This window comes from Eucyclogobius newberryi, unplaced genomic scaffold (assembly GCF_026437365.1).
Source record: "Eucyclogobius newberryi isolate DKJ021-1_F unplaced genomic scaffold, fEucNew1.0.hap1 SCAF_413, whole genome shotgun sequence".
Taxonomy (NCBI): domain Eukaryota; kingdom Metazoa; phylum Chordata; class Actinopteri; order Gobiiformes; family Gobiidae; genus Eucyclogobius; species Eucyclogobius newberryi.
In genome coordinates, this window is record NW_027316072.1 from 1 (window position 1) to 57,500 (window position 57,500).

A 57,500-nucleotide genomic window follows, 5' to 3' on the forward strand; every position below is an offset into this window, starting at 1 on the left:
GGAGTCCAGGACCACAGAAGACACTGGAGTCCAGGACCACAGAAGACACTGGAGTCCAGGACCACAGAAGACACTGGAGTTCAGGTCCACAGAAGACACAGGAGTTCAGGACCACAGAAGACACAGGAGTTCAGGACCACAGAAGACACAGGAGTTCAGGACCACAGAAGGTTTGAAGCAGGAGAAAAGATGGTTTGAAAGACGAGTTAAAGAAGCTATTTTTGTTAAAAAGAAAGACCTTCTTTAAACAGAAATGGAGGGTTAAGATTTAATCTTCCTGTTATCTATAATGGTCCTGAACCCCTGGAAAGGTAGAGGACCAGGACCAGGACATTTAGATGTCCTCAGGTCCTCAGGGTGGTTGAGCCAGGGTCTCACAAAGACAAAGGGGAGACTAAGAGTCCATTAAAGGGCTGAAGAGGCTCGGTAGATACAAGGGGGAGTTTCTGTTGAAACAAACAACTCTTTCCTCTTCAGGAGGCTCCGCCCAATGGGCGGGTCTTACCACAGAACAGTATTAATATGGGAGTTCTCCACCTAAATTCTCACTGTCGGGTGCCAGAGACTGTCGAGCATGTGCTGATTTGCTGTGAGGCTTATGATAGGGAAAGGGCCGGGTTGGCCTTGTGGTTTCGGAATAATGGGCGGGAGTTCAATCTGCGGAACGTTCTGGCGATCCAGTCACAGGGTTTGTGTCAGGCTGTGGTTGCTTACTTATGTAGCACAGGGCTGGGTAAACGTTTATAGAGGTGGGGGGTGTTGGAGACTGAGCCGAGGATGAGGAGCAAGAGGATGTTCTAACGCGCTTGGGCTTCATGGGCTTAGAAACGCCAAAGTGATGGAAGAAGGACTTCTAAAGGATAAAACGACAAAGACGTCCCATGACCTCATGGGCTTTGTAAAACAACAAAGACGTCCCATGATCTCATGGGCTTTGTACTTCCAAAGCACCGAACGTCAAAGAGGGCGAGGAAGGTGAAGAAGAGTCTCCCTGGAATAAGGCCGGTTGGTCTCTGACACAACAACTATTCTAGTCACAAAAACACATCATGACCTCATGGGCTTTGTAACGCCAAAGCGATGGGAGGAGTACTTTTACGGACTACGACAGACTGTCTGAGGACTACGAAACGTCTGAGGAATAAAGTCTGGCGGTAATGCAACACTCGGATGCCAACCGCCATAAAACAACAACAACAACAACAAATTCTCTCATTGACAATGACTCTTGGATGAAGTCGAAACGTCTATTTTTTCTAACTGAGTCCAGATGAAACAACTGAAGCTTTTTCTACTGTGGAACACGCCTGGACCAATGAGGGACACGCCCACATTGTAAAGTACATTCTAAAGCACATTGTAAAGTACATTGTAAAGCACATTGTAAAGCACATTGTAAAGTACATTGTAAAGTATCCATATAGCGTGTCCATAGCAGTTTTGAGGAAGTTCATAGTTCAAAACTGCAGAACTTTGTGAACTTTAGTCACAATTTTTTGGTTTCTTCTCTTTCCATTTGTTTTTATTCACTAGCAAGGACCACGCCACAACAATGAAATACGCAAGAATGTTTATTGATAAGTCATGATGGGTCGATGAGAGATCGATATGAGAGTTATCGATATGAGAGAAATTGATATGAGAGAAATCGATATGAGAGAAATCGATATGAGGGAGCTCGATGAGGGAGCTCGATGAGAGAGAGATCGAGGAGATGAGAGAGATCGATGAGATGAGAGAGATCGATGAGATCGATGAGATGGCTGGGTAGAGACTCAGGATGGGGGCTCTGTCTCGGGTAATCAGCCCAGCCGATTCAGAACCCCCAAAATGATTTAAATGAAGGAAGTTGATCTGGATCTTGACGTAAGTCTGGCTGAAAATAATGTTACGAGTGACACGGGGGAAGAGGAGCTGGATGAAATCGAAAGCAGTCCGTCCGTTACTGAGACGAGGGTTAATTCTGGTACATTTGAATAGTGTTTTAGTGTTTGTGGTCGTCGACGGAAGCAAATGGAGAATGAGATGCAAGAGTGATAGGATTGAACGGACAGTCGATAGAACTGGATTTATGGTGGAGTCTCCTTGCTCCGGAGTGGAGAGCGAAATGTTTGCATGGATTTAGGAGTTGACGAGCTGCGGGTAGCAAAGAAGTTGATATGAGCGATGAATGAGGGAACTTAATTGAGATGAATGAGATTGAGAATGAGAGGAATGAAGGATATGAGGGTAGTAGTATTGAGGAGTAGGAATTGAAGCGATCGTAGAGCATCGGATTTGGGACGGTGAATCGAGAGTAGGAGTTGGTAATTACGGTGACTAGAGTATGAGCAATGCAGGAGACGGATTGATAGAGGGGAATAGAGTATTATGAGTTGCGCATAGTAAGATGTCCCTTATTGATCTACTAGAGAGGTGATGAATAAGCCTTCCGACTGATCAAACCCCCAAAATGTCCAGAACGATAGTGGGGTATAATTCTGGCATAATGTGAATGCCTGGTAGAGGAGACTAAGCGCCTGAGGACCGTGTAGTACGCACGGCAGCTGGAATGGGTTGGAAGGGGCCGGAGCGCTCCGAGCGGTCTCCAATGCGCAATGGATAAGGTGCACGTTGAGGGATGTTTCTTCTGAAAAGAAGGAGGGAATGCGAGATGGATGAGCATCCCGGTGCCCGGTGACTGTTCCGGAGAGAGACTGCTTCCCGGTGCCCGATGAGACCCTGGTGAGGACGCAGAAAAGCTTGAGTGGGATGTGGGATGAATGGGGAAGGGGTCGAAGGGTTTGGATGAATGGGGAAGGGGGGGGGAATAGAGCGGGATGAGTGATTAAGGGAGAGATGAATGAAGAGTCGAAAGATCGAGTGGAGAACGGACTCTGTGCGAGCAGAGGGTCGAAGGAGAGACTGTTGAGAACCAGAGGGGCGTATCCCGGTGGCTCTGTGGTAGACGTCCCTGTGCCCGGTGGCTCAGAGAGAGGCTCTGGGAAATGAATACATGGATTGGGGCGAGCATGAGGACGCTGCCGTGGGTCGGGGCGAGCATGTGGCTGCGGGCGGGGCTCTGAGCAAGCGTGTGGCTGCGGGGCGAGGCTCTGAGGATGCGGAAAAGCTTGAGTGGGATGTGGGATGAATGGGGAAGGGGTCGAATGGTTTGGATGAATGGGGAAGGGGGGAATAGAGCGGGATGAGTGATGAAGGGAGGGATGAATGGCTGCGCTGGGGCGAGCGAGGATGCTCTGCGCTGGGGCGAGCGAGGATGCTCTGCGCTGGGGCGAGCAAGGGGCGAGCGTGGATGCTCTGGATGCTCTGGGGCGAGCGTGGATGCTCTGGATGCTCTGGGGCGAGCGTGGATGCTCTGGATGCTCTGGGGCGAGCGTGGATGCTCTGGGGCGAGCGTGGATGCTCTGGGGCGAGCGTGGATGCTCTGGGGCGAGCGTGGATGCTCTGGGGCGAGCGTGGATGCTCTGGGGCGAGCGTGGATGCTCTGGGGCGAGCGTGGATGCTCTGGGGCGAGCGTGGATGCTCTGGGGCGAGCGTGGATGCTCTGGGGCGAGCGTGGATGCTCTGGGGCGAGCGTGGATGCTCTGGGGCGAGCGTGCTGCCGGCGGGTTCTGAGTGGGCTGTAGTTGTAACTGAGCTGTAAGTTGTGACATGAGGGTTGGCTGAGGGCTGTAGCTGAGAGTAGTAGCTCGGAGCTGTAACTGAGCTATTGAGCTATTGAGCTGTGAGCTGAGCGTTGAGCTGAGAGATGCGAGTTACGTTGAGCCTGCGCGTTGAGGCTGCGCGTTGAGGCTGCGCGTTGAGGCTGCGCGTTGAGCCTGCGCGTTGAGCCTGCGCGTTGAGCCTGCGCGTTGAGCCTGCGCGTTGAGCCTGCGCGTTGAGCCTGCGCGTTGAGCCTGCGCGTTGAGCTGCAAGGCGAACATGGTAAGATGAGGTAGCATGAAAAGCCAGAGCTGGGGAATTTTTTTTTTTTTTTTTACTTAAGGTAATATGCGAATGAGAAGATGAGAACCTGCTGGATGCTAGAAACAGAATCTTTGATGATACCTGTGGCTAACATGTGGCGGCGAAGCCAGACAGCTGAATGTGACATGAAAGTAATTTAGTGGAAGCATGAATTGTGAGCCTACGAGGTGTGAAGGTTGCATGAGAAAAGAAAAGGAAGCTTGAGAGTTCGCGTGAGAAGAGTAGGAACGATGAACAGCATGAACAGAGGGCGAAAGAAAGATTAGCTTAAGCCAGAATGATAGTGGATGGTAAAGAGCCAGCGCAGAGAAGATGGTACGTTGATGGTACATGCAGTAGAGTGTAGGTACAGAGGAGGGATAGAGGAAAGCATGTTGAGGGAGTCGAGTGCAGCTGCAGCAAAGGTGATGAGAATTGATGAGAAATTTTGAGAAAAGAGGGAGCATTTGAACTCAACATTGTTAAGACAAGCTGGGACATTGCAGAGTCCCTATGAACGTTGTTTAATCTGTCTTTAAATTGAGTTGTACAACCTGGCTCCCGCCACCAGGGGGAGCTGAAAGGTCGAGCTGCGGCCCGTGGAGCAATGGTGACGTCATCAGTTGCGCGCCTCCGGACGGACGTGGAACCAGGAAGTGAGGCTGACGAAAACATGGATATTTATTGACGTAGCGTCTGAAAGAAATGTCCACTGGCTTTGGCCCGGTGCGCCCGCCGCGGTACTGTCTCTGGTGTCCACCTGAGTGGAGACGCGCACCTGGGCGCAGCACACGGAGCGACGCACGGAGAGCTCCGGCCGGCGCGGGAGCCGTGCCCCGCTCCGGAAGCTCGGATAGCGCCCGGTTAAAATGAGGGTCAGAGAGCGAGAAGGAGCGCGCGTGGGTCCGGCCGTTGCTGTGGAGTGGAGGTCGGTGTTCTGTGTGGACGCCCGGAGGTGACATGGAGTGTCCCGGAGGTGGGGTCCGTGAGAGACGCAGGTGCGGAGGAGCTGATGGTGTTTGGAGCTGTGGAATCGCGCTGGGTGAGTCCTGGGGAACTGACCGACTGAATGTTTCAGTCTGAATTGCTCAGATTGGGAACGGATCAGAATCTAAGGAAATGGCTCATGGTTGTTTGAATGAACGCGCTGTACTGAGTGTCTCTCTGTCGAGAGAGCAGAGACAACAAGAGATGCCTCTGCATATATAGGCCTTCTGGGTAATAAGAGGCGTGGTTAAAGAGAGGAGGTGTGGTTGCTGGGGAGGTAAGAGGTTGAGGCGTGGTCCTGCTCCCGAATCTAAGTTAGAGATTACATCTCCAACTACACTTATAGTTTGTAGAAAAGTTCTCAAGTTTTTTTTATGTATTATACAATTTATTTAGTTCTGCAGACGACACTCAAAAGAGTCTGTAACAGCAGGAGGTGGAGTCCTGTCCATGAGAAGGAGGCGACTCAGTCTCTTCATCCAAGTCCAGGGTTAAAACTCTTTAAATGACTCGAGTTCAGGCCGGTTCTTCTGTCAGAGGAACGCTCTGGAGATGAACAGTTCTTCATCTGCCTGGAAGAACTGGTTCTCCTCCTGAAGAACTGGTTCTCCTCCTGAAGAACTGGTTCTCCTCCTGAAGAACTGGTTCTCCTCCTGAAGAACTGGTTCTCCTCCTGAAGAACTGGTTCTCCTCCTGAAGAACTGGTTCTCCTCCTGAAGAACTGGTTCTCCTCCTCCACTCTCTCTCCTTCATGTGGAACTCCTCCAGGTTTATACTTTTTCACAAAGAGGTTTTGTAGTTCTTCCTGCAGAAGGAGGAGCTAAGGACAGAAGGAGGTGCTAAGGACAGAAGGAGGAGCTAAGGACAGAAGGAGGAGCTAAGGACAGAAGGAGGAGCTAAGGACAGAAGGAGGAGCTAAGGACAGAGGACTCTGGGACATCGCCAAGTCCCTATGAACATTGTTTAATCTGTTTCTTCTCCGCCCACAAGCCTGAGGTCAGGACCACGTGATCTGGACTCCTCCTGCTCCTGTCACTCCTCCTGCTCCTGTCACTCCTCCTGCTCCTGTCACTCCTCCTGCTCCTGTCACTCCTCCTGCTCCTGTCACTCCTCCTGCTCCTGTCACTCCTCCTGCTCCTGTCACTCCTCCTGCTCCTGTCACTCCTCCTGCTCCTGTCACTCCTCCTGCTCCTGTCACTCCTCCTTCTCCTGTCACTCCTCCTGCTCCTGTCACTCCTCCTGCTCCTGTCACTCCTCCTGCTCCTGTCACTCCTCCTGCTCCTGTCACTCCTCCTGCTCCTGTTACTCCTCCTGCTCCTGTCACTCCTCCTGCTCCTGTCACTCCTCCTGCTCCTGTCACTCCTCCTGCTCCTGTCACTCCTCCTGCTCCTGTCACTCCTCCTGCTCCTGTCACTCCTCCTGCTCCTGTCACTCCTCCTGCTCCTGTTACTCCTCCTGCTCCTGTTACTCCTGCTCCTGTCACTCCTCCTGCTCCTGTCACTCCTCCTGCTCCTGTCACTCCTCCTGCTCCTGTCACTCCTCCTGCTCCTGTCACTCCTCCTGCTCCTGTCACTCCTCCTGCTCCTGTTACTCCTGCTCCTGTCACTCCTCCTGCTCCTGTCACTCCTCCTGCTCCTGTCACTCCTCCTGCTCCTGTCACTCCTCCTGCTCCTGTCACTCCTCCTTCTCCTGTCACTCCTCCTGCTCCTGTCACTCCTCCTGCTCCTGTCACTCCTCCTGCTCCTGTCACTCCTCCTGCTCCTGTCACTCCTCCTGCTCCTGTCACTCCTCCTGCTCCTGTTACTCCTCCTGCTCCTGTTACTCCTCCTGCTCCTGTCACTCCTCCTGCTCCTGTCACTCCTCCTGCTCCTGTTACTCCTCCTGCTCCTGTTACTCCTCCTGCTCCTGTCACTCCTCCTGCTCCTGTCACTCCTCCTGCTCCTGTTACTCCTGCTCCTGTTACTCCTCCTGCTCCTGTTACTCCTCCTGCTCCTGTTACTCCTCCTGCTCCTGTCACTCCTCCTGCTCCTGTCACTCCTCCTGCTCCTGTCACTCCTCCTGCTCCTGTCACTCCTCCTGCTCCTGTTACTCCTGCTCCTGTCACTCCTGCTCCTGTCACTCCTCCTGCTCCTGTCACTCCTCCTGCTCCTGTTACTCCTGCTCCTGTCACTCCTCCTGCTCCTGTCACTCCTCCTGCTCCTGTCACTCCTCCTGCTCCTGTCACTCCTCCTTCTCCTGTCACTCCTCCTGCTCCTGTCACTCCTCCTGCTCCTGTCACTCCTCCTGCTCCTGTCACTCCTCCTGCTCCTGTCACTCCTCCTGCTCCTGTCACTCCTCCTGCTCCTGTTACTCCTCCTGCTCCTGTTACTCCTGCTCCTGTCACTCCTCCTGCTCCTGTCACTCCTCCTGCTCCTGTTACTCCTCCTGCTCCTGTTACTCCTCCTGCTCCTGTCACTCCTCCTGCTCCTGTCACTCCTCCTGCTCCTGTTACTCCTGCTCCTGTTACTCCTCCTGCTCCTGTTACTCCTCCTGCTCCTGTTACTCCTCCTGCTCCTGTCACTCCTCCTGCTCCTGTCACTCCTCCTGCTCCTGTCACTCCTCCTGCTCCTGTCACTCCTCCTGCTCCTGTTACTCCTCCTGCTCCTGTTACTCCTGCTCCTGTCACTCCTCCTGCTCCTGTCACTCCTCCTGCTCCTGTCACTCCTCCTGCTCCTGTCACTCCTCCTGCTCCTGTCACTCCTCCTGCTCCTGTCACTCCTCCTGCTCCTGTTACTCCTGCTCCTGTCACTCCTCCTGCTCCTGTCACTCCTCCTGCTCCTGTCACTCCTCCTGCTCCTGTCACTCCTCCTGCTCCTGTCACTCCTCCTGCTCCTGTCACTCCTCCTGCTCCTGTCACTCCTCCTGCTCCTGTCACTCCTCCTTCTCCTGTCACTCCTCCTGCTCCTGTCACTCCTCCTGCTCCTGTCACTCCTCCTGCTCCTGTCACTCCTCCTGCTCCTGTCACTCCTCCTGCTCCTGTTACTCCTCCTGCTCCTGTCACTCCTCCTGCTCCTGTCACTCCTCCTGCTCCTGTCACTCCTCCTGCTCCTGTCACTCCTCCTGCTCCTGTCACTCCTCCTGCTCCTGTCACTCCTCCTGCTCCTGTCACTCCTCCTGCTCCTGTTACTCCTCCTGCTCCTGTTACTCCTGCTCCTGTCACTCCTCCTGCTCCTGTCACTCCTCCTGCTCCTGTCACTCCTCCTGCTCCTGTCACTCCTCCTGCTCCTGTCACTCCTCCTGCTCCTGTCACTCCTCCTGCTCCTGTTACTCCTGCTCCTGTCACTCCTCCTGCTCCTGTCACTCCTCCTGCTCCTGTCACTCCTCCTGCTCCTGTCACTCCTCCTGCTCCTGTCACTCCTCCTTCTCCTGTCACTCCTCCTGCTCCTGTCACTCCTCCTGCTCCTGTCACTCCTCCTGCTCCTGTCACTCCTCCTGCTCCTGTCACTCCTCCTGCTCCTGTTACTCCTCCTGCTCCTGTTACTCCTCCTGCTCCTGTCACTCCTCCTGCTCCTGTCACTCCTCCTGCTCCTGTTACTCCTCCTGCTCCTGTTACTCCTCCTGCTCCTGTCACTCCTCCTGCTCCTGTCACTCCTCCTGCTCCTGTTACTCCTGCTCCTGTTACTCCTCCTGCTCCTGTTACTCCTCCTGCTCCTGTTACTCCTCCTGCTCCTGTCACTCCTCCTGCTCCTGTCACTCCTCCTGCTCCTGTCACTCCTCCTGCTCCTGTCACTCCTCCTGCTCCTGTTACTCCTGCTCCTGTCACTCCTGCTCCTGTCACTCCTCCTGCTCCTGTCACTCCTCCTGCTCCTGTTACTCCTGCTCCTGTCACTCCTCCTGCTCCTGTCACTCCTCCTGCTCCTGTCACTCCTCCTGCTCCTGTCACTCCTCCTGCTCCTGTCACTCCTCCTTCTCCTGTCACTCCTCCTGCTCCTGTCACTCCTCCTGCTCCTGTCACTCCTCCTGCTCCTGTCACTCCTCCTGCTCCTGTCACTCCTCCTGCTCCTGTCACTCCTCCTGCTCCTGTTACTCCTCCTGCTCCTGTTACTCCTGCTCCTGTCACTCCTCCTGCTCCTGTCACTCCTCCTGCTCCTGTTACTCCTCCTGCTCCTGTTACTCCTCCTGCTCCTGTCACTCCTCCTGCTCCTGTCACTCCTCCTGCTCCTGTTACTCCTGCTCCTGTTACTCCTCCTGCTCCTGTTACTCCTCCTGCTCCTGTTACTCCTCCTGCTCCTGTCACTCCTCCTGCTCCTGTCACTCCTCCTGCTCCTGTCACTCCTCCTGCTCCTGTCACTCCTCCTGCTCCTGTTACTCCTGCTCCTGTCACTCCTCCTGCTCCTGTCACTCCTCCTGCTCCTGTTACTCCTCCTGCTCCTGTTACTCCTGCTCCTGTCACTCCTCCTGCTCCTGTCACCCCTCCTGCTCCTGTTACTCCTCCTGCTCCTGTCACTCCTCCTGCTCCTGTCACTCCTCCTGCTCCTGTCACTCCTCCTGCTCCTGTTACTCCTGCTCCTGTTACTCCTCCTGCTCCTGTTACTCCTCCTGCTCCTGTTACTCCTCCTGCTCCTGTCACTCCTCCTGCTCCTGTCACTCCTCCTGCTCCTGTCACTCCTCCTTCTCCTGTCACTCCTCCTGCTCCTGTCACTCCTCCTGCTCCTGTCACTCCTCCTGCTCCTGTCACTCCTCCTTCTCCTGTCACTCCTCCTGCTCCTGTCACTCCTCCTGCTCCTGTCACTCCTCCTGCTCCTGTCACTCCTCCTGCTCCTGTCACTCCTCCTGCTCCTGTCACTCCTCCTGCTCCTGTTACTCCTCCTGCTCCTGTTACTCCTGCTCCTGTCACTCCTCCTGCTCCTGTCACTCCTCCTGCTCCTGTCACTCCTCCTGCTCCTGTCACTCCTCCTGCTCCTGTCACTCCTGCTCCTGTTACTCCTGCTCCTGTCACTCCTCCTGCTCCTGTCACTCCTCCTGCTCCTGTCACTCCTCCTGCTCCTGTCACTCCTCCTTCTCCTGTCACTCCTCCTGCTCCTGTCACTCCTCCTGCTCCTGTCACTCCTCCTGCTCCTGTCACTCCTCCTGCTCCTGTCACTCCTCCTGCTCCTGTTACTCCTCCTGCTCCTGTTACTCCTCCTGCTCCTGTCACTCCTCCTGCTCCTGTCACTCCTCCTGCTCCTGTTACTCCTCCTGCTCCTGTTACTCCTCCTGCTCCTGTCACTCCTCCTGCTCCTGTCACTCCTCCTGCTCCTGTTACTCCTGCTCCTGTTACTCCTCCTGCTCCTGTTACTCCTCCTGCTCCTGTTACTCCTCCTGCTCCTGTCACTCCTCCTGCTCCTGTCACTCCTCCTGCTCCTGTCACTCCTCCTGCTCCTGTCACTCCTCCTGCTCCTGTTACTCCTGCTCCTGTCACTCCTCCTGCTCCTGTCACTCCTCCTGCTCCTGTCACTCCTCCTGCTCCTGTTACTCCTGCTCCTGTCACTCCTCCTGCTCCTGTCACTCCTCCTGCTCCTATCACTCCTCCTGCTCCTGTCACTCCTCCTGCTCCTGTCACTCCTCCTTCTCCTGTCACTCCTCCTGCTCCTGTCACTCCTCCTGCTCCTGTCACTCCTCCTGCTCCTGTCACTCCTCCTGCTCCTGTCACTCCTCCTGCTCCTGTCACTCCTCCTGCTCCTGTTACTCCTCCTGCTCCTGTTACTCCTGCTCCTGTCACTCCTCCTGCTCCTGTCACTCCTCCTGCTCCTGTTACTCCTCCTGCTCCTGTTACTCCTCCTGCTCCTGTCACTCCTCCTGCTCCTGTCACTCCTCCTGCTCCTGTTACTCCTGCTCCTGTTACTCCTCCTGCTCCTGTTACTCCTCCTGCTCCTGTTACTCCTCCTGCTCCTGTCACTCCTCCTGCTCCTGTCACTCCTCCTGCTCCTGTCACTCCTCCTGCTCCTGTCACTCCTCCTGCTCCTGTTACTCCTGCTCCTGTCACTCCTCCTGCTCCTGTCACTCCTCCTGCTCCTGTTACTCCTCCTGCTCCTGTTACTCCTGCTCCTGTCACTCCTCCTGCTCCTGTCACTCCTCCTGCTCCTGTTACTCCTCCTGCTCCTGTCACTCCTCCTGCTCCTGTCACTCCTCCTGCTCCTGTCACTCCTCCTGCTCCTGTCACTCCTCCTGCTCCTGTTACTCCTGCTCCTGTTACTCCTCCTGCTCCTGTTACTCCTCCTGCTCCTGTTACTCCTCCTGCTCCTGTCACTCCTCCTGCTCCTGTCACTCCTCCTGCTCCTGTCACTCCTCCTTCTCCTGTCACTCCTCCTGCTCCTGTCACTCCTCCTGCTCCTGTCACTCCTCCTGCTCCTGTCACTCCTCCTGCTCCTGTCACTCCTCCTGCTCCTGTTACTCCTCCTGCTCCTGTTACTCCTGCTCCTGTCACTCCTCCTGCTCCTGTCACTCCTCCTGCTCCTGTTACTCCTCCTGCTCCTGTTACTCCTCCTGCTCCTGTCACTCCTCCTGCTCCTGTCACTCCTCCTGCTCCTGTTACTCCTGCTCCTGTCACTCCTCCTGCTCCTGTCACTCCTCCTGCTCCTGTCACTCCTCCTGCTCCTGTTACTCCTCCTGCTCCTGTTACTCCTCCTGCTCCTGTTACTCCTCCTGCTCCTGTCACTCCTCCTGCTCCTGTCACTCCTCCTGCTCCTGTCACTCCTCCTGCTCCTGTCACTCCTCCTGCTCCTGTTACTCCTGCTCCTGTCACTCCTCCTGCTCCTGTCACTCCTCCTGCTCCTGTTACTCCTCCTGCTCCTGTTACTCCTGCTCCTGTCACTCCTCCTGCTCCTGTCACTCCTCCTGCTCCTGTCACTCCTCCTGCTCCTGTCACTCCTCCTGCTCCTGTCACTCCTCCTGCTCCTGTTACTCCTGCTCCTGTCACTCCTCCTGCTCCTGTTACTCCTCCTGCTCCTGTTACTCCTCCTGCTCCTGTCACTCCTCCTGCTCCTGTTACTCCTGCTCCTGTCACTCCTCCTGCTCCTGTCACTCCTCCTGCTCCTGTCACTCCTCCTGCTCCTGTTACTCCTGCTCCTGTCACTCCTCCTGCTCCTGTCACTCCTCCTGCTCCTGTTACTCCTCCTGCTCCTGTTACTCCTGCTCCTGTCACTCCTCCTGCTCCTGTCACTCCTCCTGCTCCTGTCACTCCTCCTGCTCCTGTCACTCCTCCTGCTCCTGTCACTCCTCCTGCTCCTGTTACTCCTGCTCCTGTCACTCCTCCTGCTCCTGTTACTCCTCCTGCTCCTGTTACTCCTCCTGCTCCTGTCACTCCTCCTGCTCCTGTTACTCCTGCTCCTGTCACTCCTCCTGCTCCTGTCACTCCTCCTGCTCCTGTCACTCCTCCTGCTCCTGTCACTCCTCCTTCTCCTGTCACTCCTCCTGCTCCTGTCACTCCTCCTGCTCCTGTCACTCCTCCTGCTCCTGTCACTCCTCCTGCTCCTGTCACTCCTCCTGCTCCTGTCACTCCTCCTGCTCCTGTTACTCCTCCTGCTCCTGTTACTCCTCCTGCTCCTGTCACTCCTCCTGCTCCTGTTACTCCTCCTGCTCCTGTTACTCCTCCTGCTCCTGTCACTCCTCCTGCTCCTGTTACTCCTGCTCCTGTTACTCCTCCTGCTCCTGTTACTCCTCCTGCTCCTGTTACTCCTCCTGCTCCTGTCACTCCTCCTGCTCCTGTCACTCCTCCTGCTCCTGTCACTCCTCCTGCTCCTGTCACTCCTCCTGCTCCTGTTACTCCTGCTCCTGTCACTCCTCCTGCTCCTGTCACTCCTCCTGCTCCTGTCACTCCTCCTGCTCCTGTTACTCCTGCTCCTGTCACTCCTCCTGCTCCTGTCACTCCTCCTGCTCCTATCACTCCTCCTGCTCCTGTCACTCCTCCTGCTCCTGTCACTCCTCCTTCTCCTGTCACTCCTCCTGCTCCTGTCACTCCTCCTGCTCCTGTCACTCCTCCTGCTCCTGTCACTCCTCCTGCTCCTGTCACTCCTCCTGCTCCTGTTACTCCTCCTGCTCCTGTTACTCCTGCTCCTGTTACTCCTCCTGCTCCTGTCACTCCTCCTGCTCCTGTTACTCCTCCTGCTCCTGTTACTCCTCCTGCTCCTGTCACTCCTCCTGCTCCTGTCACTCCTCCTGCTCCTGTTACTCCTGCTCCTGTTACTCCTCCTGCTCCTGTTACTCCTCCTGCTCCTGTTACTCCTCCTGCTCCTGTCACTCCTCCTGCTCCTGTCACTCCTCCTGCTCCTGTCACTCCTCCTGCTCCTGTCACTCCTCCTGCTCCTGTTACTCCTGCTCCTGTCACTCCTCCTGCTCCTGTCACTCCTCCTGCTCCTGTTACTCCTCCTGCTCCTGTTACTCCTGCTCCTGTCACTCCTCCTGCTCCTGTTACTCCTCCTGCTCCTGTCACTCCTCCTGCTCCTGTCACTCCTCCTGCTCCTGTCACTCCTCCTGCTCCTGTCACTCCTCCTGCTCCTGTTACTCCTGCTCCTGTTACTCCTCCTGCTCCTGTTACTCCTCCTGCTCCTGTTACTCCTCCTGCTCCTGTCACTCCTCCTGCTCCTGTCACTCCTCCTGCTCCTGTCACTCCTCCTTCTCCTGTCACTCCTCCTGCTCCTGTCACTCCTCCTGCTCCTGTCACTCCTCCTGCTCCTGTCACTCCTCCTGCTCCTGTCACTCCTCCTGCTCCTGTTACTCCTCCTGCTCCTGTTACTCCTGCTCCTGTCACTCCTCCTGCTCCTGTCACTCCTCCTGCTCCTGTTACTCCTCCTGCTCCTGTTACTCCTCCTGCTCCTGTCACTCCTCCTGCTCCTGTCACTCCTCCTGCTCCTGTTACTCCTCCTGCTCCTGTTACTCCTCCTGCTCCTGTTACTCCTCCTGCTCCTGTCACTCCTCCTGCTCCTGTCACTCCTCCTGCTCCTGTCACTCCTCCTGCTCCTGTCACTCCTCCTGCTCCTGTTACTCCTGCTCCTGTCACTCCTCCTGCTCCTGTCACTCCTCCTGCTCCTGTTACTCCTCCTGCTCCTGTTACTCCTGCTCCTGTCACTCCTCCTGCTCCTGTCACTCCTCCTGCTCCTGTCACTCCTCCTGCTCCTGTCACTCCTCCTGCTCCTGTCACTCCTCCTGCTCCTGTTACTCCTGCTCCTGTCACTCCTCCTGCTCCTGTCACTCCTCCTGCTCCTGTTACTCCTCCTGCTCCTGTTACTCCTGCTCCTGTCACTCCTCCTGCTCCTGTCACTCCTCCTGCTCCTGTTACTCCTCCTGCTCCTGTCACTCCTCCTGCTCCTGTCACTCCTCCTGCTCCTGTCACTCCTCCTGCTCCTGTCACTCCTCCTGCTCCTGTTACTCCTGCTCCTGTTACTCCTCCTGCTCCTGTTACTCCTCCTGCTCCTGTTACTCCTCCTGCTCCTGTCACTCCTCCTGCTCCTGTCACTCCTCCTGCTCCTGTCACTCCTCCTTCTCCTGTCACTCCTCCTGCTCCTGTCACTCCTCCTGCTCCTGTCACTCCTCCTGCTCCTGTCACTCCTCCTGCTCCTGTCACTCCTCCTGCTCCTGTTACTCCTCCTGCTCCTGTTACTCCTGCTCCTGTCACTCCTCCTGCTCCTGTCACTCCTCCTGCTCCTGTTACTCCTCCTGCTCCTGTTACTCCTCCTGCTCCTGTCACTCCTCCTGCTCCTGTCACTCCTCCTGCTCCTGTTACTCCTCCTGCTCCTGTTACTCCTCCTGCTCCTGTTACTCCTCCTGCTCCTGTCACTCCTCCTGCTCCTGTCACTCCTCCTGCTCCTGTCACTCCTCCTGCTCCTGTCACTCCTCCTGCTCCTGTTACTCCTGCTCCTGTCACTCCTCCTGCTCCTGTCACTCCTCCTGCTCCTGTTACTCCTCCTGCTCCTGTTACTCCTGCTCCTGTCACTCCTCCTGCTCCTGTCACTCCTCCTGCTCCTGTCACTCCTCCTGCTCCTGTCACTCCTCCTGCTCCTGTCACTCCTCCTGCTCCTGTCACTCCTCCTGCTCCTGTTACTCCTGCTCCTGTCACTCCTCCTGCTCCTGTTACTCCTCCTGCTCCTGTCACTCCTCCTGCTCCTGTCACTCCTCCTGCTCCTGTCACTCCTCCTGCTCCTGTCACTCCTCCTGCTCCTGTCACTCCTCCTGCTCCTGTTACTCCTGCTCCTGTCACTCCTCCTGCTCCTGTCACTCCTCCTGCTCCTGTTACTCCTCCTGCTCCTGTTACTCCTGCTCCTGTCACTCCTCCTGCTCCTGTCACTCCTCCTGCTCCTGTCACTCCTCCTGCTCCTGTCACTCCTCCTGCTCCTGTCACTCCTCCTGCTCCTGTCACTCCTCCTGCTCCTGTTACTCCTGCTCCTGTCACTCCTCCTGCTCCTGTTACTCCTCCTGCTTTCCATTTAGCCGTCACTGCCTCTGACACTGCTGGAGCTATGGTAACTATGGTAACTATGGTAACTCGTCCATCCGGACCGGCTCCTCCTCCTCGTGTCCGGCGGAGGTTTGTTAGCCATGCTAGCGTCATTAGCCTCGTTAGCTTGTGGTGCGGAGCGGTGGACCATCAAGCGCTCGTCTCTGGTCTTGTTCTTTGGGATGAAGTGCAGCAGGTGTGCCATGACAGGGAGTGACAGGGAGTGACAGGGAGTGACAGGAAGTGACAGGGAGTGACAGGAAGTGACAGGGAGTGACAGGAAGTGCCCAGGATGTTAGAGATATTTTTTTTTGTTTAGTTAAGAATTTATTTTTACGATTCGTTTTGGCCAAGTTTATTTATTTTATTTTTAAAGTTCAATCATTTTCTCCCGCTTGTTCCCTTTCGGGGTCACGGGTGACTGGAGCCAATCCCAGTGACTTTGGGCCTTAGGCGGGACACTCCCTGGACAGGGTCAACACAGAGACATAAACACAGAAAAACACACAGACTCTCACATTTAAACACATGTGATTGGACTGTGGGAGGAGCCGGGGAAGCCATGGTAACACGGGGAGAACATGCAGACTCCGCCCAGAGAGATCATGTGATGTTGGTCTGGTCCGGGAATCGAACCCATGACCTCCTTCTTGGGAGGCAAGAGCTCTAACTCACACCATTTAAAGTTATTTATGGTTAATTATCTTCATTTTGCATTTTGATTATGTCGTGTTGACATTATTTCTGCTAATTTAGTTCAGTTAATAAGTGATCGTTTTGGTTTGTCACATGAGGTCAAGGTGGGCGGGGCTCAGCCTGTGATTCCTTTAGTTTAAGTGAATTTATATTGTTTTCTGACTTTATTATTCACGGTCAAAGACTTTCAAGAGTCTGTGAGGTTCATCAGAAGTAAACGAATAAAACAGGTCAATCACTGGTGATTTATTACAAACATGAATTGGACACAAACAGAATCTTAGTGCAGTTTTATAAAAGTGCTGCTCTCACAACATCCACAGAAGAGCTTCAAAATCTATATATTATCAATAAACTGAGAGAAAAAAGGTCTAAACTACGTTTGAATCAGCTTCACTGCGCCCTCTGGTGGACACAGAGGGAACAACAAGACATCGTCATTAGACCTGCTTTAGTCCTGGTTTAGTCCTGGTTTATCCTGCTTTAGTCCTGCTTTAGTCCTGGTTTAGTCCTGGTTTAGTCCTGGTTTAGACCTGGTTTAGTCCTGGTTTATCCTGCTTTAGTCTTGGTTTATCCTGCTTTAGTCCTGGTTTAGACCTGGTTTATCCTGGTTTAGTCCTGGTTTATCCTGGTTTAGTCCTGGTTTAGACCTGGTTTAGTCCTGGTTTAGACCTGGTTTAGTCCTGCTTTAGTCCTGGTTTATCCTGGTTTAGTCCTGGTTTATCCTGCTTTAGTCCTGGTTTATCCTGCTTTATTCCTGGTTTATCCTGCTTTAGTCCTGGTTTATCCTGCTTTAGTCCTGGTTTATCCTGCTCTAGTCCTGGTTTAGACCTGGTTTAGTCCTGGTTTATCCTGGTTTAGTCCTGGTTTAGACCTGGTTTAGTCCTGGTTAAGTCCTGCTTTAGTCCTGGTTTAGTCCTGCTTTAGTCCTGGTTTATCCTGCTTTAGTCTTGGTTTATCCTGCTTTAGTCCTGGTTTAGTCCTGGTTTATACTGGTTTAGTCCTGGTTTAGACCTGGTTTAGTCCTGGTTTAGACCTGGTTTAGTCCTGCTTTAGTCCTGGTTTATCCTGCTTTAGTCCTGGTTTAGTCCTGGTTTATCCTGCTTTAGTCCTGGTTTATCCTGCTTTAGTCCTGGTTTAGACCTGGTTTAGTCCTGGTTTAGTCCTGCTTTAGTCCTGGTTTAGTCCTGCTTTAGTCCTGGTTTATCCTGGTTTAGTCCTGGTTAATCCTGGTTTAGTCCTGGTTTAGTCCTGGTTTATCCTGGTTTAGTCCTGGTTTATCCTGGTTTAGTCTTGGTTTATCCTGCTTTAGTCCTGGTTTAGACCTGGTTTATCCTGGTTTAGTCCTGGTTTATCCTGGTTTAGTCCTGGTTTAGACCTGGTTTAGTCCTGGTTTAGACCTGGTTTAGTCCTGCTTTAGTCCTGGTTTATCCTGGTTTAGTCCTGGTTTATCCTGCTTTAGTCCTGGTTTATCCTGCTTTATTCCTGGTTTATCCTGCTTTAGTCCTGGTTTATCCTGCTTTAGTCCTGGTTTATCCTGCTCTAGTCCTGGTTTAGTCCTGGTTTATCCTGGTTTAGTCCTGGTTTATCCTGCTTTAGTCCTGGTTTAGTCCTGGTTTATCCTGGTTTAGTCCTGGTTTATCCTGGTTTAGTCCTGGTTTAGACCTGGTTTAGTCCTGGTTTAGACCTGGTTTAGTCCTGCTTTAGTCCTGGTTTATCCTGGTTTAGTCCTGGTTTATCCTGGTTTAGTCCTGGTTTATCCTGCTTTAGTCCTGGTTTATCCTGCTTTAGTCCTGGTTTATCCTGCTTTAGTCCTGGTTTATCCTGCTTTAGTCCTGCTTTAGTCCTGGTTTATCCTGCTTTAGTCCTGGTTTATCCTGCTTTAGTCCTGGTTTATCCTGCTTTAGTCCTGGTTTATCCTGCTTTAGTCCTGGTTTATCCTGCTTTAGTCCTGCTTTAGTCCTGGTTTATCCTGCTTTAGTCCTGGTTTATCCTGCTTTAGTCCTGGTTTATCCTGCTTTAGTCCTGCTTTAGTCCTGGTTTATCCTGCTTTAGTCCTGGTTTATCCTGCTTTAGTCCTGGTTTATCCTGCTTTAGTCCTGCTTTAGTCCTGGTTTATCCTGCTTTAGTCCTGGTTTATCCTGCTTTAGTCCTGGTTTATCCTGCTTTAGTCCTGGTTTATCCTGCTTTAGTCCTGGTTTATCCTGCTTTAGTCCTGCTTTAGTCCTGGTTTATCCTGCTTTAGTCCTGGTTTATCCTGCTTTAGTCCTGGTTTATCCTGCTTTAGTCCTGGTTTATCCTGCTTTAGTCCTGCTTTAGTCCTGGTTTATCCTGCTTTAGTCCTGGTTTATCCTGCTTTAGTCCTGGTTTATCCTGCTTTAGTCCTGCTTTAGTCCTGGTTTATCCTGCTTTAGTCCTGGTTTATCCTGCTTTAGTCCTGGTTTATCCTGCTTTAGTCCTGGTTTATCCTGCTTTAGTCCTGCTTTAGTCCTGCTTTAGTCCTGGTTTATCCTGCTTTAGTCCTGCTTTAGACCTGGTTTATCCTGCTTTAGTCCTGCTTTAGTCCTGGTTTATCCTGCTTTAGTCCTGCTTTAGTCCTGGTTTATCCTGCTTTAGTCCTGGTTTATCCTGCTTTAGTCCTGGTTTATCCTGCTTTAGTCCTGCTTTAGTCCTGCTTTAGTCCTGGATTAGTCCTGCTTTAGTCCTGCTTTAGTCCTGGTTTAGTCCTGGTTTAGTACTGCTTTAGTCCTGCTTTAGTCCTGGTTTATCCTGCTTTAGTCCTGCTTTAGTCCTGGTTTAGTCCTGCTTTAGTCCTGGTTTATCCTGCTTTAGTCCTGGTTTATCCTGCTTTAGTCCTGCTTTAGTCCTGGTTTATCCTGCTTTAGTCCTGGTTTATCCTGCTTTAGTCCTGCTTTAGTCCTGCTTTAGTCCTGCTTTAGTCCTGGTTTATCCTGCTTTAGTCCTGCTTTAGTCCTGGTTTATCCTGCTTTAGTCCTGGTTTATCCTGCTTTAGTCCTGGTTTATCCTGCTTTAGTCCTGCTTTAGTCCTGCTTTAGTCCTGCTTTAGTCCTGCTTTAGTCCTGGTTTAGTCCTGGTTTAGTACTGCTTTAGTCCTGCTTTAGTCCTGGTTTATCCTGCTTTAGTCCTGCTTTAGTCCTGGTTTAGTCCTGCTTTAGTCCTGGTTTAGTCCTGGTTTAGTCCTGCTTTAGTCCTGCTTTAGTCCTGCTTTAGTCCTGCTTTAGTCCTGGTTTAGTCCTGCTTTAGTCCTGGTTTAGTCCTGGTTTAGTCCTGCTTTAGTCCTGCTTTAGTCCTGCTTTAGTCCTGCTTTAGTCCTGGTTTATCCTGCTTTAGTCCTGGTTTATCCTGCTTTAGTCCTGCTTCAGCACCATCAGGCCCAGTGGCAGCAGTAGAACCCTCAGCTCCTGTAAACAAACAGCTTTAGTTCAAGAATATTTATGGAAAGTTAAACTTTTCATCAAAGTGAGATTGACAAAGTTGTAAAAGTCTTTCATGTTGTGCAGCTCCACAGCGCCACCACCAGGTCAACACTGAACACCTTCTGATGGATTTACACACAAGGGATTTCAACTTTTAGCACAATTTTATGTTTCACGTGTTTTTAGAATCGTTTAACCCTATTGGTCCACACGAGGAGGTTTGACCCTATTGGTCCACACAAGGAGGTTTGACCCTATTGGTCCACACGAGGAGGTTTAACCCTATTGGTCCACACGAGGAGGTTTGACCCTATTGGTCCACAAAAGGAGGTTTGACCCTATTGGTCCACACGAGGAGGTTTGACCCTATTGGTCCACACGAGGAGGTTTGACCCTATTGGTCCACACGAGGAGGTTTGACCCTATTGGTCCACACGAGGAGGTTTGACCCTATTGGTCCACACGAGGAGGTTTGACCCTATTGGTCCACACAAGGAGGTTTGACCCTATTGGTCCACACGAGGAGGTTTGACCCTATTGGTCCACACGAGGAGGTTTGACCCTATTGGTCCACACGAGGAGGTTTGACCCTATTGGTCCACACGAGGAGGTTTGACCCTATTGGTCCACACGAGGAGGTTTGACCCTATTGGTCCACACGAGGAGGTTCATCTGGAGGATTGACAGCTGAAGTGTCCAATGAGAGCACAGAAACACGCCCAGCAGCTCCGTGTGGACCAATAGGGTCTGATTCATCATGAACACTCTGCTCTGTGAAGAGACGACTCACCGCACAGACAGGAAGTGATGCGGCTGCTCTGACTCCGCCCCTGGTTGTCGTTGCTGAGTGCGTTTCCGGGGGCGTTTCTGGAGATGTTCCCGGGGCAACAAACTCCTCCTCCTCGTCTCCGTCAGCGTTGGAATTTAGAAACTGCTCCAACTCATCGTTAGACGCATTACCTGAAGAAAGACCTGGTTTAGACCTGGTTTAGACCTGGTTTAGTCCTGGTTTAGACCTGGTTTAGTCCTGGTTTTGTCCTGGTTTAGACCTGGTTAAGTCCTGGTTTAGACCTGGTTTAGACCTGGTTTAGTCCTGGTTTAGACCTGGTTTAGTCCTGGTTTAGACCTGGTTTAGACCTGGTTTAGTCCTGGTTTAGACCTGGTTTAGTCCTGGTTTTGTCCTGGTTTAGACCTGGTTAAGTGCTGGTTTAGACCTGGTTTAGACCTGGTTTAGACCTGGTTTAGTCCTGGTTTATCCTGGTTTAGTCCTGGTTTAGACCTGGTTTAGTCCTGGTTTAGTCCTGGTTTAGACCTGGTTTAGTCCTGGTTTAGACCTGGTTTAGTCCTGGTTTAGACCTGGTTTAGACCTGGTTTAGACCTGGTTTAGACCTGGTTTAGTCCTGGTTTAGTCCTGGTTTAGTCCTGGTTTAGACCTGGTTTAGACCTGGTTTAGTCCTGGTTTAGACCTGGTTTAGACCTGGTTTAGTCCTGGTTTATCCTGGTTTAGTCCTGGTTTAGACCTGGTTTAGTCCTGGTTTAGTCCTGGTTTAGACCTGGTTTGGACCTGGTTTAGACCTGGTTTAGTCCTGGTTTAGACCTGGTTTAGTCCTGGTTTATTCTGGTTTAGTCCTGGTTTAGACCTGGTTTAGTCCTGGTTTATCCTGGTTTAGACCTGGTTTAGACCTGGTTTGGACCTGGTTTAGACCTGGTTTAGTCCTGGTTTAGTCCTGGTTTAGACCTGGTTTAGTCCTGGTTTAGACCTGGTTTAGACCTGGTTTAGTCCTGGTTTAGACCTGGTTTAGTCCTGGTTTAGTCCTGGTTTAGACCTGGTTAAGACCTGGTTTAGTCCTGGTTTAGTCCTGGTTTAGACCTGGTTTAGTCCTGGTTTAGTCCTGGTTTAGTCCTGGTTTAGACCTGGTTTAGACCTGGTTTAGTCCTGGTTTAGACCTGGTTTAGACTTGGTTTAGACCTGGTTTAGACCTGGTTTAGACCTGGTTTAGTCCTGGTTTAGTCCTGGTTTAGACCTGGTTTAGACCTGGTTTAGACCTGGTTTAGACCTGGTTTAGTCCTGGTTTAGACCTGGTTTAGTCCTGGTTTAGTCCTGGTTTAGTCCTGGTTTAGACCTGGTTTAGACCTGGTTTAGTCCTGGTTTAGTCCTGGTTTAGACCTGGTTTTGTCCTGGTTTAGACCTGGTTTAGACCTGGTTTAGTCCTGGTTTAGTCCTGGTTTAGACCTGGTTTAGACCTGGTTTAGTCCTGGTTTAGACCTGGTTTAGACCTGGTTTAGTCCTGGTTTAGACCTGGTTTAGACCTGGTTTAGACCTGGTTTAGTCCTGGTTTAGTCCTGGTTTAGACCTGGTTTAGACCTGGTTTAGTCCTGGTTTAGTCCTGGTTTAGACCTGGTTTAGACCTGGTTTAGACCTGGTTTAGTCCTGGTTTAGACCTGGTTTAGACCTGGTTTAGACCTGGTTTAGACCTGGTTTATACCTGGTTTAGACCTAGTTTAGACCTGGTTTAGACCTGGTTTAGACCTGGTTTAGTCCTGGTTTAGACCTGGTTTAGACCTGGTTTAGTCCTGTTTAGACCTGGTTTAGTCCTGGTTTAGACCTGGTTTAGACCTGGTTTAGACCTGGTTTAGACCTGGTTTAGTCCTGGTTTAGACCTGGTTTAGACCTGGTTTAGTCTTGGTTTAGACCTGGTTTAGTCCTGGTTTATCCTGGTTTAGTCCTGGTTTAGACCTGGTTTGGACCTGGTTTAGTCCTGGTTTAGACCTGGTTTAGACCTGGTTTAGACCTGGTTTAGTCCTGGTTTAGACCTGGTTTAGACCTGGTTTAGTCCTGGTTTAGACCTGGTTTAGACCTGGTTTAGTCCTGGTTTAGACCTGGTTTAGTCCTGGTTTAGACCTGGTTTAGTTCTGGTTTAGACCTGGTTTAGTCCTGGTTTAGACCTGGTTTAGTCCTGGTTTAGACCTGGTTTAGACCTGGTTTAGTCCTGGTTTAGACCTGGTTTAGACCTGGTTTAGACCTGGTTTAGACCTGGTTTAGTCCTGGTTTAGACCTGGTTTAGTCCTGGTTTAGACCTGGTTTGGACCTGGTTTAGTCCTGGTTTAGACCTGGTTTAGACCTGGTTTAGACCTGGTTTAGTCCTGGTTTAGACCTGGTTTAGACCTGGTTTAGACCTGGTTTAGTCCTGGTTTGGACCTGGTTTAGACCTGGTTTGGACCTGGTTTAGTCCTGGTTTAGACCTGGTTTAGTCCTGGTTTGGACCTGGTTTAGACCTGGTTTAGTCCTGGTTTAGACCTGGTTTAGTCCTGGTTTAGACCTGGTTTAGTCCTGGTTTAGACCTGGTTTAGACCTGGTTTAGTCCTGGTTTAGTCCTGGTTTAGACCTGGTTTAGACCTGGTTTAGTCCTGGTTTAGACCTGGTTTAGACCTGGTTTAGTCCTGTTTTAGTCCTGGTTTAGTCCTGGTTTAGACCTGGTTTAGACCTGGTTTAGTCCTGGTTTAGTCCTGGTTTAGACCTGGTTTAGACCTGGTTTAGACCTGGTTTAGTCCTGGTTTAGTCCTGGTTTAGACCTGGTTTAGACCTGGTTTAGTCCTGGTTTAGACCTGGTTTAGACCTGGTTTAGTCCTGTTTTAGTCCTGGTTTAGTCCTGGTTTAGACCTGGTTTAGACCTGGTTTAGTCCTGGTTTAGTCCTGGTTTAGACCTGGTTTAGACCTGGTTTAGACCTGGTTTAGTCCTGGTTTAGTCCTGGTTTAGACCTGGTTTAGACCTGGTTTAGACCTGGTTTGGACCTGGTTTGGACCTGGTTTAGACCTGGTTTAGTCCTGGTTTAGTCCTGGTTTAGTCCTGGTTTAGTCCTGGTTTAGACCTGGTTTAGTCCTGGTTTAGTCCTGGTTTGGACCTGGTTTAGACCTGGTTTAGTCCTGGTTTAGACCTGGTTTAGTCCTGGTTTAGTCCTGGTTTAGTCCTGGTTTAGTCCTGGTTTAGACCTGGTTTAGACCTGGTTTAGACCTGGTTTAGTCCTGGTTTAGACCTGGTTTAGACCTGGTTTAGTCCTGGTTTAGTCCTGGTTTAGTCCTGGTTTAGTCCTGGTTTAGACCTGGTTTAGACCTGGTTTAGACCTGGTTTAGTCCTGGTTTAGTCCTGGTTTAGACCTGGTTTAGACCTGGTTTAGACCTGGTTTAGTCCTGGTTTAGTCCTGGTTTAGTCCTGGTTTAGTCCTGGTTTAGACCTGGTTTAGTCCTGGTTTAGACCTGGTTTAGTCCTGGTTTAGACCTGGTTTAGACCTGGTTTAGTCCTGGTTTAGTCCTGGTTTAGACCTGGTTTAGACCTGGTTTAGACCTGGTTTAGTCCTGGTTTAGACCTGGTTTAGTCCTGGTTTAGTCCTGGTTTAGACCTGGTTTAGACCTGGTTTAGACCTGGTTTAGTCCTGGTTTAGACCTGGTTTAGTCCTGGTTTAGACCTGGTTTAGACCTGGTTTAGACCTGGTTTAGTCCTGGTTTAGACCTGGTTTAGACCTGGTTTGGACCTGGTTTAGTCCTGGTTTAGACCTGGTTTAGTCCTGGTTTAGTCCTGGTTTAGTCCTGGTTTAGACCTGGTTTAGTCCTGGTTTAGACCTGGTTTAGACCTGGTTTAGTCCTGGTTTAGTCCTGGTTTAGACCTGGTTTAGACCTGGTTTAGACCTGGTTTAGTCCTGGTTTAGACCTGGTTTAGTCCTGGTTTAGACCTGGTTTAGACCTGGTTTAGACCTGGTTTAGTCCTGGTTTAGACCTGGTTTAGACCTGGTTTTGTCCTGTTTTAGTCCTGGTTTAGTCCTGGTTTAGTCCTGGTTTAGACCTGGTTTAGACCTGGTTTAGTCCTGGTTTAGTCCTGGTTTAGACCTGGTTTAGACCTGGTTTAGACCTGGTTTAGTCCTGGTTTAGTCCTGGTTTAGACCTGGTTTAGACCTGGTTTAGACCTGGTTTGGACCTGGTTTGGACCTGGTTTGGACCTGGTTTAGACCTGGTTTAGTCCTGGTTTAGACCTGGTTTAGTCCTGGTTTAGTCCTGGTTTAGTCCTGGTTTAGACCTGGTTTAGACCTGGTTTAGTCCTGGTTTAGTCCTGGTTTGGACCTGGTTTGGACCTGGTTTGGACCTGGTTTAGACCTGGTTTAGTCCTGGTTTAGACCTGGTTTAGACCTGGTTTAGTCCTGGTTTAGACCTGGTTTAGTCCTGGTTTAGTCCTGGTTTAGTCCTGGTTTAGTCCTGGTTTAGACCTGGTTTAGACCTGGTTTAGACCTGGTTTAGACCTGGTTTAGACCTGGTTTAGTCCTGGTTTAGACCTGGTTTAGTCCTGGTTTAGACCTGGTTTAGACCTGGTTTAGTCCTGGTTTAGACCTGGTTTAGTCCTGGTTTTGTCCTGGTTTAGACCTGGTTTAGTCCTGGTTTAGACCTGGTTTAGACCTGGTTTAGACCTGGTTTAGTCCTGGTTTAGTCCTGGTTTAGACCTGGTTTAGACCTGGTTTAGTCCTGGTTTAGACCTGGTTTAGACCTGGTTTAGTCCTGGTTTAGTCCTGGTTTAGACCTGGTTTAGTCCTGGTTTAGTCCTGGTTTAGTCCTGGTTTAGACCTGGTTTAGACCTGGTTTAGACCTGGTTTAGACCTGGTTTAGTCCTGGTTTAGACCTGGTTTAGTCCTGGTTTAGACCTGGTTTAGTCCTGGTTTAGTCCTGGTTTAGTCCTGGTTTAGTCCTGGTTTAGTCCTGGTTTAGACCTGGTTTAGTCCTGGTTTAGACCTGGTTTAGACCTGGTTTAGTCCTGGTTTAGACCTGGTTTAGTCCTGGTTTAGTCCTGGTTTAGTCCTGGTTTAGTCCTGGTTTAGACCTGGTTTAGTCCTGGTTTAGACCTGGTTTAGTCCTGGTTTAGTCCTGGTTTAGACCTGGTTTAGTCCTGGTTTAGTCCTGGTTTAGACCTGGTTTAGTCCTGGTTTAGACCTGGTTTAGTCCTGGTTTAGTCCTGGTTTAGACCTGGTTTAGTCCTGGTTTAGACCTGGTTTAGACCTGGTTTAGTCCTGGTTTAGTCCTGGTTTAGACCTGGTTTAGTCCTGGTTTAGTCCTGGTTTAGACCTGGTTTAGTCCTGGTTTAGACCTGGTTTAGACCTGGTTTAGTCCTGGTTTAGTCCTGGTTTAGACCTGGTTTAGTCCTGGTTTAGACCTGGTTTAGACCTGGTTTAGTCCTGGTTTAGTCCTGGTTTAGACCTGGTTTAGTCCTGGTTTAGACCTGGTTTAGTCCTGGTTTAGTCCTGGTTTAGACCTGGTTTAGACCTGGTTTAGACCTGGTTTAGACCTGGTTTAGTCCTGGTTTAGTCCTGGTTTAGACCTGGTTTAGACCTGGTTTAGTCCTGGTTTAGACCTGGTTTAGTCCTGGTTTAGTCCTGGTTTAGACCTGGTTTAGTCCTGGTTTAGACCTGGTTTAGACCTGGTTTAGTCCTGGTTTAGTCCTGGTTTAGACCTGGTTTAGACCTGGTTTAGACCTGGTTTAGACCTGGTTTAGTCCTGGTTTAGACCTGGTTTAGACCTGGTTTAGTCCTGGTTTAGACCTGGTTTAGTCCTGGTTTAGACCTGGTTTAGACCTGGTTTAGTCCTGGTTTAGACCTGGTTTAGTCCTGGTTTAGTCCTGGTCTAGTCCTGGTTTAGACCTGGTTTAGTCCTGGTTTAGACCTGGTTTAGTCCTGGTTTAGACCTGGTTTAGTCCTGGTTTAGTCCTGGTCTAGTCCTGGTTTAGACCTGGTTTAGTCCTGGTTTAGACCTGGTTTAGTCCTGGTTTAGACCTGGTTTAGACCTGGTTTAGACCTGGTTTAGACCTGGTTTAGACCTGGTTTAGACCTGGTTTAGACCTGGTTTAGACCTGGTCTAGTCCTGGTTTAGACCTGGTTTAGTCCTGGTTTAGACCTGGTTTAGTCCTGGTTTAGTCCTGGTCTAGTCCTGGTTTAGACCTGGTTTAGTCCTGGTTTAGACCTGGTTTAGTCCTGGTTTAGACCTGGTTTAGACTTACTGTAGAAGCTGTAGATTAAAGTTGAATTATAATCATAATCTGGAGCTGCAGTGAAGCTCCGCCCACCACAGCCTGAAACACATAAAGAGTTTTTACAACATGAGGCGGAGCCTGAGGTCACATGGTCCAGAGCTTTACAGAGGCGGAGCCTGAGGTCACATGGTGCAGAGCTTTACAGAGGCGGAGCCTGAGGTCACATGGTGCAGAGCTTTTCAGAGGCGGAGCCTGAGGTCACATGGTCCAGAGCTTTACAGAGGCGGAGCCTGAGGTCACATGGTCCAGAGCTTTACAGAGGCGGAGCCTGAGGTCACATGGTCCAGAGCTTTACAGAGGCGGAGCCTGAGGTCACATGGTCCAGAGCTTTACAGAGGCGGAGCCTGAGGTCACATGGTGCAGAGCTTTTCAGAGGCGGAGCCTGAGGTCACATGGTCCAGAGCTTTACAGAGGCGGAGCCTGAGGTCACATGGTCCAGAGCTTTACAGAGGCGGAGCCTGAGGTCACATGGTCCAGAGCTTTACAGAGGCGGAGCCTGAGGTCACATGGTGCAGAGCTTTACAGAGGCGGAGCCTGAGGTCACATGGTCCAGAGTAATATCCGGTGAACACTTCATAATTACACTTTAATTTAAACGGAAAACTGGAAACAGATGGAGCAGCTCCAGAAGGAGGAAATGCCTAATTTGTAATACGAGGTCCCTGGCATGAGGTCCCTGACATGAGGTCCCTGACATGAGGTCCCTGACATGAGGTCCCTGGCATGAGGTCCCTGGCATGAGGTCCCTGGCATGAGGTCCCTGACATGAGGTCCCTGACATGAGGTCCCTGGCATGAGGTCCCTGACATGAGGTCCCTGACATGAGGTCCCTGGCATGAGGTCCCATACATGAGGTCCCTGGCATGAGGTCCCTGACATGAGGTCCCTGACATGAGGTCCCTGACATGAGGTCCCTGGCATGAGGTCCCTGGCATGAGGTCCCTGGCATGAGGTCCCTGACATGAGGTCCCTGACATGAGGTCCCTGGCATGAGGTCCCTGGCATGAGGTCCCTGACATGAGGTCCCTGACATGAGGTACCTGGCATGAGGTCCCTGACATGAGGTCCCTGGCATGAGGTCCCTGGCATGAGGTCCCTGGCATGAGGTCCCATACATGAGGTCCCATACATGAGGTCCCTGACATGAGGTCCCTGGCATGAGGTCCCTGACATGAGGTCCCTGGCATGAGGTCCCTGGCATGAGGTCCCTGGCATGAGGTCCCTGGCATGAGGTCCCTGACATGAGGTCCCTGGCATGAGGTCCCTGGCATGAGGTCCCTGGCATGAGGTCCCTGACATGAGGTCCCTGGCATGAGGTCCCTGGCATGAGGTCCCTGGCATGAGGTCCCTGACATGAGGTCCCTGACATGAGGTCCCTGGCATGAGGTCCCTGGCATGAGGTCCCTGGCATGAGGTCCCTGGCATGAGGTCCCTGGCATGAGGTCCCTGGCATGAGGTCCCTGGCATGAGGTCCCTGACATGAGGGAAGCGGCTGAATTGAGTGTGTTTTCATCATTTCAGTGACAAAGATTTCGATCGAGTGAAACCTGGCCTGAGAAGAAAGTGGTACACGCTCTGCTTTAGAAACGCTGAGGATCAACGTGAACGGAAAAAGAGCCAAATTCACTTCAGCAGAAGAAGCTGTGGGACATTTATTTTCTTTATTTCAATGAAAGGACCTGGACTGGAGACATGCGAGTGTGTGGCCCAGTGTGGGCCAGTGTGGCCCAGTGTGGGCCAGTGTGGCCCAGTGTGTTTGTAAATGCTCAGGTGAAAAGTTGAACCGTACCGGAGGGCCTTTTTTACCTCATATTGTTTTCCCTCTGATCTCTCTGTGGATCAGTCTGTGGGCTCTTTGCACTTTTTTGGGCATGAGCTCTTAAGTCTGCATTTTGTTTGTTCTATTATGTTTGGTTGTCGTGGTTCCTATGTTTGTGTGTTGTGTTCGACCAGAACAAGGGGACGGCATCTGAAAAGTTATGAATAGCATCTTTTAATGTTTGACATATTGAGTCCAATTAAATGGTCAAAGACATTGACAAAAAAAAAGTATATATACTCACAAGAAACCAATTTAAACGACGCTCTCACTTTCTATACTGAAGTTGTGGATCCAATGCAAACCACTCGTACTGAGAGTCATGTGGTGCCTGAGGTTCCTGTACAGGTCTTATACTGAGAGTCATGTGGTGCCTGAGGTTCCTGTACAGGTCTTATACTGAGAGTCATGTGGTGCCGGGGGTTCCTGTACAGGTCTTATACTGAGAGTCATGTGGTGCCTGAGGTTCCTGTACAGGTCTTATACTGAGAGTCATGTGGTGCCTGAGGTTCCTGTACAGGTCTTATACTGAGAGTCATGTGGTGCCTGAGGTTCCTGTACAGGTCTTATACTGAGAGTCATGTGGTGCCTGAGGTTCCTGTACAGGTCTTATACTGAGAGTCATGTGGTGCCTGAGGTTCCTGTACAGGTCTTATACTGAGGGTCATGTGGTGCCTGAGGTTCCTGTACAGGTCTTATACTGAGAGTCATGTGGTGCCTGAGGTTCCTGTACAGGTCTTATACTGAGAGTCATGTGGTGCCTGAGGTTCCTGTGCAGGTCTTATACTGAGAGTCATGTGGTGCCTGAGGTTCCTGTACAGGTCTTATACTGAGAGTCATGTGGTGCCTGAGGTTCCTGTACAGGTCTTATACTGAGAGTCATGTGGTGCCTGAGGTTCCTGTACAGGTCTTATACTGAGGGTCATGTGGTGCCTGAGGTTCCTGTACAGGTCTTATACTGAGAGTCATGTGGTGCCTGAGGTTCCTGTACAGGTCTTATACTGAGAGTCATGTGGTGCCTGAGGTTCCTGTACAGTTCTTACTGCAGATGACAGACGCTTGAGTCATGAGGAGGAAGTGAAGAATCCTTGGGTCAAATCTGTTCTTACGACATGGAAGGAGCTGATCAGAACAAACTAAACACAGATGTTACAAACTTAAAGTGGTAAAGTTTTATGACCAAAGGTTTTGTACAAATAGAACTGAGACTTAAGGTTCTGGAGGACAAAAGGTCTGATGGTTTTTCACAGGTTCAGAGTTCTTCCTGAAGCAGAGAAGCCCCGCCCTGTTTGTCTGCTCGTCCGAGGAGAAGGAGAGAGACTGTTCTATGAGACTTTAAGAAGGTGAAACGCTTTGAAAAGTCCAGATTCATGATACGGGACCTTTAACTTGAAAATGGACCAGAAAGACTCTTATTTTAAGTCTATTGTGCCGTGATTTTGTTCGTATTTGTGTTTTTTTCTTTGGTCATTTTGTGTTTTGTTCTGTTTTTTGAAATAAAAATTGAAAGAAAAGAAATGCAGTCGATTTTTGAAAGTCAGTGTTTCATGAGATGTTTCGCACTGAAGCTTTAAAGTGTGAGACACGCCGGGGTCACATGGTCACACCCACAGAGGAGCAGGGGCTGATGGGAAATGTGTGGGTGTCTCGCTCTGATGACATCATCACTTCCTCTTCAAACTCAATCTAATAAAACAAACAATGTCCAATCAGAGCGCAGGAAATTAAACCCTCACAGCTGTCAATCAAAGAGGCCTGAGGGGCGGGCTTAGGCTCAAACCATTTGAAGGAGATGGACCAATCATGTTCAAGAGTGGGCGGAGCCAGAGTGTCATGTCATCAACAAGTAAACGACTTAAACAGACGAATATTAATGAGCAACATTTAAACTAAAATCACTTTTGTGAAGATTTTTTGTCCAAATTTTGGAACATACGAGAGGCCACACCCCTCCACTCGTGTACTCCCTCCACTCGTGTACTCCCTCCACTCGTGTACTCCCTCCACTCGTGTACTCCCTCCACTCGTGCGCTCCCTCCACTCGTGCCCTCCTCCACTCGTGTGCTCCCTCCACTCGTGTACTCCCTCCACTCGTGCGCTCCCTCCACTCGTGCGCTCCCTCCACTCGTGCGTTCCCTCCACTCGTGCCCTCCCTCCACTCGTGCGTTCCCTCCACTCGTGCCCTCCCTCCGCTCGTGTGCTCCCTCCACTCGTGCGTTCCCTCCACTCGTGCCCTCCCTCCACTCGTGCCATCCTCCACTCGTGCGCTCCCTCCACTCGTGCCCTCCCTCCACTCGTGCGCTCCCTCCACTCGTGCCCTCCTCCACTCGTGCGCTCCCTCCACTCGTGCGCTCCCTCCACTCGTGCGCTCCCTCCACTCGTGCGCTCCCTCCACTCGTGCGTTCCCTCCACTCGTGCGCTCCCTCCACTCGTGCGCTCCCTCCACTCGTGCCCTCCTCCACTCGTGCGCTCCCTCCACTCGTGCGTTCCCTCCACTCGTGCGTTCCCTCCACTCGTGCGCTCCCTCCACTCGTGCGCTCCCGCCACTCGTGCCCTCCCTCCACTCGTGCCCTCCTCCACTCGTGCGCTCCCTCCACTCGTGCCCTCCTCCACTCGTGCGCTCCCTCCACTCGTGCCCTCCTCCACTCGTGCGCTCCCTCCGCTCGTGCGCTCCCTCCGCTCGTGCGTTCCCTCCGCTCGTGCGCTCCCTCCACTCGTGCCCTCCTCCACTCGTGCGCTCCCTCCACTCATGCGCTCCCTCCGCTCGTGCCCTCCCTCCGCTCGTGCGTTCCCTCCGCTCGTGCGCCCTCCACTCGTGCGCTCCCTCCACTCGTGCGCTCCCTCCACTCGTGCGCTCCCTCCACTCGTGCGCTCCCTCCACTCGTGCCCTCCTCCACTCGTGCGCTCCCTCCGCTCGTGCGCTCCCTCCGCTCGTGCGCTCCCTCCGCTCGTGCCCTCCCTCCACTCGTGCGCTCCCTCCACTCGTGCCCTCCTCCACTCGTGCGCTCCCTCCACTCGTGCCCTCCTCCACTCGTGCGCTCCCTCCACTCGTGCCCTCCTCCACTCGTGCGCTCCCTCCGCTCGTGCGCTCCCTCCGCTCGTGCGTTCCCTCCGCTCGTGCGCTCCCTCCGCTCGTGCGCTCCCTCCACTCGTGCGCTCCCTCCACTCGTGCGCTCCCTCCACTCGTGCCCTCCTCCACTCGTGCGCTCCCTCCGCTCGTGCGCTCCCTCCGCTCCCTCCGCTCGTGCGTTCCCTCCGCTCGTGCGCCCTCCACTCGTGCCCTCCTCCACTCGTGCGCTCCCTCCACTCGTGGGCTCCCTCCACTCGTGCCCTCCTCCACTCGTGCGCTCCCTCCACTCGTGCCCTCCTCCACTCGTGCGCTCCCTCCACTCGTGCCCTCCTCCACTCGTGCGCTCCCTCCACTCGTGCCCTCCTCCACTCGTGCGCTCCCTCCACTCGTGCGCTCCCTCCACTCGTGCCCTCCTCCACTCGTGCCCTCCTCCACTCGTGCGCTCCCTCCACTCGTGCCCTCCTCCACTCGTGCGCTCCCTCCGCTCGTGCGTTCCCTCCGCTCGTGCGCTCCCTCCACTCGTGCGCTCCCTCCACTCGTGCGCTCCCTCCACTCGTGCCCTCCTCCACTCGTGCGCTCCCTCCACTCGTGCGCTCCCTCCACTCGTGCGCTCCCTCCACTCGTGCGCTCCCTCCACTCGTGCCCTCCCTCCACTCGTGCGCTCCCTCCACTCGTGCCCTCCTCCACTCGTGCCCTCCCTCCACTCGTGCGCTCCCTCCACTCGTGCCCTCCCTCCACTCGTGCGCTCCCTCCACTCGTGCCCTCCTCCACTCGTGCGCTCCCTCCACTCGTGCGCTCCCTCCACTCGTGCGCTCCCTCCACTCGTGCGTTCCCTCCACTCGTGCGCTCCCTCCACTCGTGCGCTCCCTCCACTCGTGCCCTCCTCCACTCGTGCGCTCCCTCCACTCGTGCGTTCCCTCCACTCGTGCGCTCCCGCCACTCGTGCCCTCCCTCCACTCGTGCCCTCCTCCACTCGTGCGCTCCCTCCACTCGTGCCCTCCTCCACTCGTGCGCTCCCTCCGCTCGTGCGCTCCCTCCGCTCGTGCGTTCCCTCCGCTCGTGCGCCCTCCACTCGTGCCCTCCTCCACTCGTGCGCTCCCTCCACTCGTGCGCTCCCTCCACTCGTGCGCTCCCTCCACTCGTGCGCTCCCTCCACTCGTGCCCTCCTCCACTCGTGCGCTCCCTCCACTCGTGCCCTCCTCCACTCGTGCGCTCCCTCCACTCGTGCCCTCCTCCACTCGTGCGCTCCCTCCACTCGTGCGCTCCCTCCACTTGTGCGCTCCCTCCACTCGTGCGCTCCCTCCACTCGTGCCCTCCTCCACTCGTGCGCTCCCTCCACTCATGCGCTCCCTCCGCTCGTGCCCTCCCTCCGCTCGTGCGTTCCCTCCGCTCGTGCGCCCTCCACTCGTGCGCTCCCTCCACTCGTGCGCTCCCTCCACTCGTGCGCTCCCTCCACTCGTGCGCTCCCTCCACTCGTGCGCTCCCTCCACTCGTGCCCTCCTCCACTCGTGCGCTCCCTCCGCTCGTGCGCTCCCTCCGCTCGTGCGCTCCCTCCGCTCGTGCCCTCCCTCCACTCGTGCGCTCCCTCCACTCGTGCCCTCCTCCACTCGTGCGCTCCCTCCACTCGTGCCCTCCTCCACTCGTGCGCTCCCTCCACTCGTGCCCTCCTCCACTCGTGCGCTCCCTCCGCTCGTGCGCTCCCTCCACTCGTGCGCTCCCTCCACTCGTGCCCTCCTCCACTCGTGCGCTCCCTCCGCTCGTGCGCTCCCTCCGCTCCCTCCGCTCGTGCGTTCCCTCCGCTCGTGCGCCCTCCACTCGTGCCCTCCTCCACTCGTGCGCTCCCTCCACTCGTGGGCTCCCTCCACTCGTGCCCTCCTCCACTCGTGCGCTCCCTCCACTCGTGCCCTCCTCCACTCGTGCGCTCCCTCCACTCGTGCCCTCCTCCACTCGTGCGCTCCCTCCACTCGTGCCCTCCTCCACTCGTGCGCTCCCTCCACTCGTGCGCTCCCTCCACTCGTGCCCTCCTCCACTCGTGCCCTCCTCCACTCGTGCGCTCCCTCCACTCGTGCCCTCCTCCACTCGTGCGCTCCCTCCGCTCGTGCGCTCCCTCCACTCGTGCGCTCCCTCCACTCGTGCGCTCCCTCCACTCGTGCGCTCCCTCCACTCGTGCGCTCCCTCCACTCATGCCCTCCTCCACTCGTGCGCTCCCTCCACTCGTGCCCTCCTCCACTCGTGCGCTCCCTCCGCTCGTGCGCTCCCTCCGCTCGTGCGCTCCCTCCACTCGTGCGCTCCCTCCACTCGTGCGCGCCCTCCACTCGTGCGCTCCCTCCACTCGTGCGCTCCCTCCACTCGTGCCCTCCTCCACTCGTGCGCTCCCTCCACTCGTGCCCTCCTCCACTCGTGCCCTCCTCCACTCGTGCGCTCCCTCCACTCGTGCCCTCCTCCACTCGTGCGCTCCCTCCACTCGTGCGTTCCCTCCACTCGTGCCCTCCCTCCACTCGTGCGCTCCCTCCACTCGTGCCCTCCCTCCACTCGTGCGCTCCCTCCACTCGTGCCCTCCTCCACTCGTGCGCTCCCTCCACTCGTGCGCTCCCTCCACTCGTGCGCTCCCTCCACTCGTGCGCTCCCTCCACTCGTGCGCTCCCTCCACTCGTGCGCTCCCTCCACTCGTGCCCTCCTCCACTCGTGCGCTCCCTCCACTCGTGCCCTCCTCCACTCGTGCGCTCCCTCCACTCGTGCCCTCCTCCACTCGTGCGCTCCCTCCACTCGTGCGCTCCCTCCACTTGTGCGCTCCCTCCACTCGTGCGCTCCCTCCACTCGTGCCCTCCTCCACTCGTGCGCTCCCTCCACTCATGCGCTCCCTCCGCTCGTGCCCTCCCTCCGCTCGTGCGTTCCCTCCGCTCGTGCGCCCTCCACTCGTGCGCTCCCTCCACTCGTGCGCTCCCTCCACTCGTGCGCTCCCTCCACTCGTGCGCTCCCTCCACTCGTGCGCTCCCTCCACTCGTGCCCTCCTCCACTCGTGCGCTCCCTCCGCTCGTGCGCTCCCTCCGCTCGTGCGCTCCCTCCGCTCGTGCCCTCCCTCCACTCGTGCGCTCCCTCCACTCGTGCCCTCCTCCACTCGTGCGCTCCCTCCACTCGTGCCCTCCTCCACTCGTGCGCTCCCTCCACTCGTGCCCTCCTCCACTCGTGCGCTCCCTCCGCTCGTGCGCTCCCTCCGCTCGTGCGTTCCCTCCGCTCGTGCGCTCCCTCCGCTCGTGCGCTCCCTCCACTCGTGCGCTCCCTCCACTCGTGCGCTCCCTCCACTCGTGCCCTCCTCCACTCGTGCGCTCCCTCCGCTCGTGCGCTCCCTCCGCTCCCTCCGCTCGTGCGTTCCCTCCGCTCGTGCGCCCTCCACTCGTGCCCTCCTCCACTCGTGCGCTCCCTCCACTCGTGGGCTCCCTCCACTCGTGCCCTCCTCCACTCGTGCGCTCCCTCCACTCGTGCCCTCCTCCACTCGTGCGCTCCCTCCACTCGTGCCCTCCTCCACTCGTGCGCTCCCTCCACTCGTGCCCTCCTCCACTCGTGCGCTCCCTCCACTCGTGCGCTCCCTCCACTCGTGCCCTCCTCCACTCGTGCCCTCCTCCACTCGTGCGCTCCCTCCACTCGTGCCCTCCTCCACTCGTGCGCTCCCTCCGCTCGTGCGTTCCCTCCGCTCGTGCGCTCCCTCCACTCGTGCGCTCCCTCCACTCGTGCGCTCCCTCCACTCGTGCGCTCCCTCCACTCGTGCGCTCCCTCCACTCGTGCCCTCCTCCACTCGTGCGCTCCCTCCACTCGTGCCCTCCTCCACTCGTGCGCTCCCTCCGCTCGTGCGCTCCCTCCACTCGTGCGCTCCCTCCACTCGTGCGCTCCCTCCACTCGTGCGCGCCCTCCACTCGTGCGCTCCCTCCACTCGTGCGCTCCCTCCACTCGTGCCCTCCTCCACTCGTGCGCTCCCTCCACTCGTGCCCTCCTCCACTCGTGCCCTCCTCCACTCGTGCGCTCCCTCCACTCGTGCCCTCCTCCACTCGTGCGCTCCCTCCACTCGTGCGTTCCCTCCACTCGTGCCCTCCCTCCACTCGTGCGCTCCCTCCACTCGTGCCCTCCCTCCACTCGTGCGCTCCCTCCACTCGTGCGCTCCCTCCACTCGTGCGCTCCCTCCACTCGTGCGTTCCCTCCACTCGTGCGCTCCCTCCACTTGTGCGCTCCCTCCACTCGTGCCCTCCTCCACTCGTGCGCTCCCTCCACTCGTGCGTTCCCTCCACTCGTGCGTTCCCTCCACTCGTGCCCTCCCTCCACTCGTGCGCTCCCGCCACTCGTGCCCTCCCTCCACTCGTGCGCTCCCTCCACTCGTGCGCTCCCTCCACTCGTGCCCTCCTCCACTCGTGCGCTCCCTCCACTCGTGCGCTCCCTCCACTCGTGCCCTCCTCCACTCGTGCGCTCCCTCCACTCGTGCCCTCCTCCACTCGTGCGCTCCCTCCACTCGTGCGCTCCCTCCGCTCGTGCGCTCCCTCCGCTCGTGCGTTCCCTCCGCTCGTGCGCCCTCCACTCGTGCCCTCCTCCACTCGTGCGCTCCCTCCACTCGTGCGCTCCTTCCACTCGTGCGCTCCCTCCACTCGTGCGCTCCCTCCACTCGTGCCCTCCTCCACTCGTGCGCTCCCTCCACTCGTGCGCTCCCTCCACTCGTGCGCTCCCTCCACTCGTGCCCTCCTCCACTCGTGCGCTCCCTCCACTCATGCGCTCCCTCCGCTCGTGCCCTCCCTCCGCTCGGGCGTTCCCTCCGCTCGTGCGCCCTCCACTCGTGCGCTCCCTCCTCTCGTGCGCTCCCTCCACTCGTGCGCTCCCTCCACTCGTGCGCTCCCTCCACTCGTGCCCTCCTCCACTCGTGCGCTCCCTCCGCTCGTGCGCTCCCTCCGCTCGTGCGCTCCCTCCGCTCGTGCGCTCCCTCCGCTCGTGCCCTCCCTCCACTCGTGCGCTCCCTCCACTCGTGCCCTCCTCCACTCGTGCGCTCCCTCCACTCGTGCCCTCCTCCACTCGTGCGCTCCCTCCACTCGTGCCCTCCTCCACTCGTGCGCTCCCTCCGCTCGTGCGCTCCCTCCGCTCGTGCGTTCCCTCCGCTCGTGCGCTCCCTCCGCTCGTGCGCTCCCTCCACTCGTGCGCTCCCTCCACTCGTGCGCTCCCTCCACTCGTGCCCTCCTCCACTCGTGCGCTCCCTCCGCTCGTGCGCTCCCTCCGCTCCCTCCGCTCGTGCGTTCCCTCCGCTCGTGCGCCCTCCACTCGTGCCCTCCTCCACTCGTGCGCTCCCTCCACTCGTGCGCTCCCTCCACTCGTGCCCTCCTCCACTCGTGCGCTCCCTCCACTCGTGCCCTCCTCCACTCGTGCGCTCCCTCCACTCGTGCCCTCCTCCACTCGTGCGCTCCCTCCACTCGTGCGCTCCCTCCACTCGTGCCCTCCTCCACTCGTGCCCTCCTCCACTCGTGCGCTCCCTCCACTCGTGCCCTCCTCCACTCGTGCGCTCCCTCCGCTCGTGCGTTCCCTCCGCTCGTGCGCTCCCTCCACTCGTGCGCTCCCTCCACTCGTGCGCTCCCTCCACTCGTGCGCTCCCTCCACTCGTGCCCTCCTCCACTCGTGCGCTCCCTCCACTCGTGCCCTCCTCCACTCGTGCGCTCCCTCCACTCGTGCCCTCCTCCACTCGTGCGCTCCCTCCGCTCGTGCGCTCCCTCCGCTCGTGCGCTCCCTCCACTCGTGCGCGCCCTCCACTCGTGCGCTCCCTCCACTCGTGCGCTCCCTCCACTCGTGCCCTCCTCCACTCGTGCGCTCCCTCCACTCGTGCCCTCCTCCACTCGTGCCCTCCTCCACTCGTGCGCTCCCTCCACTCGTGCCCTCCTCCACTCGTGCGCTCCCTCCGCTCGTGCGTTCCCTCCGCTCGTGCGCTCCCTCCACTCGTGCGCTCCCTCCACTCGTGCGCTCCCTCCACTCGTGCCCTCCTCCACTCGTGCGCTCCCTCCACTCGTGCCCTCCCTCCACTCGTGCGCTCCCTCCACTCGTGCGTTCCCTCCACTCGTGCGCTCCCTCCACTCGTGCGCTCCCTCCACTCGTGCGCTCCCGCCACTCGTGCCCTCCCTCCACTCGTGCGCTCCCTCCACTCGTGCGCTCCCTCCACTCGTGCGTTCCCTCCACTCGTGCCCTCCTCCACTCGTGCCCTCCTCCACTCGTGCGCTCCCTCCACTCGTGCCCTCCTCCACTCGTGCGCTCCCTCCGCTCGTGCGCTCCCTCCGCTCGTGCGTTCCCTCCGCTCGTGCGCTCCCTCCACTCGTGCGCTCCCTCCACTCGTGCGCTCCCTCCACTCGTGCCCTCCTCCACTCGTGCGCTCCCTCCACTCGTGCCCTCCCTCCACTCGTGCGCTCCCTCCACTCGTGCGTTCCCTCCACTCGTGCGCTCCCTCCACTCGTGCGCTCCCTCCACTCGTGCGCTCCCTCCACTCGTGCGCTCCCTCCACTCGTGCGCTCCCTCCACTCGTGCGCTCCCTCCACTCGTGCGTTCCCTCCACTCGTGCGCTCCCTCCACTCGTGCGCTCCCTCCACTCGTGCGTTCCCTCCACTCGTGCGCTCCCTCCACTCGTGCCCTCCCTCCACTCGTGCGCTCCCTCCACTCGTGCCCTCCCTCCACTCGTGCGCTCCCTCCACTCGTGCGCTCCCTCCACTCGTGCGCTCCCTCCACTCGTGCGCTCCCTCCACTCGTGCCCTCCCTCCACTCGTGCGCTCCCTCCACTCGTGCCCTCCCTCCACTCGTGCGCTCCTTCCACTCGTGCCCTCCCTCCACTCGTGCGCTCCCTCCACTCGTGCGCTCCCTCCACTCGTGCGCTCCCTCCACTCGTGCGCTCCCTCCACTCGTGCCCTCCTCCACTCGTGCGCTCCCTCCGCTCGTGCGCTCCCTCCACTCGTGCGCTCCCTCCACTCGTGCGCTCCCTCCACTCGTGCGCGCCCTCCACTCGTGCGCTCCCTCCACTCGTGCCCTCCTCCACTCGTGCGCTCCCTCCACTCGTGCCCTCCTCCACTCGTGCCCTCCTCCACTCGTGCGCTCCCTCCACTCGTGCCCTCCTCCACTCGTGCGCTCCCTCCACTCGTGCGCTCCCTCCACTCGTGCCCTCCCTCCACTCGTGCGCTCCCTCCACTCGTGCCCTCCCTCCACTCGTGCGCTCCCTCCACTCGTGCCCTCCTCCACTCGTGCGCTCCCTCCACTCGTGCGCTCCCTCCACTCGTGCGCTCCCTCCACTCGTGCGCTCCCTCCACTCGTGCGTTCCCTCCACTCGTGCGCTCCCTCCACTCGTGCGCTCCCTCCACTCGTGCCCTCCTCCACTCGTGCGCTCCCTCCACTCGTGCGTTCCCTCCACTCGTGCGTTCCCTCCACTCGTGCGCTCCCTCCACTCGTGCGCTCCCTCCACTCGTGCGCTCCCTCCACTCGTGCCCTCCTCCACTCGTGCGCTCCCTCCACTCGTGCGTTCCCTCCACTCGTGCGCTCCCTCCACTCGTGCGTTCCCTCCACTCGTGCGCTCCCTCCACTCGTGCGCTCCCTCCACTCGTGCGCTCCCTCCACTCGTGCCCTCCTCCACTCGTGCGCTCCCTCCACTCGTGCGCTCCCTCCACTCGTGCCCTCCTCCACTCGTGCGCTCCCTCCACTCGTGCGTTCCCTCCACTCGTGCGCTCCCGCCACTCGTGCCCTCCCTCCACTCGTGCGCTCCCTCCACTCGTGCGCTCCCTCCACTCGTGCCCTCCTCCACTCGTGCGCTCCCTCCACTCGTGCGCTCCCTCCACTCGTGCCCTCCTCCACTCGTGCGCTCCCTCCACTCGTGCCCTCCTCCACTCGTGCGCTCCCTCCGCTCGTGCGCTCCCTCCGCTCGTGCGTTCCCTCCGCTCGTGCGCTCCCTCCGCTCGTGCGCTCCCTCCACTCGTGCGCTCCCTCCACTCGTGCGCTCCCTCCACTCGTGCCCTCCTCCACTCGTGCGCTCCCTCCGCTCGTGCGCTCCCTCCGCTCCCTCCGCTCGTGCGTTCCCTCCGCTCGTGCGCCCTCCACTCGTGCCCTCCTCCACTCGTGCGCTCCCTCCACTCGTGCGCTCCCTCCACTCGTGCCCTCCTCCACTCGTGCGCTCCCTCCACTCGTGCCCTCCTCCACTCGTGCGCTCCCTCCACTCGTGCCCTCCTCCACTCGTGCGCTCCCTCCACTCGTGCCCTCCTCCACTCGTGCGCTCCCTCCGCTCGTGCGTTCCCTCCGCTCGTGCGCTCCCTCCACTCGTGCGCTCCCTCCACTCGTGCGCTCCCTCCACTCGTGCGCTCCCTCCACTCGTGCCCTCCTCCACTCGTGCGCTCCCTCCACTCGTGCCCTCCCTCCACTCGTGCCATCCTCCACTCGTGCGCTCCCTCCACTCGTGCCCTCCCTCCACTCGTGCGCTCCCTCCACTCGTGCCCTCCTCCACTCGTGCGCTCCCTCCGCTCGTGCGCTCCCTCCGCTCGTGCGCTCCCTCCGCTCGTGCGCTCCCTCCACTCGTGCGCGCCCTCCACTCGTGCGCTCCCTCCACTCGTGCGCTCCCTCCTCTCGTGCGCTCCCTCCACTCGTGCGCTCCCTCCACTCGTGCGTTCCCTCCACTCGTGCGCTCCCTCCACTCGTGCGCTCCCTCCACTCGTGCCCTCCTCCACTCGTGCGCTCCCTCCACTCGTGCGTTCCCTCCACTCGTGCGTTCCCTCCACTCGTGCCCTCCCTCCACTCGTGCGCTCCCGCCACTCGTGCCCTCCCTCCACTCGTGCGCTCCCTCCACTCGTGCGCTCCCTCCACTCGTGCCCTCCTCCACTCGTGCGCTCCCTCCACTCGTGCGCTCCCTCCACTCGTGCCCTCCTCCATTCGTGCGCTCCCTCCACTCGTGCCCTCCTCCACTCGTGCGCTCCCTCCACTCGTGCCCTCCTCCACTCGTGCGCTCCCTCCGCTCGTGCGTTCCCTCCGCTCGTGCGCCCTCCACTCGTGCCCTCCTCCACTCGTGCGCTCCCTCCACTCGTGCGCTCCTTCCACTCGTGCGCTCCCTCCACTCGTGCGCTCCCTCCACTCGTGCCCTCCTCCACTCGTGCGCTCCCTCCACTCGTGCGCTCCCTCCACTCGTGCGCTCCCTCCACTCGTGCCCTCCTCCACTCGTGCGCTCCCTCCACTCATGCGCTCCCTCCGCTCGTGCCCTCCCTCCGCTCGTGCGTTCCCTCCGCTCGTGCGCCCTCCACTCGTGCGCTCCCTCCTCTCGTGCGCTCCCTCCACTCGTGCGCTCCCTCCACTCGTGCGCTCCCTCCACTCGTGCCCTCCTCCACTCGTGCGCTCCCTCCACTCGTGCGCTCCCTCCACTCGTGCCCTCCTCCACTCGTGCGCTCCCTCCACTCGTGCCCTCCTCCACTCGTGCGCTCCCTCCGCTCGTGCGTTCCCTCCACTCGTGCGCTCCCTCCACTCGTGCCCTCCTCCACTCGTGCGCTCCCTCCACTCGTGCCCTCCTCCACTCGTGCGCTCCCTCCGCTCGTGCGTTCCCTCCGCTCGTGCGCTCCCTCCACTCGTGCCCTCCCTCCACTCGTGCGCTCCCTCCACTCGTGCCCTCCTCCACTCGTGCGCTCCCTCCACTCGTGCCCTCCTCCACTCGTGCGCTCCCTCCACTCGTGCCCTCCTCCACTCGTGCGCTCCCTCCGCTCGTGCGCTCCCTCCGCTCGTGCGCTCCCTCCACTCGTGCGCGCCCTCCACTCGTGCGCTCCCTCCACTCGTGCGCTCCCTCCACTCGTGCCCTCCTCCACTCGTGCGCTCCCTCCACTCGTGCCCTCCTCCACTCGTGCCCTCCTCCACTCGTGCGCTCCCTCCACTCGTGCCCTCCTCCACTCGTGCGCTCCCTCCGCTCGTGCGTTCCCTCCGCTCGTGCGCTCCCTCCACTCGTGCGCTCCCTCCACTCGTGCGCTCCCTCCACTCGTGCCCTCCTCCACTCGTGCGCTCCCTCCACTCGTGCCCTCCCTCCACTCGTGCGCTCCCTCCACTCGTGCGTTCCCTCCACTCGTGCGCTCCCTCCACTCGTGCGCTCCCTCCACTCGTGCGCTCCCGCCACTCGTGCCCTCCCTCCACTCGTGCGCTCCCTCCACTCGTGCGCTCCCTCCACTCGTGCGTTCCCTCCACTCGTGCCCTCCTCCACTCGTGCCCTCCTCCACTCGTGCGCTCCCTCCACTCGTGCCCTCCCTCCGCTCGTGCGCTCCCTCCGCTCGTGCGCTCCCTCCGCTCGTGCGTTCCCTCCGCTCGTGCGCTCCCTCCACTCGTGCGCTCCCTCCACTCGTGCCCTCCTCCACTCGTGCGCTCCCTCCACTCGTGCCCTCCCTCCACTCGTGCGCTCCCTCCACTCGTGCGTTCCCTCCACTCGTGCGCTCCCTCCACTCGTGCGCTCCCTCCACTCGTGCGCTCCCGCCACTCGTGCCCTCCCTCCACTCGTGCGCTCCCTCCACTCGTGCGCTCCCTCCACTCGTGCGCTCCCTCCACTCGTGCGCTCCCTCCACTCGTGCGTTCCCTCCACTCGTGCGCTCCCTCCACTCGTGCGCTCCCTCCACTCGTGCGTTCCCTCCACTCGTGCGCTCCCTCCACTCGTGCCCTCCCTCCACTCGTGCGCTCCCTCCACTCGTGCCCTCCCTCCACTCGTGCGCTCCCTCCACTCGTGCGCTCCCTCCACTCGTGCGCTCCCTCCACTCGTGCCCTCCCTCCACTCGTGCGCTCCCTCCACTCGTGCCCTCCCTCCACTCGTGCGCTCCCTCCACTCGTGCCCTCCCTCCACTCGTGCGCTCCCTCCACTCGTGCGCTCCCTCCACTCGTGCGCTCCCTCCACTCGTGCGCTCCCTCCACTCGTGCCCTCCTCCACTCGTGCGCTCCCTCCGCTCGTGCGCTCCCTCCACTCGTGCGCTCCCTCCACTCGTGCGCTCCCTCCACTCGTGCGCGCCCTCCACTCGTGCGCTCCCTCCACTCGTGCGCTCCCTCCACTCGTGCCCTCCTCCACTCGTGCGCTCCCTCCACTCGTGCCCTCCTCCACTCGTGCCCTCCTCCACTCGTGCGCTCCCTCCACTCGTGCCCTCCTCCACTCGTGCGCTCCCTCCACTCGTGCGTTCCCTCCACTCGTGCCCTCCCTCCACTCGTGCGCTCCCTCCACTCGTGCCCTCCCTCCACTCGTGCGCTCCCTCCACTCGTGCCCTCCTCCACTCGTGCGCTCCCTCCACTCGTGCGCTCCCTCCACTCGTGCGCTCCCTCCACTCGTGCGCTCCCTCCACTCGTGCGTTCCCTCCACTCGTGCGCTCCCTCCACTCGTGCGCTCCCTCCACTCGTGCCCTCCTCCACTCGTGCGCTCCCTCCACTCGTGCGTTCCCTCCACTCGTGCGTTCCCTCCACTCGTGCCCTCCCTCCACTCGTGCGCTCCCGCCACTCGTGCCCTCCCTCCACTCGTGCGCTCCCTCCACTCGTGCGCTCCCTCCACTCGTGCCCTCCTCCACTCGTGCGCTCCCTCCACTCGTGCGCTCCCTCCACTCGTGCCCTCCTCCACTCGTGCGCTCCCTCCACTCGTGCCCTCCTCCACTCGTGCGCTCCCTCCACTCGTGCCCTCCTCCACTCGTGCGCTCCCTCCGCTCGTGCGTTCCCTCCGCTCGTGCGCCCTCCACTCGTGCCCTCCTCCTCTCGTGCGCTCCCTCCACTCGTGCGCTCCCTCCACTCGTGCGCTCCCTCCACTCGTGCCCTCCTCCACTCGTGCGCTCCCTCCGCTCGTGCGCTCCCTCCGCTCGTGCGCTCCCTCCGCTCGTGCGCTCCCTCCGCTCGTGCCCTCCCTCCACTCGTGCGCTCCCTCCACTCGTGCCCTCCTCCACTCGTGCGCTCCCTCCACTCGTGCCCTCCTCCACTCGTGCGCTCCCTCCACTCGTGCCCTCCTCCACTCGTGCGCTCCCTCCGCTCGTGCGCTCCCTCCGCTCGTGCGTTCCCTCCGCTCGTGCGCTCCCTCCGCTCGTGCGCTCCCTCCACTCGTGCGCTCCCTCCACTCGTGCGCTCCCTCCACTCGTGCCCTCCTCCACTCGTGCGCTCCCTCCGCTCGTGCGCTCCCTCCGCTCCCTCCGCTCGTGCGTTCCCTCCGCTCGTGCGCCCTCCACTCGTGCCCTCCTCCACTCGTGCGCTCCCTCCACTCGTGCGCTCCCTCCACTCGTGCCCTCCTCCACTCGTGCGCTCCCTCCACTCGTGCCCTCCTCCACTCGTGCCCTCCTCCACTCGTGCGCTCCCTCCACTCGTGCCCTCCTCCACTCGTGCGCTCCCTCCGCTCGTGCGTTCCCTCCGCTCGTGCGCTCCCTCCACTCGTGCGCTCCCTCCACTCGTGCGCTCCCTCCACTCGTGCGCTCCCTCCACTCGTGCGCTCCCTCCACTCGTGCCCTCCTCCACTCGTGCGCTCCCTCCACTCGTGCCCTCCTCCACTCGTGCGCTCCCTCCACTCGTGCCCTCCCTCCACTCGTGCCATCCTCCACTCGTGTGCTCCCTCCACTCGTGCCCTCCCTCCACTCGTGCGCTCCCTCCACTCGTGCCCTCCTCCACTCGTGCGCTCCCTCCGCTCGTGCGCTCCCTCCGCTCGTGCGCTCCCTCCGCTCGTGCGCTCCCTCCACTCGTGCGCGCCCTCCACTCGTGCGCTCCCTCCACTCGTGCGCTCCCTCCACTCGTGCCCTCCTCCACTCGTGCGCTCCCTCCACTCGTGCCCTCCTCCACTCGTGCCCTCCTCCACTCGTGCGCTCCCTCCACTCGTGCCCTCCTCCACTCGTGCGCTCCCTCCGCTCGTGCGTTCCCTCCGCTCGTGCGCTCCCTCCACTCGTGCGCTCCCTCCACTCGTGCGCTCCCTCCACTCGTGCCCTCCTCCACTCGTGCGCTCCCTCCACTCGTGCCCTCCCTCCACTCGTGCGCTCCCTCCACTCGTGCGTTCCCTCCACTCGTGCGCTCCCTCCACTCGTGCGCTCCCTCCACTCGTGCGCTCCCGCCACTCGTGCCCTCCCTCCACTCGTGCGCTCCCTCCACTCGTGCGCTCCCTCCACTCGTGCGTTCCCTCCACTCGTGCCCTCCTCCACTCGTGCCCTCCTCCACTCGTGCGCTCCCTCCACTCGTGCCCTCCTCCACTCGTGCGCTCCCTCCGCTCGTGCGCTCCCTCCGCTCGTGCGTTCCCTCCGCTCGTGCGCTCCCTCCACTCGTGCGCTCCCTCCACTCGTGCGCTCCCTCCACTCGTGCCCTCCTCCACTCGTGCGCTCCCTCCACTCGTGCCCTCCCTCCACTCGTGCGCTCCCTCCACTCGTGCGTTCCCTCCACTCGTGCGCTCCCTCCACTCGTGCGCTCCCTCCACTCGTGCGCTCCCGCCACTCGTGCCCTCCCTCCACTCGTGCGCTCCCTCCACTCGTGCGCTCCCTCCACTCGTGCGTTCCCTCCACTCGTGCGTTCCCTCCACTCGTGCGCTCCCTCCACTCGTGCGCTCCCTCCACTCGTGCGTTCCCTCCACTCGTGCGCTCCCTCCACTCGTGCCCTCCCTCCACTCGTGCGCTCCCTCCACTCGTGCCTTCCCTCCACTCGTGCGCTCCCTCCACTCGTGCGCTCCCTCCACTCGTGCGCTCCCTCCACTCGTGCGCTCCCTCCACTCGTGCCCTCCCTCCACTCGTGCGCTCCCTCCACTCGTGCCCTCCCTCCACTCGTGCGCTCCCTCCACTCGTGCCCTCCCTCCACTCGTGCGCTCCCTCCACTCGTGCGCTCCCTCCACTCGTGCGCTCCCTCCACTCGTGCGCTCCCGCCACTCGTGCCCTCCCTCCACTCGTGCGCTCCCTCCACTCGTGCGCTCCCTCCACTCGTGCGCTCCCTCCACTCGTGCGTTCCCTCCACTCGTGCCCTCCTCCACTCGTGCCCTCCTCCACTCGTGCGCTCCCTCCACTCGTGCCCTCCTCCACTCGTGCGCTCCCTCCGCTCGTGCGCTCCCTCCGCTCGTGCGTTCCCTCCGCTCGTGCGCTCCCTCCGCTCGTGCGCTCCCTCCACTCGTGCGCTCCCTCCACTCGTGCCCTCCTCCACTCGTGCCCTCCTCCACTCGTGCGCTCCCTCCACTCGTGCCCTCCCTCCACTCGTGCGCTCCCTCCACTCGTGCGTTCCCTCCACTCGTGCGCTCCCTCCACTCGTGCGCTCCCTCCACTCGTGCGCTCCCGCCACTCGTGCCCTCCCTCCACTCGTGCGCTCCCTCCACTCGTGCGCTCCCTCCACTCGTGCGCTCCCTCCACTCGTGCGTTCCCTCCACTCGTGCGCTCCCTCCACTCGTGCGCTCCCTCCACTCGTGCGCTCCCTCCACTCGTGCGTTCCCTCCACTCGTGCGCTCCCTCCACTCGTGCCCTCCCTCCACTCGTGCGCTCCCTCCACTCGTGCCCTCCCTCCACTCGTGCGCTCCCTCCACTCGTGCGCTCCCTCCACTCGTGCGCTCCCTCCACTCGTGCGCTCCCTCCGGCAACAAAAAAAAAGTGTAATAATTCGGGGCCGTTTCTTTTTGAGTTAAAAATGGCGCCACCACAAAAGTCAGAATACATCGCGCGCGGGCGACGCCCGACATCAACTTTGTCATTGAGCTACGAAATTATGAAATATATATTATTTTGGCCACGCCCCCAGACTAAGACTTTCACGTGGAGGCGGAGCCTCAGGAGTCACATGTCAACGCAGACGCAAAGTTGGACAACGAGATTTGACAGTTTTAAAAATGTCTCACGTTTGAGAAAAAGAGTCCGATTTGAACCAAATTTGAATCAGTTGTTGAACTTTAGAGTTTGGACCATTTTATTGTGAAAAAATGGAATAAGCGCGATAGCCACGCCCCCTACAGGGTGATAGCCACGCCCCGTACAGGGTGATAGCCACGCCCCCTACAGGGTGATTTTTAAATTACAATTGACAGAAAAAAAATTGTTTTTACAAAAATGTTCAAAATTTTTATCAAAAAAGACTCGGAGCAGAATTCATATTTGTTACGTCGTTGCCGTAGCGATGACAGAAACCTCCCATGTCACTCCAATGGGGAAATTGCAACTTTTACAAACTCTTTCAGCTGAAACTTCATGAGACTCGTCACAAAGAGTCAGAGTCGAACATTAAACTGTTTCAGATTCATCACAAAGTCAAAGTCTGAACGACTCAACGAGTTTGAGTCAGAGACAAACAGGAAGTGAAAAAGGAAGTGAAACAGGAAGTGAAACAGGAAGTGAAACAGGAAGTGAAACAGGAAGTGAAACAGCTGTTTCTGGGATCAGACTCAGCTGGAGACTCACACACACACACACACACACACACACACACTCACACACACACACACACACACACACACTCACACACACACACACACACACACACTCACACACACACACACACACACACTCACACACAATCACACACACACACACACACACACACGCACACTGTTGTTTTTGCACCACATGCAGTGACCACATGCAGTGACCACACCACATGCAGTGACCACACCACATGCAGTGACCACATGCAGTGACTATATGCAGTGACAGCACCACATGCAGTGACCACATGCAGTGACCACACCACATGCAGTGACCACACCACATGCAGTGACCACATGCAGTGACCACATGCAGTGACCACACCACATGCAGTGACCACACCACATGCAGTGACCACATGCAGTGACCACATGCAGTGACTATATGCAGTGACAGCACCACATGCAGTGACCACATGCAGTGACCACACCACATGCAGTGACCACACCACATGCAGTGACCACATGCAGTGACCACATGCAGTGACCACATGCAGTGACCACATGCAGTGACTATATGCAGTGACAGCACCACATGCAGTGACCACATGCAGTGACCACACCACATGCAGTGACCACATGCAGTGACCACACCACATGCAGTGACCAAATGCAGTGACCGCACCACATGCAGTGACCACATGCAGTGACCACATGCAGTGACCACACCACATGCAGTGACCACATGCAGTGACCACATGCAGTGACCGCACCACATGCAGTGACCACACCACATGCAGTGACCACATGCAGTGACCACACCACATGCAGTGACCGCACCACATTTAACGCTTTGATATTTTAACTTCACAAAAAACACAAGGGACAAATCTCAAATATTCATTTTTCACAAAAAAACTAGAAAATGATCAAAAGCCAGAAAAAGTTCAGAAATCACAGCTTGAACAGCTGAAAGGTTTGGTGTTCATCACAGGAGAAATGAAAAGTTTCAGAGACAAAGTTTTTAGAGAAATGCATCAAATGGAGAATATTCAGAATATTTAAATGTGAAAAGAAAATAACTCACCAGAGAAAAAAGACACGAGACAAACGAGTCCAAAGAGCCAGAAACACGACATGTTTGTGACGTTTAACACGACGGAATGAGAGAAGAAGAGAGCGAGGGACAGGGGGAGGGGCGAGGGGCGGGGCGAGGGGGAGGGGCGTGTGGGCGTGTGGGCGGGGCAAAGACCACGTCTTCAGGAGAAGTTTTGATCCAAATAAAGTGTGAAATTCAAGAAACAAACATTTATTTGGAATTAAATCAAAACAGAAAAAGTTTCATTTCATCATTAACTTCATGACACCCTGCAGCTGTTCATCTCAAAGAGTTAAAGAACCACATCTTGAACACCTGCAGGAGCCTCAATTCACAGGAGAAGCAGAAGATTCAGAGAAAAACCAGGACTAAACCAGGACTAAACCAGGTCTAAACTAGGTCTAAACTAGGTCTAAACCAGGACTAAACCAGGTCTAAACCAGGTCTAAACTAGGTCTAAACCAGGTCTAAACCAGGACTAAACCAGGTCTAAACCAGGACTAAACCAGGTCTAAACCAGGTCTAAACCAGGACTAAACCAGGTCTAAACCAGGACTAAACCAGGACTAAACCAGGACTAAACCAGGTCTAAACTAGGTCTAAACCAGGACTAAACCAGGTCCAAACCAGGACTAAACCAGGTCTAAACCAGGACTAAACCAAGACTAAACCAGGACTAAACCAGGACTAAACCAAGACTAAACCAGGACTAAACCAGGTCTAAACCAGGACTAAACCAAGACTAAACCAGGACTAAACCAGGTCTAAACTAGGTCTAAACCAGGACTAAACCAGGACTAAACTAGGTCTAAACCAGGTCTAAACCAGGACTAAACCAGGTCTAAACCAGGACTAAACCAAGACTAAACCAGGACTAAACCAGGTCTAAACCAAGACTAAACCAGGTCTAAACCAGGACTAAACCAGGACTAAACCAGGACTAAACCAAGACTAAACCAGGACTAAACCAGGTCTAAATGTAAATATAAGTGGACTGGACTTTCACATCTGGAGACGTTTTCACATTTACAACAAAAGAACTATTTTTAGGATTTTTGTGAAACAGAAACAGAGAAAGAAGAGGAGAGGCTGAGGGAGGAGTTTGGCCCTGATTAAGATCCCACAGAGTCGAGCTGCAGCTGGTTCTACTCAGAGGAACATCAGGAACATGAGCAGTAAAGTCACACGCTGTAACCATGGTAACTCACTGTCACAGCAGTAGAGCCCTCACTCCCAGCTTCTCTCAGCTCTGATGATTTCCTCCTATTTTTTAATAATAAAATAAAAACAATCAGAGATAAATTAGATGAAATTACCCCCGCTATTAGCCCTGAACTAGCCCAAGCTGTAAATCTAACGTCCCATATAAATCCAGCTGTAAACCTAGAAAGGTTCAGCTGTTGATCAAGAGAGAGAACTTCAGCCATTATGTCCTCTAAAAGCTCCACTTGTGTCCTAGACCCCATTCCAAGCTCCTCAAAGACATTCTTCCCCGAATTATAGACCCTATTCTTAATATAATAAATACTTCACTAGAAAGTGGCTATGTTCCACAGTCCTTCAAACATGCAGTCATTAAACCTCTTCTGAAAAAGACTCATCTAGATCCCGACCTATTGGTAAACTACAGACCTATGTCCCCCTGCAGGACAATGTCTTATGTCCCCCTGCAGGACAATGTCTTATGTCCCCCTGCAGGACAATGTCTTATGTCCCCCGCAGGACAATGTCTTATGTCCCCCGCAGGACAATGACTTATGTCCCCCCGCAGGACAATCACTTATGTCCCCCCGTAGGACAATCACTTATGTCCCCCGCAGGACATTCACTTATGTCCCCCTGCAGGACAATGACTTATGTCCCCCCGCAGGACAATGTCTTATGTCCCCCGCAGGACAATGTCTTATGTCCCCCGCAGGACAATGACTTATGTCCCCCGCAGGACAATGACTTATGTCCCCCTGCAGGACAATGTCTTATGTCCCCCGCAGGACAATGTCTTATGTCCCCGCAGGACAATGTCTTATGTCCCCCCCAGGACAATGTCTTATGTCCCCCGCAGGACAATGTCTTATGTCCCCCGCAGGACAATGACTTATGTCCCCCCGCAGGACAATGACTTATGTCCCCCCGCAGGACAATGACTTATGTCCCCCCGCAGGACAATGACTTATGTCCCCCGCAGGACAATCACTTATGTCCCCCTGCAGGACAATGACTTATGTCCCCCTGCAGGACAATGACTTATGTCCCCCTGCAGGACAATGACTTATGTCCCCCTGCAGGACAATGACTTATGTCCCCCCGCAGGACAATGACTTATGTCACCCTGCAGGACAATGACTTATGTCCCCCTGCAGGACAATGACTTATGTCACCCTGCAGGACAATGACTTATGTCCCCCCGCAGGACAATGACTTATGTCACCCCGCAGGACAATCACTTATGTCCCCCCGCAGGACAATGACTTATGTCCCCCCGCAGGACAATCACTTATGTCCCCCCGCAGGACAATCACTTATGTCCCCCCGCAGGACAATGACTTATGTCCCCCCGCAGGACAATGACTTATGTCCCCCGCAGGACAATCACTTATGTCCCCCCGCAGGACAATCACTTATGTCCCCCCGCAGGACAATGACTTATGTCCCCCCGCAGGACAATCACTTATGTCCCCCCGCAGGACAATCACTTATGTCCCCCCGCAGGACAATGACTTATGTCCCCCCGCAGGACAATGACTTATGTCCCCCCGCAGGTTAATGACTTATGTCCCCCTGCAGGACAATCACTTATGTCCCCCCGCAGGACAATCACTTATGTCCCCCCGCAGGACAATCACTTATGTCCCCCTGCAGGACAATGACTTATGTCACCCCGCAGGACAATCACTTATGTCCCCCTGCAGGACAATGACTTATGTCACCCCGCAGGACAATCACTTATGTCCCCCCGCAGGACAATGACTTATGTCCCCCCGTAGGACAATCACTTATGTCCCCCGCAGGACAATCACTTATGTCCCCCCGTAGGACAATCACTTATGTCCCCCTGCAGGACAATCACTTATGTCCCCCCGTAGGACAATCACTTATGTCCCCCTGCAGGACAATCACTTATGTCCCCATGCAGGACAATCACTTATGTCCCCCCGTAGGACAATCACTTATGTCCCCCCGCAGGACAATCACTTATCTCCCCCTGCAGGACAATGACTTATGTCACCCTGCAGGACAATCACTTATGTCCCCCCGCAGGACAATCACTTATGTCCCCCCGTAGGACAATCACTTATGTCCCCCGCAGGACAATCACTTATGTCCCCCTGCAGGACAATCACTTATGTCCCCCCGCAGGACAATCACTTATGTCCCCCCGTAGGACAATCACTTATGTCCCCCGCAGGACATTCACTTATGTCCCCCTGCAGGACAATCACTTATGTCCCCCGCAGGACATTCACTTATGTCCCCTTTTCCAGTTTCATGTGGTTTTCACCCTGGTTTTCTCAGTCTAAAAAAGGACATCACGCTCCTGATACTGATGTTGTGTCCAGTCAGGTTTAATTGTAGATTTTAAACTTTGACACCGTGACACCGTGACACTGACACCGTGACACCGTGACACTGACACCGTGACACCGTGACACGGTGACACCGTGACACTGACACCGTGACACTGACACCGTGACATTGTGACACCGTGACACCGTGACACCGTGACACCGTGACACCGTGACACTGACACCGACACCGTGACACCGTGACATGATGACACCGTGACACTGACACCGTGACACCGTGACACTGACACCGTGACACCGTGACACCGTGACATGATGACACCGTGACACTGACACCGTGACATTGTGACACCGTGACACCGTGACACCGTGACATGATGACACCGTGACACTGTGACACCGTGACACCGTGACACCGTGACACTGACACCGTGACACCGTGACACCGTGACACCGTGACACCGTGACATGATGACACCGTGACACTGACACCGTGACACCGTGACATGATGACACCGTGACATGATGACACCGTGACACTGACACCGTGACACCGTGACACCGTGACACCGTGACACTGACACCGTGACACTGACACCGTGACACCGTGACACCGTGACATGATGACACCGTGACACCGTGACACCGTGACACCGTGACATGATGACACCGTGACATGATGACACCGTGACACTGACACCGTGACACCGTGACACCGTGACACCGTGACACTGACACCGTGACACTGACACCGTGACACTGACACCGTGACACCGTGACATGATGACACCGTGACACTGACACCGTGACACCGTGACACCGTGACACCGACACCGTGACACTGACACCGTGACACCGTGACACCGTGACATGATGACACCGTGACACCGTGACACCGTGACATGATGACACCGTGACATGATGACACCGTGACACTGACACCGTGACACCGTGACACCGTGACACTGACACCGTGACACTGACACCGTGACACTGACACCGTGACACCGTGACACCGTGACATGATGACACCGTGACACCGTGACATGATGACACCGTGACATGATGACACCGTGACACTGACACCGTGACACCGTGACACTGACACCGTGACACTGACACCGTGACACTGACACCGTGACATGATGACACCGTGACACTGACACTGTGACACCGTGACATGATGACACCGTGACACTGACACCGTGACACCGTGACACCGTGACACCGTGACACTGACACCGTGACACTGACACCGTGACACCGTGACACCGTGACATGATGACACCGTGACACTGACACCGTGACACCGTGACACCGTGACATGATGACACCGTGACACCGTGACACCGTGACACCGTGACATGATGACACCGTGACATGATGACACCGTGACACTGACACCGTGACACCGTGACACCGTGACACTGACACCGTGACACTGACACCGTGACACTGACACCGTGACACCGTGACATGATGACACCGTGACACTGACACCGTGACACCGTGACACCGTGACACCGACACCGTGACACTGACACCGTGACACCGTGACACCGTGACATGATGACACCGTGACACCGTGACACCGTGACATGATGACACCGTGACACTGACACCGTGACACCGTGACACCGTGACACTGACACCGTGACACTGACACCGTGACACTGACACCGTGACACCGTGACATGATGACACCGTGACACCGTGACATGATGACACCGTGACATGATGACACCGTGACACTGACACCGTGACACCGTGACACCGTGACACTGACACCGTGACACTGACACCGTGACACTGACACCGTGACACCGTGACATGATGACACCGTGACACTGACACCGTGACACCGTGACACCGTGACATGATGACACCGTGACACTGACACCGTGACACTGACACCGTGACACCGTGACACCGTGACATGATGACACCGTGACATGATGACACCGTGACACCGTGACACCGTGACATGATGACACCGTGACATGATGACACCGTGACACTGACACCGTGACACCGTGACACCGTGACACTGACACCGTGACACTGACACCGTGACACTGACACTGTGACACCGTGACACTGACACCGTGACATTGTGACACCGTGACACCGTGACATGATGACACCGTGACACTGTGACACCGTGACACCCTGACACTGACACCGTGACACCGTGACACCGTGACACCGTGACATGATGACACCGTGACACTGACACCGTGAAACCGTGACACTGACACCGTGACACCGTGACACCGTGACACCGTGACATGATGACACCGTGACACTGACACCGTGACATTGTGACACCGTGACACCGTGACACCGTGACATGATGACACCGTGACACTGTGACACCGTGACACCGTGACACCGTGACACCGTGACATGATGACACCGTGACACTGACACCGTGACACCGTGACACCGTGACATGATGACACCGTGACACTGACACCGTGACACTGACACCGTGACACCGTGACATGATGACACCGTGACACTGACACCGTGACACCGTGACACCGTGACACCGACACCGTGACACTGACACCGTGACACCGTGACACCGTGACATGATGACACCGTGACACCGTGACACCGTGACATGATGACACCGTGACATGATGACACCGTGACACTGACACCGTGACACCGTGACACCGTGACACTGACACCGTGACACTGACACCGTGACACTGACACCGTGACACCGTGACACCGTGACATGATGACACCGTGACACCGTGACATGATGACACCGTGACATGATGACACCGTGACACTGACACCGTGACACCGTGACACCGTGACACTGACACCGTGACACTGACACCGTGACACTGACACCGTGACACCGTGACATGATGACACCGTGACACTGACACCGTGACACCGTGACATGATGACACCGTGACACTGACACCGTGACACCGTGACACTGACACCGTGACACCGTGACACCGTGACATGATGACACCGTGACACTGACACCGTGACATTGTGACACCGTGACACCGTGACACCGTGACATGATGACACCGTGACACTGTGACACCGTGACACCGTGACACCGTGACACTGACACCGTGACACCGTGACACCGTGACACCGTGACACCGTGACATGATGACACCGTGACACTGACACCGTGACACCGTGACACCGTGACATGATGACACCGTGACATGATGACACCGTGACACTGACACCGTGACACCGTGACACCGTGACACCGTGACACTGACACCGTGACACTGACACCGTGACACCGTGACACCGTGACATGATGACACCGTGACACTGACACCGTGACACTGACACCGTGACACCGTGACATGATGACACCGTGACACTGACACCGTGACACCGTGACACCGTGACACCGACACCGTGACACTGACACCGTGACACCGTGACACCGTGACATGATGACACCGTGACACCGTGACACCGTGACATGATGACACCGTGACACTGACACCGTGACACCGTGACACCGTGACACTGACACCGTGACACTGACACCGTGACACTGACACCGTGACACCGTGACATGATGACACCGTGACACCGTGACATGATGACACCGTGACATGATGACACCGTGACACTGACACCGTGACACCGTGACACCGTGACACTGACACCGTGACACTGACACCGTGACACTGACACCGTGACACCGTGACATGATGACACCGTGACACTGACACCGTGACACCGTGACACCGTGACATGATGACACCGTGACACTGACACCGTGACACTGACACCGTGACACCGTGACACCGTGACATGATGACACCGTGACATGATGACACCGTGACACCGTGACACCGTGACATGATGACACCGTGACATGATGACACCGTGACACTGACACCGTGACACCGTGACACCGTGACACTGACACCGTGACACTGACACCGTGACACTGACACTGTGACACCGTGACACTGACACCGTGACATTGTGACACCGTGACACCGTGACATGATGACACCGTGACACTGTGACACCGTGACACCCTGACACTGACACCGTGACACCGTGACACCGTGACACCGTGACATGATGACACCGTGACACTGACACCGTGACACCGTGACACTGACACCGTGACACCGTGACACCGTGACACCGTGACATGATGACACCGTGACACTGACACCGTGACATTGTGACACCGTGACACCGTGACACCGTGACATGATGACACCGTGACACTGTGACACCGTGACACCGTGACACCGTGACACCGTGACATGATGACACCGTGACACTGACACCGTGACACCGTGACACCGTGACATGATGACACCGTGACACTGACACCGTGACACTGACACCGTGACACCGTGACATGATGACACCGTGACACTGACACCGTGACACCGTGACACCGTGACACCGACACCGTGACACTGACACCGTGACACCGTGACACCGTGACATGATGACACCGTGACACCGTGACACCGTGACATGATGACACCGTGACATGATGACACCGTGACACTGACACCGTGACACCGTGACACCGTGACACTGACACCGTGACACTGACACCGTGACACTGACACCGTGACACCGTGACACCGTGACATGATGACACCGTGACACCGTGACATGATGACACCGTGACATGATGACACCGTGACACTGACACCGTGACACCGTGACACCGTGACACTGACACCGTGACACTGACACCGTGACACTGACACCGTGACACCGTGACATGATGACACCGTGACACTGACACCGTGACACCGTGACATGATGACACCGTGACACTGACACCGTGACACCGTGACACTGACACCGTGACACCGTGACACCGTGACATGATGACACCGTGACACTGACACCGTGACATTGTGACACCGTGACACCGTGACACCGTGACATGATGACACCGTGACACTGTGACACCGTGACACCGTGACACCGTGACACTGACACCGTGACACCGTGACACCGTGACACCGTGACACCGTGACATGATGACACCGTGACACTGACACCGTGACACCGTGACACCGTGACATGATGACACCGTGACATGATGACACCGTGACACTGACACCGTGACACCGTGACACCGTGACACTGACACCGTGACACTGACACCGTGACACCGTGACACCGTGACATGATGACACCGTGACACCGTGACACCGTGACACCGTGACATGATGACACCGTGACATGATGACACCGTGACACTGACACCGTGACACCGTGACACCGTGACACTGACACCGTGACACTGACACCGTGACACTGACACCGTGACACCGTGACATGATGACACCGTGACACTGACACCGTGACACCGTGACACCGTGACACCGACACCGTGACACTGACACCGTGACACCGTGACACCGTGACATGATGACACCGTGACACCGTGACACCGTGACATGATGACACCGTGACATGATGACACCGTGACACTGACACCGTGACACCGTGACACCGTGACACTGACACCGTGACACTGACACCGTGACACTGACACCGTGACACCGTGACACCGTGACATGATGACACCGTGACACCGTGACATGATGACACCGTGACATGATGACACCGTGACACTGACACCGTGACACCGTGACACTGACACCGTGACACTGACACCGTGACACTGACACCGTGACATGATGACACCGTGACACTGACACCGTGACACCGTGACATGATGACACCGTGACACTGACACCGTGACACCGTGACACCGTGACACCGTGACACCGTGACACCGTGACACCGTGACACTGACACCGTGACACTGACACCGTGACACCGTGACACCGTGACATGATGACACCGTGACACTGACACCGTGACACCGTGACACCGTGACATGATGACACCGTGACACCGTGACACCGTGACACCGTGACATGATGACACCGTGACATGATGACACCGTGACACTGACACCGTGACACCGTGACACCGTGACACTGACACCGTGACACTGACACCGTGACACTGACACCGTGACACCGTGACATGATGACACCGTGACACTGACACCGTGACACCGTGACA

General features: G+C 56.7%; 1 long non-coding RNA gene across 1 annotated transcript; it reads right to left on the reverse strand.

Annotated features, from left to right (window-relative positions):
• Positions 1-19,420: 19,420 nt before the first annotated feature.
• On the reverse strand, positions 19,421-47,927 carry LOC140379543 (uncharacterized). Its single transcript, XR_011930540.1, has 4 exons — positions 47,878-47,927; positions 26,547-26,618; positions 20,306-20,475; positions 19,421-19,500 (listed from the first exon to the last, which is right to left on the reverse strand). It is a non-coding gene; the product is annotated as an uncharacterized lncRNA (long non-coding RNA).
• Positions 47,928-57,500: the final 9,573 nt, after the last annotated feature.